General features: G+C 41.0%; 1 protein-coding gene across 3 annotated transcripts; it reads left to right on the top strand.

Moving 5' to 3' along the window:
• The first annotated feature begins 27,717 nt into the window (after positions 1–27,717).
• YTHDC1 (YTH N6-methyladenosine RNA binding protein C1) lies at positions 27,718–68,705 on the top strand. Of its 3 annotated transcripts, XM_075202879.1 has the most exons (17): positions 27,718–28,044; positions 31,801–31,902; positions 35,064–35,386; positions 35,592–35,940; positions 45,146–45,235; positions 45,809–45,862; positions 48,100–48,194; positions 52,659–52,767; positions 53,562–53,679; positions 58,194–58,278; positions 60,309–60,475; positions 63,294–63,376; positions 64,830–64,866; positions 64,956–64,995; positions 65,287–65,349; positions 66,556–66,690; positions 67,653–68,705. In XM_075202879.1, exons 1-17 carry the CDS (start codon positions 28,014–28,016, stop codon positions 67,857–67,859), a joined length of 2,088 nt encoding a protein of 695 aa, XP_075058980.1. In that variant the 5' UTR covers positions 27,718–28,013; the 3' UTR covers positions 67,860–68,705. The 3 variants fall into 3 exon arrangements, with proteins under 3 accessions (XP_075058980.1, XP_075058988.1, XP_075058997.1); XM_075202887.1 differs by lacking the exon at positions 45,146–45,235 and having other exon boundaries at positions 27,719–28,044; XM_075202896.1 differs by lacking the exons at positions 45,146–45,235; positions 45,809–45,862 and having other exon boundaries at positions 27,719–28,044.
• The last annotated feature ends 3,384 nt before the right edge of the window (positions 68,706–72,089 follow it).

The raw sequence follows: 72,089 nt of genomic DNA, 5'->3' as shown, positions 1-72,089 counted from the left end.
GATAAATCCTGCCTATACCCTAACAGCACCAGGGCCTTATGCCCACTATGGCACCATGGGCCTAGAGACCAAAATGTGCCCATGGCCTTATGCCCGACCTAATAGCAGGAAATATACTCATCTGCAGGATTCTCAGCTTGCCCTGGCGTCTTCTGGTCTTCCAAACCCTAAAGCCGGCAGTGCCTCTTCCCCTCTCTGGTGAGCTGCTCCCCGCTGTCTTCTTGGGGGGTGGGGCGCTCTTAGCCCTTACAAGAGCTCCTCGCCAATGAGCTCTTATTTTTCTTGATCTCGGTGTCTTCTGACTTGCGCGCCATCTTCTTCTCTTGCCGAGCTGTCGTTTTCTTGTGGCAGGGTAGCTCCTAGCCTTTACAAGGGCTTCCTGCCACTTCCACTGGCATCCGCGTCTTCTTTTCTTCTGGACGTCCCACGGTGTCCTCTTCCGTCGGCTCTGCCACCGCACTCCACTGAAAATATCGGTGCCCAGCAGCTTCAATAGCCGCCGGCGCGCTAACATCACTCGGCGTCACCGTGAGTCCTGATTGGCTCGCTGTGGCGCCAATAATTCAAAGCCAAGTATTTTGCAATGAACAGCAAGAATATCTGTACTCTATCTAGCTAAGTGAAAATGCCTTCTTTCGTGGGAAACCACATAATGCTGTGTGCCAAGATGGAGGTGTCTGTTTGCACTCGCCAATGAGAAGATCAAGGTAATTTCTGTGAACTAGTTACATGAGCATGCCTAGTTTTCTGAAATGCAGAAACAAGATTTAAAGTTCTGGGATAGGATTATGTAAATGAGATAAAGGAGTGGATAGGGCACATTTAATTGGGACATTAACTGCTTTGCAGGAGGACTCAAAACAATTTTCTCCCAACAAGAGGCCTTGAATTCTCAGCCACCTCTGGTAGTAGTTTAGGAGAAAAATTAAAAAGCTTAAATTAATAAAAGGTTTGGTTCTAAATTGGGAAAACCCTCATTATAAGGAGCAGATTGCTTTTAAAGAAGTATTTCCAAAGAACGTCAATGGGTCATGCACCCTGAAATCCATTTGGTGGGTGAACAGGTGCACTTGTGCACATAAAAAAGTAATGCAAGGCCACAGATTTCACAGTTTGTAAATGACCTTTATTGAGTTTGCATGAGCCCATTAACCGTCCTGGGTCCCAAGGTATACCTGCCACCAAAAACCATAATCTTCCATTGACATCAACTAGAAATATTAGCTATTTTCAAGTACTAGGAAAGCAACTTGGAGAATCTCAGGGATTCCCCTGCCTATCACTGACATATACGCAGTCACAAACTGGTGTGAAAGTCATCTAGGCACATTTATTGAGCAAAATAAAATGGAGCAGCTATTACCTTTTTGCATTTTTATATGAACATGTATATATCAATAAATAGCAGTACAAAAACGAGGAATGGATCAATTGTAACTGAACAATGCATCAGAATATATAAACAGGGTATATATCTTTACTTGCGTGCACAGACTTAGGGGTATATTTACTATGTAGTGATTCCGTAGAACCGCCGATTCCCTGCACTTTGAAGGCATTTTTTAAAACGCCACTTTATTAAAAACAAAGCCCATCAGATTTTGTTTTTAAAAAAATTGCCGTTTGAAGAAAATGCCTTCACAACACAGGGAATCGCATAGTAGATTTAGACTAATACACTGCATAATTGTAATTAAATGCAAATAAACAGTCTAACCTTTGAACAACAATCTACCTATTATGATATTTCTAACTTATCACATTAAAAAGTGCCGAATATATGCAGCTCACCTACCAACAAACAGCTCAACTATCAACAAAAACAACATGTGCATAACACAATTAACTCATACTTGCCAAGTTTGGCAAATGGTTTTCCAGGAGGTCCGGTTGCAGTCGGGCATATGGGGGCAGGGCTAGGAGCGTTGCATCATAGGCTCCACCGCTAACCGGCCATCTCCATTTTTAGCATATAACAGCAAGGGACGGGGTCATGATGATGTGTGAATGGCATCACTAAGCACCACCCCTTCCACTCAACTTACTGAACTGGTCGGGACGCGGGAGGTTGCTTTGCTCTCCTGGGACTCCGGGAGAACTCCCAGAAATTCGTGAGCCTCCCGGACAGTCTTTTTTCTTGCGTTGGAGTCCTATGGGCTTTTGCATCTTGTCCTTTTCAAATAGAACTGAAATATTGATTTCTTCAACACACAAATTGACTTATTAAATGTTCACAAACTGTATGTAATTTTCTGTCCCCCATTGCCTCTACCAGGATGGCCATCTGTTTTATCTCTCTTCACTGTTGTTTTTGCACCTATAGTACTACAAGCAAGTTGTACTAGAACTCCAAATTCAAAGCAATAATCGCAATCCTCTTTGGGGATGCTCCTCTCGATCCTTAGCTCTTCACCCTACTGGCAATATCTCAGTCCAGAACAATTATACTGACACATAGCAGTATAGGTTCTTCTGAGTTGTTCTCTCCATTCATATAATCTTCACCCTACTTGCAATTAGAGATGTTCACTGACAAGGGGCTCAGTGAACATGTTTCAGTATTTGGTATTGGATCTGGATTAAGTTCGTGTTTTGGTTTTGGTTGTAGCCAAACCGCCTTCTCGTGTTTTGGTTTTGGAACTTTATTTTTCAGAAAAATAGCTAAAATATGCTAAAATCACATAATTTTGCTCTGTTTTTGTTCCTACATTATTATTATCAATAACACTAATTTCCAGTCATTTCCAGCCACTTTTGACCACTTCACAGGTCACAATATTATTTTCATACACTTTCGGACAAAGACTGCGGGGAGTTGGCTGGATGCTAAGCGACAGAGCAACGACACAGACACATGGCAGTTCATAGCACATCTAGGAAACATTTCCACACAGCAGCGGCAGAAAAGAAAAGTGGTGCAAGATGGAATTGTCATTGGGCCCTCCCACCCACCCTTATGTTTGATCTTAAAAAGGACATGCACACTTTAACAAACCAAGCACTTCAGAGACAAGGAGTGCCACTTTTGTGGCTGAAGTGCTTGGTTTATTTGGGCCCCCACAAAACAAGTTACCAATAGCTTAGCTGCCTTAAACCTAACAGCGCTGACAATGAACTCTACATTATAAAACCATGTCTGCTCGTGCTGCATCTTTAATCTCCTTCTCCTCTGTGGATACCACCCTCTCATTCCTGAAAAACTGCTAAACTTATGTAGACACAGGAATGGATATTACAACTGGAGTGGCATTACATCTGCTTCAGACAGACTGTGACACGGAACATGTGGGCAGCATGGAATCTGTCATGTTGGAATACGCTGCATTGAACAGCAATTGAAACCAATATATAGATGCAGTTGCAGAGACTGTACTTAAGTTAAAAACATGACCAACCCAATGAGATCCCAGATTTAAGAGAGCTTGTACACGAGAGATATACTGAGCTTCAGAAGAATAATACAGAGGTGGCCCTGAGACAGGATGATAACTATGTCCAGTTTAAGGAACAGCAAAGACACCTGAGAAAACAAATGGATGTGTCACCGGCCCCTGCAGACTAAGCTTTGGAAGATAAAAACGAGGAGATCACCGTCACCCAGAGCATTCCTATAACACAGTTGGAGATGGTGAAGCCAATGAGAAACAGTATGTGGCCACATGTATGAGAGAGAAGCAACTAAAAGGTTGATTGAAAACAAACTTCAGAAGGGTAAATCTGCCACGTGTCCAAAAATTGGCTGTGATCACTTTGACATGAGAATAACGGATCTTGTTCCAGACAATGCGCTAAAAAGAGCCATTAAAATTCACAGCAAAAAGCAAGGTCACAAGGTCATCACTGAGCTTTGAATCAGCCCCAATTCCCCAAAAAATTAAAATATAGCTAGGTACCTTTGATGTAAAGTGCAGATTACAAACACTTTGTGCAATAGTGATGAAACAGCAGTGTCTATTTAGACATCCATGCTTACATTACTTCTGTAAGCAATGTTGTTCTTTGCTAATAAAACTGTTATCTTTATACCATTCAAAATTTTTTTTATAATAATCATCCACCATTCCTTGGATGTTGATAGTTGATAGTAGGATCAGGTGGAGTTACATTAGAGGTGTCACTAATTTTGGTTAATTATTTTACAGTAGACCAAACCAGGGGGTAAATGTATCAAGCTGAGAGATTTCCGGAGGGTTTAAAAAGTGGAGATGTTGCCTATAGCAACCAATCAGATTTTAGCTATCATTTTGTAGAATGTACTAAACGAATGATAGTTAGAATCTGATTGGTTTTTTAAAAATGCTGAAAAACTCTAAGCTTGACACATGTACCCCCAGATGTCAAAATGATATGCTGAGTCATCTGCGTCATCAATGGGTGTCTTTGACTTTTGGAAAGCACACAACAGTATATAGCACATGTAGGTAACAGTGGCAGTGGCTGAAAGGAAAAGTGGTGCAAGATGGAATTTGTCCTCGGGCCCCCCCATCCACCCTTATGTTGGATCTTAAAAAAGACTTGCACAGTTTAACAAACCAAGCACTTCAGCGATAAGGAGTGCCACTTTTGTGGCTGAAGTGCTTGGTTTGTTTGGGCCTCCACAAAACAAGCTAACAATGGGCTTAAGGCACCTAAGGTAACAGTGCTGTTAATGAACTCTACTGTGGCAAGATGTTGTTGTCATCATCCTCAGCCTCATCCTCACCCTCATCAGAGTGTACATCATTCTCACACATTATTAATTCATCACATCTGGAATCCACCATTACAGAAGTCTCAGTATTTTGATGCAATTGGCGGTAAAGGTCTTCCTCATGAAAATTGTAGTTCATTTTGATGAACATCATCTTTTTCACATTTTGAGGAAGTAGCCTCCTACACCGATCACTGACAAGGTTCCCGGCTGTGCTGAAAATTCTTTCCGAGTACACACTGGAGAGTGGGCAGCTTAGGTAGTGCAAAGCATGTTGGTACATGGGTCTCCAAATTCCCTTCCTTTCCTCCCAGTATGTAAATGGACTGTCTGATGTGTCTATTTCTATACTGTGGCTAAAATAATCCTCCACCATCCTTCTAAATGTTGATAGTAGGATCAGGTGGAGTTACGGCAGAGGTGTCATGTTTTTTGGTCAATTCTTTTAGACCAGATGTCAAAATGTTGTGCTGAGTCATCTGCATCATCCCTGTGTCTCTTGGGAAAGCTAAGTTTTTTAAGATTAGCAGTTGAGTAAGAAACTGAAGGAAGAGACACCGTCCTGTCACGTAACACTTGAGCTGTCATCTTGCTCACCAGGAGCTCCTTGCATCACTTGATATCTGAGTCAGTTGGAAACAAAGAAAAGGCATAGCTCTTAAACCTAGGATCAAGCGCAGTTGCCAAAATGTAGTGATCCGATTTCAAGATTTTGATAACTCTTGGATCCTGGTGAAGCGAATAAAGTACTTGAGCTCCAAGTCCGACATACTTAGCATAATTACTTTGTTTCATCTCCTCCTTCAGTTTCTCAAGCTGCTTTTCCAAAAGTCTAATTAAGGAAATCACTTGGCTCAAGCTAGCAGTGTCTAAACTCGCTTCACAGGTGACTACTTCGAATGGTTTCAGCACCTTACACAACATGGAAAGTATTCTCCACTGCGCTTGAGTAAAATACATCCCCCCTCCTTTCCCAATGTCGTGGCTTGTGGAGTAAGCGTGGATTGTTTTTTTCGCTGTTCCTCCATCCTCAGAAGCATATACAGGGTGGAATTCCATCTTCTTCACTCCTCTTGCTTCAGTTGGGCAAATTAAAATTGCACTTGCAGCAGTTGCAATCACCTACATGCTGTTGCCGAATGCAGGAAATGTCCAGATATTTTACAGGCCACAGACAGCATCTCTTGCACATCCCTGTCATTTTTTAAAAAGCTCTGCACCACCAAGCTTATTGTGGGAGCAAAACAGGGAATGTAATGAAATTCACCCAGCTGTAATACTCTCACATTATTGGTGGTGTTATCAGAAATTACATATCCTGAGTAGAGTCCAAGCGGTATAAGCCATGTTGCAATGACATCCCTTAGTTTTTGTAACAGATTGTCAGCTGTAATCCTCTTAGTGAAGCCGGTGATACACAGAGTAGCCTGCCTCTGAAAAATGTGACGCACTTGGGTACATGCTGCTGCTGTTCCTGCTGGTGAAGGTGAATCACCAACCCAGTGGGCTGTCACAGTCATATAATCTTTTGTTTGCCCAGTTCTGCTTGTCCACATATCTGTGGTTAAGTGTACAGTGGGTAGAATGGCATTTTGCAGCCCAACAATTAAATTTTTGCAAACCTTCTGGTAGAGGTGAGGAGCTTTTCTAGTAAAATGGTGTTGTGATGAAATTTGGTAACGGAGACATAAGACCTCAATTAACTGTCTAAAACCAGCTGCCTTAATAGTGGATATTGGAAGCAGATCTAATACTAGCATAGTCGCCATGGCGTCTGTGATCCCCTTTGCGACTGGATGACAGCTCTCATACTTGCTTCCTCTTATTCTTGAGTGTTTAACAGTCAATTGTTGTAAAGGTTTGCACCTGTGATTACTTCACCTGTGTTTTTAGTCAGTTCTGCCATTGGTCAGTCCTCCTTTCACCTATTCATTGCTGGTTCTTCAAGTCTACACCTGGCCTGGTTCAGCTGCCTCTTCCCGCTATTATCTATGCCACTACCTGCTCTGCATGCATCGCTGACTGCTGCTGATTCGTTACACATCCCTGTGGTAAGCTGTGGCTCATCGTTTGCTGCATATCTGGATTCCGCTGATCTCTGCTCACTTGGTCCACTCATTTGTGGTAATCACTATGATCAACACCCGCTATCTACTCTGCATGCACCGCTGATTACTGCTGACTCGTTCCACATCCCAGTGGTAAACTGTGGCTCAACATTTGCTGCATATCTGGATTCCGCTGATCTCTGCTCACTTGGTCCACTCATTTGTGGTAATCACTATGATCAACACCCGCTATCTACTCTGCACGCACCGCTGACTACTGCTGACTCGTTCCACATCCTCGTGGTAAGCTGTGGCTCATTGTTTGCTGCATATCTGGATTCCGCTGATCTCTGCACACCTGCTCCACTCATTTGTGGTAATCGCTGTGATCAACACCCGCTATCTACTCTGCACGCACCACTGACAACTGCTGATTCATTCCACATCCCTGTGGTAAGCTGTGGCTCATCGTTGTTGCATATCTGGACATCGCTGATCTCTGCTCACTTGTCCCACTCATTCGTGGTAATCGCTGTGATTAAAGCCTGCTACTTACCTTGCATGTACTGCTGAACTCCACTGACTGTTTCTACTCTCCTGTATAACAGCCGTGGCTCATCATCTGCAGTATACTCGCCACTCCATTGAACGTTACATTTATGTTCCACTCCTTAGTGGAATTTCTTGTGATCAACGCTCACTACTTATTCTGTCTGTACTACTAAACTCCGCTGACTGTTTCTACTCTCTGTATAACAGCCATGGCTCATCATCTGCAGTATACTATGTACTCCATTGAACATTGCATTTATGTTCCACTCTTAGGTGGTAATTGCTATTGTCACCATCTGATATCAGTACTGTATCTCTCTGTGTGCTGCCTAGATCTGTTCTCCCATCTGTCTCACTGGGAACTTCCCTGCAGGGTGGAAGTTGCTGAATTCCAAATTCCCTTGCAGGTATCCCTGGTGAATACCTTCCACCCTGTTAGACTCTGTGCAACTAGGGTAGTCTAGCTAATACCAGTTGAGACAGCAGGATCTCACTCATTTATTCGTATGCAAACCTGACACTGTTCTTGTTTTACGTATGTACTGTTTTATGTATGTCCTTGTCTTCCCTACTGTACGATGCTGCGGGGCACTGTGGCACCTTACAAATCTATGATAATAATAATAATAATAATAATAATAATAATAATGAGGTTTGTGACAGGATGGACCACCTATGCCACCCTGTCTGTTGTTGCTGGGAACCGGCTGGGCTTACTTTGCCACCGTCCCCTTTTGTTATTTCGAATACGCCCCTCCTGCCGCAGTGGGAGGGGCCTACTGCCACCACCGAGCTCCTTCTATGGCACTCAGAACCACATTCCTTCTGGGTAACTGATGCTGCCAGTGTACCTCGTTGCTGGTGTACCCGCTCTGGTACTCCTGACCTCTCACTATAGATCAGGGTTGCTGTGGATGGATCCCTCCCTGGCCTATCACTATAACCAGGGCTGCATGCGTAGTGTCACGGATCAATGAAGAAACACAGCTAAGGAGCCATGGAAAGGTGAAAAAACAACAATGTTTATTGCTGAAGAGACTGAACAGATGATGTAGTATGGTGTTGTAGAAATTACCAGGTAAACACAGTAGCAGGTAAACAGGAGGTGTGGAAGATTCCAGGCAGCAAGTACAGAGAGATGCACAGGGAAGTACCAGGTTCACAGATGAAAACAGGTCAGCAGAATGAATGTTGAAATAGATCTCCAGCAGCATAAATCCAGGAGCACAAACAGGAGGAAGAATCACAGGGTGTAACAACAATAACCAGCCATGTGTGCTGGGAGTGACAGGTATATAAAGGGGAAAGGAGAACACACCCAGGTGCATGAGATAATTAGTGAAGCAGTGTAAACCCCTAAGTAACTAGGAGTACAACAGGCACAATAGCAGCACCTCTGGGGATCAGAGGTACTGCTGCTAACACAAAATGAACACAAATGATAAAGTCTGATAGTCCAGGAGGCAGGAGCTGCCAGGCAAAGCAGTATGCTGCAGGCAGATCGTGACAGGTAGCAGGCAGAGCAGTGGTACTGGAAAAGCTTGGGTCCAAACCTCAGACAGCCGGAGAACGAATCAGATTTAGGGTATAATCTTCTGGTCACAGGATTACAGCAATATTTGAAGATGTTTCCAAGCAGGTCTTGAAGCAAGATGTTTATTTGATCTCACACTGGTGGAAGCTACCAGTGTGATCAGGTCAGATGAAAACCAGAAGAATGCATTACATGCTCAAACAGCTCATCTTTTATACAGTTCAGACACAGGCTATTTTTAGCATCAGGGTGTACTCTATTTAAACAAACATGGATTTACATGCAATGGAAAGATAGCCATATTTACACTTATATGTGAAATTCTAGAAACGCTGTGATGTCCTGCATCTGGTTTTCAGATGCAGAGAATCCAGGAGCCAGTCTTAATTAAAAGTTCCTGCCTTCAATATTGGACCTTCACACATCAAAAGATCTAATTAGCACGGGGCCTTTCATCAGACCGTTCGTACTACATATTCACACAGAACAACAAAAACCAAAAACAAGCCAGTTTCCCACATCACAATACACAAAAGACTTTGTAAACAAGGCTCATTGTATCAGATATATACATCAGAAATAAGGTATTTCCTTTAGCAAGGGTAAACAGAAAAAACAAATTTTCTACCCTGGTCTCAGAGATAACGATTTCCTATCTCACAATATACACAATATCAAAAAATAAGTGCATTGGCAATTATATAAATAAACGGCCTGCGCAATTTCCTTTAAATAAATTTATACCAAAAGTTATTTATCAGTGATCCAGTCGCAAGGTTCCTAGATGGTTAAGGTCCCTACCTTTACTGACTGTGGCTTTACAAACGCTACAAATGGATAGACAATTGTTGGAAGGATATGGGTAAAACTAATTCCACACATAAGAGGTAGACTTTTTGGTCTTATGCCTAGCAGGACAATGGCCTTCTTCTTGTCACGTGCCAGAACTGCTTCTACTGGTGCAGGACTTGCACAAACAACATCATCCTCATCAACATCCTCATTAGCGCCGTCATCAGATACACAAATATCCTCCTCATCCTGTTGCAATTCCAAAGTGGCATCCTCAATTTGTGTATCACCGCCTACACTTGGGCTGCTCATCCACACATCGGCAGAAATGCTGAAAGGAGGATTCTTTATGGGTACAGTATCAGAAAGGTCAGGCTTACACATAGCACTCGTGGGTAGACTCTCCTCAGGGATTTGTGTCATTTCGGAATCTGAACATACAGTTTCTTCTAATGCCTTACTGTTTTCTTCCAGCTCGGCTTTTACACGTAAAAGTATTTGGGCACCACTTTTTGAGTCACAATGACAAGGTCTTGCTTGGTCATGACTGACCTTACAAGAAGATACCTCAGTGACAGTTGCAGGGCTAGCACTCATAGAGAAAGTCAAAGGCCTGATTCCTTCCTTGCCATTGCGTGTGTAGAATGGCATGTTGGCAATTTTATTTTTTTCTGCAGTTAACCTTGCCTGGATTACAGGTCTTTTTTTTTTCTTTACCAAAGTAAAAGGTGTTTTTTTACATTTTTGCTTCCCTGACTTAAAAACACTATGCACTTCAGTTGCAGGGATCGCAACTTCCGGATGCGGGGATCTCAGCTGCCGAGCCTCCTGTGGTGAACCGCTGCCATCGTGGACCTATAGGCTCACCCAGAGTGGTACAGGAAGGTTCCTGCTGCCCCCAGACTCCGGCTGCTGAAACCGAAAATTCAAAATCCACTCCAGGCATGCGGTCGTTCCGAAACTTATTCCAGGTCAGTGTGGCTTCCTCAGCAGGCTCAACTAGTCACCCCTGGAAAGCCTGGGTTTATAGGAGCTTTCATATCAGCAGCCACTCCACTGATACACCACTGGCCTCTTCTGCCTTAATATTTCCTTGTTTTGCTCAATGCACACTCTCAAACTGCCTTGTTAAGCATTACAGAACAAGGGTTGCAAAGTTATTCATCTCTAGAGCACCACTGTCATAGCAGTCCCGGTTACCAAGGGGGTTAATCCCTGTTACTCGCAGCACCTATAGCCTGGCCTTCGCAGCAGCCATCTATCGGTAACACCGAAAACAACGCTATGCAGTAACTTTTTTTGATGCCCTACCCGGGCTCGATGTGTCCTGTATGATGACTCTATTGTGCAGCTTCCTTCCCCTCCTCCAACTTTATTATCTCCCACAGCCTGCTCTTCAGAACTCATCATATTTTCAACAGTATCAACATGTCTCAGAAGAACAAAAAAACTTCAGGCAGCTCCTCTCTGTCTAATTTTTTTGGGACTAAAAATAAAGCTTTGCAAGCCTCTACTGACACTGAAATCCCACCACTGTCTCCATCATCTGATTTAGATCCCCAGATCTAAGCAGTCATGACTAACCTTTTGGATGGGGTTTAAGAGGCCTTTAAACAGGAACTCTCAAAAGCAGTTAGTGAGTTCAAATTGGAACCGACCTAACTGGGTACACGTACGGACACTCTAGAAACAAAAGAGGATGACCTTTGTCGATCCCAAGCGACATTTGACAGAGAGCTATCTCGTCTAAATGAAGTGGTTGAGTCTCTAAAAGAAAAGCAAGAGGACTCCGAAAACCGTTCCCGGCGCAATAATATTCGGGTACGTAACGTGTCCGAGGATATCTGACCACCTGAGAGCCAGCCGTTTCTCAAAGGCCTTTTCCTGCATTTACTCCCAGGTCTGTCAGATTCCGATTGCATGATGGACCACGCACACGGGTGCCCTTAGAGCCAGGCCAACTTCAGACCAACCCCCCCCCGGGACATTATTGTACGCTTTCACTATTATCACATCAAAGAACGTATTCTGGCATCCACAGGGAACTCCACCTCAATCTCCTTAAGGATATGGACTTACAACTATTCCAAGACCTTGCTCCCTCCACTATACAAAAAAGAAGAGCTCTTCAACCGGTCACCAAGATCCTACGACAACACAATATTTGCTACCGCTGGGGTTTTCCCTTTCAACTTCAAATCTTTACAGCAAACACCACTCACTACGTCAAAACTCTAGACCAAGGCCAAGAAGTCCTAACCAAGCTAGATATTCTTCCCGACTCCAGACCACTGCTCAACTCTGCATCTAGGCCAGACCGTACGCCACCTCCAGCCCCTGAGTGGTCTAAGGTCCCTCGTTGCCGAGCTTGAGATGATTCTCCAACCTGAAATATCCAAATGTTTTCTCATACTTTTCTTCCTAGGCTCACTCGTCTAGAGATGACTATAATAGAGGGATTGTTTCTACAGAGCTTATCTTCTCTTGCAGCAATCCACCTACTTCAGTTGCTCCCTCTATAACTCTTTTTGTACCTCACAACGGACACTGGCTCCAATATTTCCTTATGCCTTTAATAGAAGTCAGTTTAGTGTTTCTTTTTCAAAATTCCTGATGTCATTAAGCTGGAACTCCTAGTTCTCGGTTATATATTAAGGTTGAAAATTATTAGGTTTTTATGGTATCTTCTACATATTTTATACAAAAGTTTTCTCGTGTTATTTTTATATTACCGTATTAATGTTTGACATGCCTCTACTTATATTACTCCTTCCCCTCTCCCCCTTCTTCCATCCCTATTCCTCTCCCTTTTAGTCTCCCTTTCCACCTCTCCCATTCCCTACTCCTCGCTGCACAACCTTCCAAGCATCTGGTTGACTTTTGGTTGTAAATTTCATACTAATAACATCACCCAGTATATTTAACGGGGCTATCGACCCGGGTAGCAAGCCCGCTCAGATGTCACTATTCCACCCCCCACACTCCCTATACGATTGTAGTATAGCTTTACATTGTTTGCAGATATTAAATCTGGATCCCTCCTGGATCCCTCCATTAAAGTGTTTTTGCCCAATTGGGCTGCTCTTTTCTTTCTCCTCTCTCTTTCTTTTTCTTCCTTCACTCTTAGTGGCTTCCTCTCCTTTCTTTTCCTTTCCCCTTCCCCCTCCTTCCCATTTAAAGTTCCCTGGTCCTATCCTTCTTACCGTTACAGTTTTCAGAGGATTCATTTAACAGCAAACATCACATTTCTCCCACCATGACCCTGAAACTCCTCTCCATTAACGTCAATGGCCTCAACTCCCCTCACAAATGTACGATAGTCCTTGGAGCCTGCAGGAGGGAAAAAGCGGACATAGTCCTCCTCCAGGAGACTCATCTTAAAGGTACTCACACACAACTCCAGGGTAAGCAATTTTCCCTGACCTTTTTTGCCTCAGCAAACTGTAAAAAATGGGGGGTAGCAATACTTATCCATAATAAGGTCTTCTTTTAGCTCTCTTCCACCTACTCCGATCCAGAGGGTCACTTCCTATTAGTTATGGGCACACTTCGCTCCTCCCCGATTACATTGCCCTCTATCTATGCTCCAAATCAGGGTCAGGCTTATTTTTTTCAAACATTGTTCCAACACATTGAGCGGTTGGCCCAGGGTCATATTGTATTAGGTAGCGACTTTAATGTCATTTTAGATCCTCACCTCGATAAGTCCTCTCTTTCCCCTCGTGAGTCCTCTACTCCCCTCTCCAAGGACTCTTCCACCTTGTCTGCCTTGCTGTTACAGCATTCCCTACATGACACCTGGCGTCTTAAAAACTCCATCGCGAGAGATTATACCCATTACTCTGCTCCCCATCAGATATACTCCCGCATTGATATGATTCATGTCTCTCAATTTCTGATACCCTTAACTACTCAAGCAGGCATAGTCACATTTTCTTGGTCTGATCATGCGGGAGTGTACATCCTTCTCGATCTCTTCCACAATTATCCACGCTCCTTTAGGTAACGTTTGAATGACTCTTTACTTTTAAATACTTCCACCTTTATGGACATTAAAACAGCTATCTTTGACTATTTTCAAGAGAACGCTTCACAGGAGCTGGCGCCTGGTGTCATATGGGAAGCTCATAAAGCCACTATTCGTGGACGACTCATTAGTGCTGCCTCTTAGGCTAAGCATAAGGCCGCCCTTGAGGTTTCCTCATTAGAGCAACGTATTTCTGCTCTTCTGACTCAACATAAGCAGGCCCCTGACTCCTCCTTGATAACACAAATTAACTCCTTAAAAGGTCAGCTTAATACCCTTTTGTCTCGTAGAGCGGCCCATATTCTACAGAAACTTCAACAACGCTTCTATGACAAGGCAGACAAGGCGGTCTCACTGCTAGCTCAGAAGCTTGTTCAGAGGCGTTCTCGTGGTGGCATTGACAAGCTCCATAAGAAATCCACTAACTCAATAGCATACAATCCATTAGATATTGTCAAGGAATTCAGAGATTTCTATGCATCCCTATACAGCCTTCTTGGCTCTCCGCCGCGGGGAGATCTCCTATCGGATAATCTGGAGTCATATTTAACTAATACTCCTCTCCCACACCTTTCTCAATCCCAGCTCACTTGTTTAAATGCGGACATCACTGCAGATGAAGTTAAAATAGCGATAAAATCCCTAAAATCCTCCTCAGCTCCTGGCCCAGATGGTTTCTCAGCACAGTACTATAAAAAGCAGCCCAGCAAAACGCGCGTTGGCGTTTCAGGGCTCCGTTACTGCTCTCCTGTCTTATGCTATCCTATCCTCCTGATCGCTCCACAGTTTATACAGGCAGGGACTCTTCACATACTCCCGCGATCAGCAACCATTCGCTATTTGTTATTTGCTGTTATTAGCAACTTCCTATTGTGGGACCATTATCATTCAGTGATTATTTTTAGTCGCTATTTGCATGTCTGTTTTACATTATTCAGATCAGCATGCCTCATTATACTTGATTAGCGCGATGTCTACTGAGGCATTATAGACCTCTATTATATTGCAAAACAGGAGTTGCACCTTACTAATTTAATGGGCATTTATTAGTATGCTTACCCATCTAGACAGCCATAGCTTATTATAGCTCATTGCCGTCTATACGAGTGCTAATAGTTCAGTTTCGGAGTCCTTGCAATATAGATTGCATTTTATCTCACTGTGTGTTATATGTTTGATTTTATATTTCGCTTGCAAGTTCTACCCTTTTTAATGCATACCAATAAAATTCATTACTTTTTATCTTCCTATTGGAGTGCCCCATCCACACAGCTTTTTTCTTCTTGTTCACTATAAAAAGTTTGCTACAGACCTCATTCCTCACTTAACTACCTTTTATAATAAAATTCTTGAGGGGGCATCCTTTGACTCTGCCACAACTCTTGCCAATATTGCGGTCATACCAAAACCAGGGAAAGACCCTCTTCATTGCGAGGGCTATAGATCCATTTCCCTTCTCAATGTGGACCTCAAGCTTTATGCTAAAATCCTGGCCATCAGACTGAGCCCCTGCTCCCAGTCTTGATTCATCCAGATCAGATGGGTTTCGTCCCAGGAAGACAGGCCACTGACAACACTAGGAGGACCATCGATCTGATTCATTCTATTCATAGCGGCAGATTACCCTCCCTTTTGATGTCTTTGGATGCGGAGAAGGCGTTTGACCGCATCTCTTGGACATTCATGCGGGGAGTACTCAGATCCATGGGCTTCTCTGGTAGGATCATGTCCGGTATTTCCGCCCTCTACCGAAACCCTTCTGCCATTGTATCGGTTAATGGCGTAACCTCCAAGCTATTCACAATCTCCAACGGCACTCGTCAGGGATGCCCCCTCTCTCCATTGATTTTCTCACTCATTATTGAACCACTAGCGGACAGAATTCGCTGCAATCGATCCATCTCGGGCATCAAGATCGGAGCTACGGAAAGTAAAATTGCTTTATATGCAGATGATGTCCTCATTAGCATGTCGAACCCCACCACTTCTCTCCCTCCTCTTCTCTCTGAACTAGAAACTTATGGGCATTTTTCGGGCTATAAGATTAATCCTGCCAAAACCGAAACATTAGACTTTTATATTTCTAAAGCAGATAAGACTATCTTAGATCTCACATTCCCCTTCACCTGGCATCGCCAAAAAATAAAATACTTGGGCGTCTTCCTGACCAAAAATCTCTCCCATCTTTTTCAAGCCAACTTTCCCCACACCTTATCCCAAATTAAAAAAGACTTTAGCACATGGTCCCAGCAATTCATCTCCTGGATAGGCCGTATTAACTCTGTTAAAATGAACATCCTTCCTAGGCTATTATACCTTTTTCAAACCCTTCCCATTCGCATTCCCCCCTATGTATTTAAATTCCTTCAATATGAGTCATCTAAATTCATTTGGGCAGGTAGACGCCCTCGTGTACGACTTAGGGTTCTACAGAGGTCCTCACGGAGTGGTGGTCTAGGAATACCTAATTTAAAAAAAATACTACCTTTCAGCCCAACTTGCCCAATGTGTCTTATGGAACGGCCCCACATATGCCAGAGTTTGGGTGACCCTAGAAGCTGAGAATTTGGGATTGCTTACACCTGCCTCCATTCTGTGGACTCCAAGGGCTCGTCGTCCTAAAAAAGTCTTGACTCACCCCACAATCTCCCTCTCATTGGCTGTGTGGGACTCGTCAATCAGACTTTACTGTCTCTCCTCACATCCGTCTCCAATAATCCCCCTTTTTAAATAATCCGGATTTCCCACCAGGCTAACACCATCCCTCATTCTTTTCATGGCATTCCCGAGAGATACGTTTCCTAAATGATATAACCCACAATGTCTTATTCCCCCTATTTGCAGACATTCAAGCGAGGTTTGGTCTGCCCACACAGAAATGTTATCACTACTTACAAATCCGTAATTTTCACTCCACAGTCAAACCTCGCCTAACCTCTCGTCCCCTCACTACTATCGAAACATTATGTCTGTGCCGAGCATCAACGTCAGGTCTTATATCTACCATTTACTCTGAACTAAACCTTCCCTCTACTGCTCCTCGTGATCCTCATGAGTTAGCATGGAAGCATGACCTGGGCTCTTCGCTTGATGATGAGGAATGGTCAGAGATCCGGGACAATGCCGCCTCTAGCTCAATTTGTGTTCGAATAAAAGAAAATGTATACAAACTTCTATTCCGATGGTATTATGTACCTACACGTCTTCAAAAGATGCTATCTGATTCCTCCGACAGATGTTGGCGTTTATGCTCTGGCGCAGGCTCTTTTCTACACATATGGTGGGATTGCCCTAAACTGATTCCCTTTTGGCGTGATGTTAAATCCTTGATAGAAACGGTGCTCCAAACTTGACCGTAAACCCCTTGACCGTAAATTTTTCCTTTTACCCCTCGGATTTCCTACCGTTAATAGGCACCAAAATAAACTTGCTTGCCACATTATTTTTGCGGCCACTTGTGAAATTGCCATTGAATGGAAGCAGGTCACCCCCCCCCCCCCCTTCACTTATCGCTGTTACTAACAGGATCTGGCAAACTCATCGGATGGAATATATGACTAGCATTATACGTAACTCTGCCAAATCCTTTAACAAAGTTTGGGATCCATGGATGTCTTATTACCAATACCGCTCCCCCTTTACTTAGTCATGCAACCCTTTCCCTTCTCTACTTTCTGTACCTAGTTCTGGGGTGATTTCTGCCACGCCACCCCCCAATTCTCCTCTTCCTCTCTTCTTTCCTCTACCTATTTTTTTTTTCTTCTTTCTTTCTTTCTCTCTTACCCTCTTTTCTCTCTTCTCTTATTCTATTGCTTAACATAAAAAATACCGGTCTTTCTTTCACATCGTTTAATTGAATCTGACCTGTACTCTCCTCATTGTGAGAGCTCCTCACCTTGACTTAAGTTATTCATTGTATGCTGTACGATATAACATGTATTTGTATTACAATGTGTATTCTATTTGACCGTCAATAAATACTTTGTTTAAAAAAAAAAAAACAACACTATGCACTTTAACATAGGCTTTAGCAGATAACGTAGAGGGATTATTATCATCATGACTGGTGCCAGCAGCTGTGAAGAGAGGAGGTGTTTGTTTCAGCTCTGACTTCCAGAAGCCTGCAGGATAGAGTTTTTTGCCTAACCCAGCCTTGATGGAGCCTCCTGGGGCAGCATTCCAGGAGAGTCCCCTGCCTACCGGGCCTGGCCCGGGCCTAGGCCCAGATTCAACCAGGATCCATGATAATCAGCTTCCCAGTATAAGTGGTGCTACTGCTGGTGAAAATGCAGGAAAGGCCCCGGCTTCAACATCTCCGGGTGACAAAACAGACTGTAATCAGGATAAAGCTGAAGTTAAAGCTCCTGGCTCGGTGCAGCCTGTGGAAGAAAAGAAACCTGCAGCAAAGGTAACCCCCTGTTTTCAACTTACCACATTAGAGGGAGAAAGTGGTTCAGGGGGTGGGCTGGATCCTGGGGTGGAAGCGCCTGTTTCATCCAGTCAGGGTGGTCAGGAGGCTGAAGCCTTGGGGGATGCCCGGTCAGTGCCTGACTCCAGAGAATATCTATCCTGGGGAGACAGAGTGGAAATAGAGGATCTGCAGGAAGAAGTGCAAAGGGCAGCGACCTCAGTTGCTAGATTGCAACAGAGAATTGCTAAAAAGAAGCTAAAGAAAAATAAGTTGTTTACCCGTGACAAAGGGGAAATGCAGAGGGCTATTGATGAATTGGCGGATAACCTAAAGTATAAAGATTCTCACCTGGAGGAGTTGCATAAGAAATTGGCATATTACAAGCAACATGCTAGCAATCCGAGGGAGAGTAGTCAGCTATTAACATCTGCTGATGCTTTTAGTACTGATCCGTCCCAAGGTATGATACAGCTGACTGTGGGTCCTGCATGTGAAGCTGTAAAATGTGTGAATCCTGTCTCTGTAAATACAACCTCACAATCTGCATCAGTCCCTCTGCCTGCTAATATCCCTGTGGCAGAGATGGAAAATATGGAAGGTAAAAATGCCCTTTATTCATTCATAAGGGCATTGGAAGAAATTGTGACATCGCAGAGTGTGGTCGTGAGTGCAGTAAGGTCTGTAGTGGGCCTTACATTGTCTAAAGTAAAAAAGTCACCTGAAGTCCAAGATGGTGGTTTGTCAGCGGCAGCTGAGAGCACTGAAGGGTCTGTAGTTGGCCCTGTTGTACCTCAGTCAGGGTTCACTCCTCTCCCTGGTGGTCCAGTGGTAAAATTCAAAACCCAAGATGGCGGCTTTGGTTCGAGTGCTGCGACCGGAAGTATGGCGCAGTCTGTAATGGACTCTGTTGCATCTGTGTCAGCAGCTAACTGTGTTGTGCAGCAGGAGGAGGCTCAAATTGACCTTGCAATGAGTAAGTATCTTGGAGAACTAATGTCTGCAGCAGCCAGCGTTACCACAGATGTAAATAAACTGAGTTCAGAGACTGAGGCACCAAGTGCTTTGGACAATGAGATAAGGGGTGAGAAACTTGCATTTGCTAGTTCACCTAATGCTGGTACTGTGTCTGTGCAATCAGTCTTTGGGCCTGTTAGCATTGGAAAATTACCCAGTGGGGCTTAGTGTGTAAAAGATATTTGCAATTAGTGTGGCTGAATCTGTTTTGGCTCCTGCTATGTCTGTGGCTGCTGCTAGGCCTAGGGGTGGGGGTGGGGAGATCCCTGATCCTCCAGTTACTTCTTTAGAGCCTCAACCTGGGACTTTAGGTGCTATGGGTAGGCCAGCCCTTGTGTCATATGCTGGGGTATTAACAGGGAAGCGGGTGATGACTCCACAGCCTGTGTTAGGAGGAGTGCCACCAAAACGGTGAAATGTTGTTCAATTAAAATGGATAAGTAAAGAGACCCCCCCCTCCCTCTAGGCCTGATTTTCTTAATCAATTTTTTACACTGGGCTTTGTAGCTAGTGATCTGTTTGCTTGCATACACCCTGTAGGCTCCCCTGAGTATGACATTAGCTTTTCCACCTATGTGGGTCTTCAGGCATTCTGGAATATATGGGGTTCTGTTAAAGGGCAGAGTCCCTGGCTAAAATATAGAGCTTACGCAGTTACTAGACAAGAGCAGGTTAGGATTACAATATTAGTCCGTAACGAGTCTTTGTCAGTGGCAGATCTGTCCTTTTGGGTTAAACGTTACGCAGACCTACTTTCACCCTTAAGTAAGGTGCCAGATCCAGAACACAATGTCTGGGGTGGGGCCTGGTCCACGACTGTACTGCTGCGGCAGAGTGAGGGGCGTACTCTGCATCTTCCATCTGCAGTCTACATAGGTCGGGATAGGATCCAGTGTTTCTACCCCGGGCAGCCTCGTTTATGCCACCGGTGTGGGTCTTTTTCTCATATTAGCAATAATTGTACGGAATTGAAGTGTTCTCTGTGTCAGGGGCTAGGGCACACTGCAAGGGATTGTACTGCAATTAAATGCAACCTTTGTGGTGAGGATGGCCACCCATATAGTAGATGCCCACTGGCGGAGCATAATAAAGTTTCTTCAGTTGTGGTTCCCACAGTGACCCCCTTAGTAGTGAGCCCTGTGGTTGAAGAGGGAATAGTCTTGCAACAAAGCATGGAGGGTACTCTGGAGTGTGTGAGGGAGGAGGCTATGCGAGGCAGATCTCAGAATAAGGCACATGCCGCTCCTGATCACGTCTCAGAGTCCGAAATGGAGATGGAGAATGAGGAATGGACCCTAGTGGGCAAAAATAAAAGGAGAAAGCAGGTGTCCAGCAAATCAGGGGACATTGTGGTTGTAAATCGGTTTCTGGTTATTTCCAGTGAAGAGGAGGAAGAGGGAGAGGTGGCTAGGGACATAGAAGGTGATTTGAAACTTAGGCCAAAACGTTAGAGGAAGAAGGTGAAGAAATTACCTAGGAACCCCCCTCAGTTACAGGTGGAGAAACTCCCTGTTGGTGTAGGGGTTGGGTTAGTGGTAGGAGGAGGCAATGGGAAGGGTAGGGGGAAGAGGCAGCCAGATTACTCAGTGGTCCCTTCGACATCTAGGATGGATCCTGTTCTTGGAGTTGCTCTAGTTCCCTTGACTCTTAACACTATAATGCCAGAGGAAGTACCCACCCATGTAGAAACTCCAGAGGTTAATACTCATTCAGGCATTTTCTTGGGTACAATTGCTGTTCCTAAGCCCCTTAAGGCCTCTGCTAAAGAGGTAGTCATTACTAAATCCATCCCCCCTGATAAGGAACAGTGTGATGGTGGGCCAGGTATGGTTGACATCTTCAAAAAGAGTATTGGAGGGAGGACTCAGGTTTCAAAGCCTCCTTCAAAGGAGTCAAGGAAAGAGCTGGTCTCCTCTGTGGGACACAGCCAAAATAAGTAAAGTGGAACTAAATGGGCCGACTTCTATAACCTAGAATGATGGCTCCCCAACCTATTAGATTTGTCACCATTAATGTGGCATCTATAATGTCCGAACGAGCTCGCTACATGGCCTATATTTTTTTCGACACGCTTGAGGTTGATTTTTTCAAGAGACTAGGGTAGGTCGACTGTCGGACCTCCACAAAGCCAAGCGTGAGTGGAGGCGGGGTCCCTCCTATTGGTCACTTGCGGCCGAGCCGTACGGTGGGGTGGCGGTACTTTTTACCGGCATGGTAACCGTTCAGCGGGTTATAGAACTTGAAGTAGGTAGATGTATGATTCTGGATGTCACTCTGAAGGGGTGCAACCTCAGGTTAATTAACATCTATGCCAGTCCGCAATCTAAGTGGGACAGGAAGTGCCTTTTCAGAGAGATAAAGTCTTACCTTTTTACAGCCCGGCAGGTAGTTTTTGGAGGTGATTTCAACACCATTATTAGGCCCAAAGACAGGGGAGGATCCAATTCTACGCTGGGCTACGATTCCCTTTTTCTAGTTAGCATGGTTAGACAGGCAGCTCTGGTGGATGTGCATGTTCGCCATTCCCCAGACCTCACGGGTTTCACCATTTTTAGAGGTAGGGGCAGGTCTAGGATAGACAGGTTTTTTGTTAAGGAGGGCTCTGCGACTTAGGCACTGAGGCCTGTGGAGTTCTCCGATCACGTTTGTCTGTGTGTCAGCTTGAACGCCTCAGAAACCCCTCAGAAAGGCAGGGGCCTGTGGCGCCTGAGCTCCTAAAGGAGAATGAGATTAGACAGTCCTTTAGGGACTTCTTTGAAACACAGGAATCACTTTTGGAGGCAGGTTGGACTAGGTCAGAGTGGTGGGAGGTTTGCAAGAAGCGAACTCGGAGCTTCTTCCGCCGACTCGTAAGTCACATAAACTTGGTAAAAATAAATACCTTCTCAGCTTTGAGGCAGAAACTTGCTTTCCTGATCTCTGAAGAGGGAGACGGTGGGGAGATCTCCCGGGTGAAGGCTCGGTTGAAGGAGTATCAGTATGATCGGTATGCTTCCTTAGTTCTGGAGAGGGATTATGGTAAATACCACTCGCCAGACCCCTACCAGAGCTGTAGGAACTCGATCAATGCTAAGGAGGTGAGAGGGCTGTGTGATGAGCCAAAAATGTCCTTTCAAAAGTCTCGGGAGGGCATTCTTGGCATCATTGGCTCCTTCTACTCTGGCCTCCTCTCTGAGAAATCACTTGACAGAGGGAAGATGGAGCAATTTCTGAAGGAAACTCCTGGTGTGAATAACTTGCATGCTGTGCTTGACACCCTGGATGGTGATATAAAGGTAGACGAGGTCAAGGCTGCCATAGATAGTCTGTCTATGAAGAAGTCCCAAAGACCGGATGGCCTGACATCCGAGTTTTATAAGACCTTTGTCGACATCTTGGCCCCTCGCCTTATGGAAGTGTTTAATGAGTGCCTAGGCGAGGGTTTACTCCCTCCTTCCATGAGGACATCTGCCCTTATAGTATTGTCCAAGGGATCGGACCAATCCAAGATTGAGAACTGGCGCCCCATCGCCCTTCTTAATGTGGATCGCAAGAATCTGGCAAAAGTGCTGTTTAACAGGTTGATTCAGATTACAGACCCGATACTTTCTCCTTCTCAGCATTGCACCGTGAAGGGTCGTAGCACCTTTAGTGCTGTCCTTGGTGTCCAGGAGGCCGTTGAGCGGTGTCGTGCTGAGAAGTGGGGAAAGTATTTGCTGACACTGGACCAGTCGAAAGCTTTTGATCGGGACAATCATGAGTACCTCTGGTGTCTACTTGGCAGGTATGGGCTCCCAGAGCAGGTGGTCAATTGGATTAGAGTGATCTACAGGCAAGCCGAAAGCTTCCCGCTTGTGAATGGTTGGGTAGGTCCCACTTTCTCTGTGACTTCGGGAGTCAGACAGGGATGTCCCCTGAGCCCCCTCTTGTACGTGTTTGCAATCAATCCCTTCATCAGGAGTGTGGAAGGCGACACAGTGAGAGGGGTGCAACTGAGCCCGGGGAAGCCGTTGAAAGTGGTGGCTTACGCAGATGATGTCACAATCGTGATTTCTGATGTGAATGAAGCGAAAGACATGGCGGTTGATATCTGTACATATTCTGAGGCCTCAGGGTCCAGAATCAATCAGGATAAGTGTGAAGCTTTCTGGATGGGGGAGGAGGGTCGGCATTTTGACCTTCCGGACAGTCTTCCCCAGGCGAACAAGGAGATTAAAATTCTTGGTATTTGATTTGGCCCTGGTGATTACGCCAAGCGAAATTGGGAGATTAGGCTGGGAGCAGCTTCCGCTAAAGTGGTACGTTGGAAAGGATGGCATTTGTCTCTTAGGGAAAAGGTGGACTTGATCAAGACTTACCTGATTCCAGTCTTTTTGTATGTCAGCTATGTATGCCTTTTGCCAGAATCTTTATGTGCCAGGGTGAATGCAGTGTTCTTCCAGATGCTTTGGGGGAACAGGCTGAACCTTGTTAAGCGTAGCGTGACCTACAGATCGAGGGGGGAGGGGGGGCCTGGGTATGGTAAACCCAGTGCTCTTCTTTATGCTTACCTTTCTTAAATTACATCTGCACAGTCTAATCTTGGAGACTCCCCCTCGATGGGTAGAGGGTTTTTGTGCCTGGGTGCATCCATTCCTCAATTCCTGGGTAGAGGGAGGAGTGGTAAAGAGCTTTCGAGTTCCACATGGTTACCTCCCGGCCTACGTGAAACTGGGTTTGAAGATGACAAGGAAATGGCAACTGGAGGTGGGAGAGGTCAACAGCTCCTCTAGAAGGGAGTTGGAGAGGAGAGTCTTGCGGTCTCACTTCTGGGAGCCTCTGTCACTGAGGGACTGCCCGGGCAGTGTCTGCTCAGATGGCATAGCTCTGATCACTGATCGGAGGATACCACAGAAGCTCAGGGACATTGCCTGGCTCTCCTTCCACAGGAGACTCTATGTTAGAGGAAACCTCAAGGTAAGGAATGCCGATGATCATGGCTGCCCACGGGAGGAGTGTCCAGGGGAGGAGGAGACAATGGATCATTTCTTGTTGAGTTGTCCTTTTAACATAGAAGTTTATGATAGGGTCTCGTGTGTCTTGGGCACGCCTAGTCTTTCGGGGCTTAGTTACCCTGAGTGGGTTTACGAGGCGCTCAAGAGGTTTAGGGCTTTTGATTTGGTCACTCTGTTTTTAGTTACATTAGTGGTTAGGTATTACACGTGGAATGCACAGTGTTTAGTGACAAGTTTGGAAGATAAGGGATATGGAGAGGCAACGGATTGATGCTGCGAGCTGGGCCAGGCTTTGGCGTGGCTTGAAACCCCCTTAGTGGGTGGTGGAAATCTGGGGCCTCTCCATCTGTTGGCTTTCTATTTCTTCACCTCCCAGTACATTTTGATTGGTTACTTTTTTTTAGTAAGTGCTTGCATATGTCTAGTCATCCTATTTAGTTCCACTATGCTTGTTTTTACTTTTGGTACAGTTAAAGTTTGTTTTAACATTAAAGTTGAGATTTATTATGGTGCATATAACCAGTTTACGTTAGCCATGAAGGCCTATGGACTTTTCTATTTTTATGGACTTTATTTATTATGAGCATGGACTCTTTTATTGGGATATGATAGGGGTTTCGTTATTGTAAGATTGTTGAGATATGTATTTTGTTGCAAGTTTTTCTAAATAAAAAAATCAGCAGCTGATTGGTGCTCTTCTGTGTACTGCTTTGAATCCATTTTGATAATACAGTACAATGTGACTACAGATTTTGAAGAACACTGACAGCCCTATTATTTCTATTTTAGCAATGACAATTAGCAATGGTGCAATGGACCTCTCCTTTTCTGTGTGAGCTATAACTCAGTAGAATGTTGCTGGAAACTTTTAAGAAAACTGCCACCCCTCCTCTTTCTGTTTTAGATATGATGCTGTCTAACTGCACTAGAGACTGCCAAGAACCGTGCTACCCCTTCTGTGACTCTCTTGGAAATGGCGGTACTTATAGAATCCAAAATTTGTGAGATCCAACAATGCAGCAAAGACGTTTTGCCTCGTCCCACTTCAGAGGGTGCGCAAAAGTACTGAGCTGGCTCGACTTGGTACTCGGATTGGCGAAGTTTGGATGGGCTCGAGCATCTCTAATTTATTCTAATAAAAACAATCACTAGCATACTATTAACAAACAATAAAAAAATAGCAGGCAGTTTAAAACATCCTCATCAGCAATACGAATATCCCCCTCATCCTGTTGGAATTCCAAAGTGGCATCCTCAATTTGTGTATCACCGGCTACATTTGGGCTGCTCATGCACACATCTGCAAAAATGCAGAAAGGGGCCTTCTTTATGGGTACACTATCAGAAAGGTCAGGCTTACACATAGCACTCGTGGATAGACAATGGACCTCTCCTGTTTGTGTATTAGCTATATAATACAGTACAATGTGACTACAGATTTTGAAGAACACTGACAGCCCTATTATTTCAATTTCAGCAATGACAATTAGCAATGGAGCAATGGACCTCTCCTGTTCTGTGTGAACTATAACTCTGTCACTGGAGACTTTTAAGAAAGCTACCAACCCTTCTCTTTCTGTATTAGATATGACGCTGCCCAACTGCACTAGAGGCTGCCAAGAACCACACTTCCCCTTCTGCGTCTCTCTGTGAAATGACGCCAGATTGCCGTGGAGGGCAGTGTTATAGAATCCAAAACTGGCGAGATCTGACAAGGCAATAATGACATTTTGTCTCGTTTTCACTTTCGAGGGCGCCCGAAAGGAACGAGCCGGCTCAGCTTGGTACTCGGATCGGTGTATTTCGGTTGGGCTCGGTTCTCGGAGAACCAAGCCCAAGCATCTCTACTTGCAATATCTCAGTCCGCAACTCATGAATGCAGTGAAATAACCAGTGATACTCATCTGAAATCACTCCACCCTTTCTCCAGCTGAGATTCTTGTCCTCCATCTGCTGAAGTGGGGTGCCACTATGTCCCAAATGGTAAGTGCTGGTTCTAACACCTGCATTCAGTACAAGCACTTTCCTTATCTCCTCCCTCTCCCTGTCTCTGAATCTCCATTATCTTTCCCTCTCAGCTCTGTTCTCCTGCAATCTCTATCTCTCTGTCTCTCAGATCCACAGCCCCTGTACCTGTGCCTGTTGCCTTGTCTCTCCTACTTGTTTTTCCTCAAGAGCCTGAGGATGACTCTTTGTCTTCAGCATTTATCATGCGTTTACCAGCGTTACCAAACATTACTACATTTTTCTTTCACATTTTTACTTTGGAGTACAACTATTCTCTTATATTTTAAAATGAATGTCAGTTTATACCTACCCCTGTCAAAATGTTCCACCCCAAAAAATCTTGTGCACCCCACACCCCTCAAAAAAAGCAGCCTAGTTAGTCTATTGGATACCTAGGACCTGTCATCATATTAAAGAGCACACTTTATCCTTCAATTGTTCCACATTGAGCCTTGCAACCTGCGTCAGTGCTCTACCAGCTAGCCAACGGTCCTGACCATAGTAAGAATTCAGGACTGATTCAGCTAGCAAAGAGTTGCTGCAGCCGATACACATTAATTAAGACGTATAAAGGAGCCTGGTGCTGGAGGCAATTACAGTACTACCACTGACGCCACATTGGCTTGTTTGACCCAAGGGCACCAGTAAGAGAGTAGCGTCAGTGATATCTAGTTGCTAAAAACTAGCAAATCACCCATAAAGTATGGTACACAAATAAACCCATCCCTTCGCATACACTTATATTCCATATTGACTTTTTCTGAAGTCCCACAGTATATTACAATTCAATTGTCATAACATATTGTTATTAAATTATTCTGATTTATGAATTGTTTTACTATGTAATAAAATACATGTTTAAAAAATAAGGATTGCAGCCATATTATGAATTTTACAAACTATATGCCATTGAGTACATTTTTCACTTCCTCAGAAGTCACTGTGATTTAATCTTTCATCAAATCAATGTACCCACATCTTACCTTGCAAAAATTTGTATATGGCTTACCTACCAAGAGGATGCAGGTCAGGAGAGAGCACATTTAATTTTTTTTTGTTTTTTAAAAAAGTACATTATTATTTTACTCTATGAAGTGCAGACATATTATGCAGCACTGTACATTGAGAGAAAAATGCTACAAATCACGACCAAAAACATGACCCAGGATGTAAAGATGGCACTGCCGAAATGAGCTTGCAACCTATGAGCAGTGTGGAACAGTTATACATAAGGCAGCTGAAATATATATATATATATATATATATATATATATATATATATAAACGCGCACACACAATGCATATATATCTATCTATATATATATCTATCTATATATATATACATATATATACATACACACGCACATATATATATATATATATATATATGTCTGTATATATATACGTATATATAGATCTACATATACACATATTAATATATACACACATATATATATACACATATATATTTACATTAGCAGGGCAGACGCATCATGTAAGAATAAGGTCCTGCAGTCTGTGTACTATATGTTTTGTATATACATAGAGCAGTGTATTACTTTCCCCTATGTGTTTATCAGACACTAGAAGGTGGAGCAAGTTGATGTCACATGTGACGAAGGGATAGCAGTGCATGCTGGGAGGAGGTGTTGTTGTCGCAGGAGGGTAAAGCTGGGAACAGCCATTTTGTGTGTATCTCAGGGCGAGGGGAAGAAAGGAAGCGTTGCCCAGCAGTGGTCACTTGCACTTGTAGCCACACTGGACATCCTCAGGGCTACGTGACCGTTGTCTCACGCCCCCGGGTCCTGGGACAGGTCGCTCCCCCACGGGATCTGCTTCGCCACGGCAGGAGAGCGGGACGCCCGGCGGGGCGGGGGGGACACCGTGACATCCGCCAGCGGCCAGGACACCAAAGAGGCCCACCACCGGGGCAGGCGGCGGCGGCGGAGGAGATCCAGTAGAAGGATGGAGGCTGAGAGAGGAGAACAAAGCAAAGGTGAGCGTCATACCTTGTATGCATACATTGGCGTGCAGTTATTATTCATGGATGTGACCAGTGTTGTAATGCCTGTATTTATAGTGTTATACACAAGTATATGGGGCGTGTAGAGCTGGTATAATTTAGTATTTCATCACTGGCTTTGTTTATGTTCTGCTTCCTGGTGCGCAGTCCTTTGTGGTTTATTCTAGGTGCCCCACTTCACAACATACAACCCATGTAAACAGGTTCATCTGTTTTATGTGTAAATTGCACACTAAATATAGCAATGCTCAGATCTGGTAACACTTCAATATTCTGCCTACCGTGATTTGATGCAGTAATCGCGACTATAGTTTGGGTAATGCAGGTCTCTTTTGCTTCTATGCCTTGTGGCTAAGATCAAGGGTAGTATTGTGTCCGTAGGTCCTGGAACCCATTGTGAGCATGAACAGGCAGCTTTAGGTTTTCTGACCAGATGGTGGCCAGCAGGATAGTTCACTTCCCTTTGTGCACGTGGACAAACGACCCAGAGGTGCCCAAAACAAACAGGAGAGTGGTGATCCCACTTATATTAGAGCACCCCTGTCCCCTTCATTTATCTTTTTTTTTTTTTTTTTGGTGTGTATGTACATTCTTTTGCCCAGGGTTTTCAGGCTGGGGAGGAAAATCGGTCCTAATTCTGGCTGTATATAACTGCACCAATTTATTGTTTTTGCATTACACACACACAATTGATGGATGCTGTCATACCTCATGGCCTTCATCCCACAGAGTGAGGGTAAGTTACAAGACACCCCCCTTTCCCCTTCTGCACTGGTGTCCCCCTTCTGGACACATTGGGTCTTGTGGAAAAAGAGATGGGGGGCAGTGCTCTTTTTGTGGTTCTTAGCACTTTGGTGTATTAAGAGCATGATTCCTGGGCTTAAATAGTAGGAAACCTGTCACTTTGACACACAACAAATGTCTGACATACCAAGTAATTAGGGTGAATGCACTCCAGCAATTACTTGGGTCCTCATTGTTCTCCCCAGTAAACTTTGCCAGCGGGGTGGGGGGCAATGACTAGTATAGATTTTCAGAAAGTTTGCTGCTTCAGTGTGTTTAGACCTTTTTGCCAGATGTTGCTATGGTATACTGAAGTAAAATTACAAGCATTTCATAAGTGTCAAAGGCTTTTATTGACAATTACATTAAGTTTATGCAAAGGCAATATTTGCAGTGTTGATCCTTCTTTTTGAAGACATCTGCAACTCGCCCTGGCATGCTATCAATCAACTTCTTGGCCACATACTGATTGACGACCGCCCATTCTTGCTTACTCAATGCTTGAAGTTTGTCAGAATGTGTGTGTTTTTGTTTGTCCACCCACTTCTTGAGGATTGACCACAAATTCTAAATGGGATTAAGGTTTGGGGGTTTCCTGGCCATGGACCCAACATTTTGATGTTTTGATCCTTGAGCCACTTAGTTATCACTTTTGCCTTATGGCAAGATGCTCCATCATGCTGGAAAAGGTATTGTTCGTCACCAAATTGTTCTTGGATGGTTGGGAGAAGTTGCTCTTGGAGGATGTTTTGGTACCATTCTTTTTTCATGGCTGTGTTCTTAGGCAAAATTTTGAGTGAGCCGACTCCTTTGGCTGAGAAGCAACCCCACACATGAATGTTCTCAGGCTGCTTTACTGTTGGCATGACACAGGACTGATGGTAGCGCTCACCTTTCATTCTCTAGACAAGTGTTTTTCCAGATGCCTCAAACAGTCTGAAAGGGGGGATTCATCAGAGAAAATGACTTTACCCCAGACTTTAGTAGTCCAATCCCTGTACCTTTTGCAGAATATCAGTCTGACCCTGATGTTTTTCCTGGAGAGAAGTGGTTTCTTTGCTGGCCTTCTTGGCACCAGGCCATCCTCCAAAAATTTTTGCCTCGCTGTGCATGCAGCTGCACTCACACCTGCCTGCTGCCATTCCTGAGCAAGTTCTGCACTGGTGGTGCCCCGATCCCACAGCTAAATCAACTTTAGGAGATGGTCCTGGCTCTTGCTGGACATTCTTGGTGCCCTGAAGCCTCCTTCACAACTATTGAACCTCTCTCCTTGAAGTTCTTGATGATCCGATAAATGTTTGACTTACTAGCAGCAATATCATTGCCTGTGAAGCCCTTTTTGTGCAAAGCAATGATGACTGCACATGTTTCCTTGCAGATAACCATGGTTAACAGAAGAACAATGATTCCAAGCACAAACCCTCCTTTTAAAGCTTCCAGTCTGTTGTTCTAACTCAATCAGCATGACAGAGTGATCTCCAGCCTTGTCCTCATCAACACTCTCGCCTTTGTTAACGGGAGAATCACTGACCTGATGTCAGCTGGTCCTTTTGTGGCAGGGCTGAAATGCAGTGGAAATGTTGTTCATTGTCATGGCAAAGAGGGACTTAGAAATGAATTGTGATTACTCTTAATGACATTCTGGAGTATATTCAAAATGCCATCATAAAAACTGAGGCAGCAGACCTTGTGAAAAATATGTCATTCTCAAATCTTTTGGCCGTGACTGTATCTAGCAAGATGAAAATATGAGGTATTAGTCCCTTTTTTGATCAAAACATTTAAGCCTGCATCACAGTGTCAAGGGCACCTCATTATATGCAAGTCCTACACTGACCTATATGCTTTAAACACCATTAAAATGCAGTTAAAATCAGATGCACTCACCTCCCAAGTATTAGGGGTTTACATCTAGCAATGGCTTGCTTGTGAGCCACACCCAAATGTGCCTTTAATAGGCTTGATGGACAGCTGCTATGACAAAAAGGCAATATTTTGAAACAAAATCAGAGAATAAGCCCATGCTCTGTATATCCCCATTTAAAACTGCACTACCGCTTAGTCAAGTTTTAACTAAGGTGCTCTGTCCCCTAGCCCTGTGATTATTTTTTTTTTATTTCTCACGTGGCTTTTCTGTCCTTTTTACAGCTCTTGCTGTAATGAGTTGAAGATTCTTTACCATATTTGTGGAGGTCCCTTTGTGTCATATAGGAAACAGTTAAATTGCCATTACTACTTGTCTAATACAGTTGGTGCCTTATATTGACATTTTTGTTGTTCTCTAACATACGGTATCTATGAATTTTAGTAGCTATGTTATATATGGATTTGGAAGTAGGTGGTTTCTCTTTCAAAATAAAAAATGTAATTGATCAGCAAGGGATTTTTTTATGCAGGTGAAGTATGCTGATTCAACACTGCAGTGTCTGTTTAAAACAAATTCCTCAGACGTTTAATTCTAAAGAACGTTCATAATCGCCATAATACTGCGTTTTGAAGTGGATGATGTTAAAACCATCTCCAGAAGGGGAAGGGAGGACAAAAGGAATGTGATCCAATAGCCAGGACATTATGGAGGCCAGGATTTGTCCAGCCGCTTATAGCGAATGCTGCACCTGACTATATTTAACCATGACGCCTATTGAAGATATCTTTTGAACGTTCCGTTCCTATTGCTACATTGAATACACACCTTCAGGTTTAACATTTTTGTATTGCCATACCAGACTTGTCTGCCATGTCCCCATGATAACGGCAGGGGTCCAGAATGGGACCCCCACCGAAGCACTATTTAAGATATCAGTATTGCAAAGGAGTGTGTAATGGAAGACCCCTTTTTAAGCATTTATTCAATGGAAACGCTTTGATTGTTTTTGGTACAAGTTTGGTCGCTGATTATCTTTGTCTACATCCTTATTTGAATTTGTTTTATCCCTCCCCCAACAGATGGTGAAGTAAATGTTTTGGATGATATTTTAACTGAAGCCCCAGACCAGGATGATGAATTATATAATCCTGAAAGTGAGCAGGATGTGAATGACAAAAAAGGTAAGCACTTTATTAACATTATCTTTGATGCAACATATTTGACAGTGCATTTGTATTATTATTTCATATGAAGCGGATGAAAATTGAATGCTCTTTAAAAGTGGAGAAGATGTAGTTGCGCAGTGATTTAATTTCTTGAAGAACAAGAAGAAAACTGTCCATGCCATATAGATAGAGAGAGATATAGCTATATAGAGCTGAACGCTATCGTGGCTGGTTAGGGAGAAATTGGCATGTTTGGTAACGTGAATTTCCCTTTTAAATTGTTGCCTTGATGCAAATGAAGCAGTGACATGTTTTTATATTGCTTAGCCAAAGGTGGGCAGGCAGTATTCGGTTAGTGGGTCAAGTTACATATTTTATTTTAAAAAAACAAAACAAAAAAACCCAATAATTTAATGTAATTGGGGTGGAAAAGAGCAAATGTTTAACGTACTCAATTGATCTATATATGACAGGTTTAAGTGAAGGAGGTGATCTTTACCTGTCACATGGGAGCAACTACACTAAGATACGAGTTCATGCATCATCTTCAGAGCTTAATAACTTTTGTGCGACAGCTGGAAAAGCACTAAGCAGTTGAAAGATGCAGAATATGTTTTCATATTTTAAAAAATATATTTTATGCAAACGCCATAGTTTGGGTTTCCATTGTTTTGTTTTAACTAAATTTACTAGAAGACGGTGCCATATAATTTCTACTAAAGTGCCAATGCCTTAAAAATATCTTAAATTCCTATATAGCGGAATTTAAGTAGTTGTAGAATTGCTTTACTTGATCACGCATTTTGTTAAACCACACATGTTCATAACAGGGTGTGCCGATTTAAATCAACTTAATTTTAATCACATAATTTAAAAAAAATAAATCATTGATTAAAACCACCATTAAAAAAAATCCAGGGTTTTAACAAGCTTTTAATGGTAATTGGCATACTGTGCAATATGGAGCATAGTCCTTTGACCTTTCGTTAGCTGCTCTAATAATAAAAGATCTGTATCTATGGCTATTGCTTGCTGACCTAATTTAATTATGACTCATGTGATACAAAAAAGCACAGGGAACAGACAAGTCCAGAAAAGAAATCGATAATTCCAGAATCCAGAGAGAACACCACACAAGTTCAGAGAGCGAGGACAGTTGAAAGAAGTAACTTATCACTGTAAAAGCAACCTTGTTTAATGACCTTTTTGTTTGACCACGATGTTGTGTCAACACTGGCACCAATAGACTGGTGGAAAATGCACATTGGTTCAGAAACTGTAGCTGGTAATGGAAATATTATGTAGCAGTAGAGCAATTGCTAATAGCTGCAGCATCATCAGCTTCAGTAGAAAGAATATTTTTCCACATTTGGGTTGGTGCAGTCAAAACTGAGAAACCGCTTGGGTACTGTCAAAGTGCAAAACTTATTTCTTTTTAAGGACTTCAGTAAACCTAATGTGTAGGCTCATTCAGATTTACAAATCGGGCAAGGCAATTGCCAATTATTATAACTTTTAACACCATTGCTGTTTCTTTCCTTTTGCAGTTGGTGGTGGGATTTGTGTGTAGTTTGCTGTGCCATGCCATGATTTGTGAGACTGCCAAGTCATTTAAATTGAATATATTAAAGATACAGTATTTTAAAAGAACTTTGTAGTATTGATGTCACTTGGTTGATTTGTTTACTTAATCATTTCCTTAAAAAAAATAATCCAAAAAATCTGATTTAAATCAAACTAATCTCAAATATTTTTTTTTCTAAATCACGTTTTTTTTTCTTTCATACTCTGGTTCTTAATAACTCAATATGGTTATAAATTAAATTTAGTAAAACCTATAGCCTTTTACTCCTCATGCCTTTTAGAAACTCCATTGCAATTCCGTAGATGTCATGAGCAAAGCAAATGGTAGCTGGAGAATTACTCTTACTTCCATGCTGATCTCTTGGCTCTAGCACTTCAATAGAATTGATATAACACTAACTTCTAGGCTTTTCTTTGAAGGTAGATGATGACATCCTAATTTGGCATTGTTTTTACTGTGAAAATTTCCTTTTCAGGGATTGAGACCATACATATATCCTTACAATTCTTTTAGCTGCTGAACCTGTTTTTTTTTTTTTTGGGTTTGTTTCACCCCCCCTCCTTTCAACAAAACTACGTAAGTCTTCCCTGATGTTTACAGTTAAAACCAAAATCCCAAATGCGGTCTGTGTACTCCTGGAGCATTTTGGGAGCTTCATGCGCTATTGGCATTTTAGTAACTCCCACTGTTGCCACTCTAACATCAAAACCATGTGCACTGCTCTGTTATAAGAGCAGCACATCCAGTTGTTCATCACAGCTGACCGCAAGTGGAAAAAATATAAATATATGTGGCTGGTTGGAATAAACAATTCATTTGTCAGGTAACAAAATTACAGGAGAACCCCTGTTAAAAATAAAAATGGAATTTTGCAGATTTTTTTTTTGTTTTTCTTTCCCATATGGTTTATTCATTAATTAAAGCTGCACTAGCACCTAACATATATGTTTTACTAACATGTTGATTCCACAATTCGGAGCTCCAGGGGCTGTTGCATTAGAGAACTAGAAAATCCATTTCATTCACCATTTTACTTTGGCAGAGACATGTAATTAGGAGGACCAATCAGCAGCCTCAATATTTTGATTGTGGGTCTTGATTGATCTTTCTGCTCACAACAGCACTCCAGCTTCACACAGCCCTAATTTTCAGCCAGGGCTGTGAGAAGAATCAGAGAGCCTGGGAAACCCGCTGCATGGAGCTGTCTCTTGGGCTCCTGCTAGGGGATCACCATGTTAGTAAAATGTATATACTAGGTCGTAGTGTAACACTTTAACATTGTGAACGAAAATATATATATAATTTTTTTATTTTTTTTTATTGCATATAAGAAAACAAAATCGGTAATACTAAACAAATTTGCCCTGAAATATTGAACACTGGAAACATTACTTATAATACACATTTTTTTTTTCCTATTGACAATGAAGTGATGGCAGCAGAACTCACTGCTTGTACAGATATTTACCAACATTAGATACATATCTTTATATTGTATTTAATGGACTTCATCCTTAATGTACTGTTTCATGTACTATTCAATTAGCATAAGTGGAAATTTTCAATTTTTTTTTTTTTTTTGTACTTAAAGGGTCCAAAAGGAAAAGTGATAGAATTGAAATGCCTGAAACAAAGAGACAAAAACAGTCCTCCCATATAACAAGACCGCCACCTCAAAGGCTGTCTGGCGGTACAAAGAGGGTTGTTGGCACCAAAGGAAAGCCGGTTTCAGAATACAAGAGTGATGACTTCCCCAGACATGACAGAAACAGAAGGCCAGATGGCGATAGAAGAATTCATCACTCAGCCAACACAGCCCGGGATGGGTTTAAAGGCCCACAGGATAAAATGAGTATGAGGAAAAGAGAATCTGAGAGGAGACCTAAATCCAACACTCCAGATGTGGCATCTGAGGTAACAATAAAAAAGGCAATAGCCAAATGTTTGTAACTAGTGAATAAAATAAAAAAAACACCTACATGTGCTTGTCATTTTTTTTAAAGTCCCATTTAGGTCTACAAAGGTGTCCTTTATAATTGTGCAATAAACCTCTAAAACACCTTTTGTTCTATAAGTGATTTTTAGGCTTAATGTATTTTCTACCGTATTTTTCTACTAGAAAATCAGGCATGACTCAAGCAGACGGCCAAGCAGATCAAGTCGCTCCTCTGATGGCAACTCTGAAAATTATGGATCAGATAGGGAAAGTGGCAGCAGCGACTCCTCTGATGATCAAGGAAACAGTGAGAATGAAGAAGGGATGGAGGAAGAAGATGATGATGAGGGAGAAGAAGCTGAAGAGGAGGAGGGTGAGGAAGAGGAAGAATATGACCAAGAAGAGCATGAACGAGCCCAGCGAGAGGGGAATGATTATGATACTCGCAGTGAGGCCAGTGACTCGGATTCTGACTCTGGCTCATTCTCAGATGGTGACTCCATTCGTTCAGGTTCCGGTTCTGATATTTCAGGTAACTTTAGTAATACTTTTTTTATTTTAACTGTTCTTGTTCTGGAGGGGATGTGTGGGTCTTGTTTAGCATCAGTGTTTTTCTGGTGTATGTTTTTTATTTATTTGCCAGTTACCCACCATTTTAAAACTGGAGTGACTTCCCTTTAAATCTGAGAAGACAAAGGTGTAAAATGTCAGGCAGAAAATGTGTTGGCACTCTAAGAATGCTGACTCTGAAAGGGTTCTCTCTGCATCCCCCCTAAACTGAGTGTACCAGAGTGTAAACTATATGCTGCTTCCTCATTTGAAGAAAAATCCTGTGATGTCTTTCCAGTGACTTGACAAGAAGTTTCTGGCAGTTTAGTAGCGACCTGTATCGGGTCTTCTGCCTCCTAGTGTTATCGGATCTACATAAACTGGATCTAATAGACTGTTTTATTGCAGTTTTGCACTTCATCTTTTAGTGCTGGCCAAAAATAAGCTTTCATTACCAGCTTCACTCCTTAAAAAAATGTAGGCTAAACATGTATCGGCTGGCTGAGTATATCTTTAATTGGCTTGCACCAGGTGTGCCAAAGTTGCAAACAGCGGTATATTAAATTGCTTATTTTTGCCAGTATACCCATATTAAAATTGATATTCTAATAAGCTACCATGTTTTCTCTAGAAAAACACAAAGAAACTCACATTGGTAAACTAAACGATTTTTTTTGTGTGAAACGGGCACCTCAAGCCTAAAAATTGGTTTAGTCGTGAATACGTCAGAAACCCTCTGAAGTGGTTAAAACAAATGTTTGTATCTGAAGTATGCAAAGTCCAGTGGTAAAACTCATAACTGACAAAATATGTTTGTGTAACTAGCTGCATTGGTTAACACCCCTTGGAGGCACCTTTCTATTCCAGTTAATTTCTCACTTGCAAACAAGGTTTATGTTCTAGATCATTTTGTTAGAGAACGGTCAGTATGAGAGATGGTTTTATGCTAAAACAAAAAAAAAAAAAAAAAAAATGTGGTTCACATATCCTAAATGTTTTAGAATTACATTTTTTTTTTTTTTTTTTTTTTTTTTAAGAACTGAAACATTTTATTAGATAAAATAAAAACACTGTAAAATCCCTTTAATTGGCATCTATTCATATAAATTAAAAAGATAAATTGGTATTGTATATTGAGCACGCTAAGGCATAAAACATCAAAGCACTGTCTTGTTAAATTAGGAGTAGTGGTTTACCATATAACATTTCATATGGGTGGACATCTTTCTCCTTAATTTACCTCCTTTCAGTTTAATGTTACATGTGGTCGCCTAAAGTGAATGCAGCCATGTGGATTTGGGCTGAACCAATATTTGAGATTTCATCCTATCCATTCATTAGCATCTATTGACCCTACCAAAGCAATTTTTTTAAAAATAGCAACCATCATCCATGGCACCAGTCTTCTCCATAATGCACCTAATATTGCTATAATTCTCTTCTGTCTGATATCATTAGCTTTCTTTTATGCCAAGCTTTGGGAATACTGTATAGCGCAGGGGATAATATTCATCTTGCTTAAATTACAAAGATATACAGGCTTACGTTTAGTGACAGTGTAAAGCATGAGCCTGGAGACTGAATATCAGTTCATTACCATTGTCTGCTATTCCTTAAGTGAATACTGAAGTGTCAGTGGAACTCCACATCTGTACAGATGATGTTGTAGGAGTTATCTTTTTTTTGTTATGGCATCTCCTTAAGTTCTCCATATATCATGTCTAACACGACTTTTACTCTACCTGCCGTTTTGAAAAGTGGTACATTCATTTCAGAAGATGTTGCCTTTTGCAGAAAAAATACATGTGCACTCAGCTGTGCCAAAGCAATGAAACATTTTATTTTTTTTTTGCCTGCATGACATATTGTATACTTTTATTTTTAAATTCCATTACTAAATAACATACTGTTTTTTGTTTTGTTTTTTTTTTAAATTACTTTTATAAGCTGCAAGAAGTGGATGGTGTATATACAACTGAAAAGTATTTAATACTGCTTTTTGAAAGGGTCTGTTTGTTAAACTAAAATTAAAATATCCCACATAGCAACTATTTAAACCAGCACGACGCCTTTATTTGATGATTGTTATTTTCCTTAGAACATTAGTTGCTTTTTAAAGCAGCAATCCCACAGTGCTTTGTTTTCTATGACTAGCAAGTTAAGAATATATTTAAGCATCCACCCTTCTTTTGCATTATATATTTGTAATGTTTTATTTAATCAATATGCAATGCTATAGTGGTCAGTATTCTTAAAGTATACTTATAAATATGGAATATTATAATCCTGCTTATCAGTGTGTATCCTGTTGACTATCCAGTCATATTATTGGATTGTTCACTGGAGTAGGATATTAGTACTGAACATGTATGAGGCAGTGATCTCTCCACTCGTGTTAGTAAGGCAGGCCTACATGTGACATGACGTGTTATGAGGTGAGGTAGGGAGTTGAGCCAAGCAGAGTCCAATAGTAGAAGGAGCAGACAGTGTAATAGCATAAATCTATAATGTGAGGCTCCTGTCACACAGATGCAGGAAGACATAACTTATAATATGTATTTTATTTACCCAGCCAGAAACTGGCACTAACAGACAATGAATTGACTATTCTTACCTGCAATTCAATGAAACTCTCCCGATGCACTGTTGTGTTGCATCATATTAGGTTCCACTATAATGTGCTGTATTTTATCACACATCACTATATCGGTCAGTAGACCTGTAAAATTACCATAGTTGAGTGATGTATGCAGGGTATATTTAAAGAAAAATAACAATTACTGGGTTCTAGACAGGGGCGGTGGTGACTGTTCATTTAAGTACAGAAACCCCTGTAATTCTACTCCAGTTTGGCTTGGTGTGTTAAATCTCATTTCCTAGACCAGCAGTCGGAAACCTGCCTTTTGGCTTCTAGTGCGGCCTGCAAGCAGGTGGCTAATCTGTGCAGATACTGCCTCTTCAGAGCACTGTGTTGGCACTCTGAGGAAACAGCACTCCGGGGATTGGCAGCTCTGCTGAAGAAATTCAGAAGAAGATTCATTACGTTCATCTCACTATTTTTCACCTGCAAAATCTTTGCACCACATCAACAATTTTAAATGATACGCTTTATAAAGTTATTGGTATTGCAAACTACATTAGAGCAAATGCTTTACGTCTTTGTAACTTTCAAGACATTCTTCTGGTTCAGTAAGTCATTGTATTGATTTTTTACTTGCCATTCAAGGTATGCTGGTTGTCTCAAGTATTGGATTTAGGAAATTGGACCTCAAGCTTTTTCGAAGAAAAACACAGCACACGCTGTCTCCTTATGTTAATGGCAAAACAGAATGAACTGAATATTTCTTTACAAGACAACATCCATACATTAAATGTGGAAGATAATTTAGTTGTTCCAGAAAAGCATTTTTTTTATTTTTTATTTTTTTAAAGCATGTGCTTGTCATTTCTTCCGTACATTTTCCTAAGTTGTAAAACGTTTTAAAGGAACAGAATATACATTATATGCAAAATAAGGATATAAACAAATGCGTGGCTGTTTTTGTTCATTCATTCAGAAGTACAATGAAAGATTTAAATATTTTGGAAGGCATGATTTCAAGCTAATGTTGGCTTTTCAGCCACATCTAGTGAATGTCTCACATGCACTTGAGAACTTAAAGATGGAACTGATCAAATGTTCGGAGGCCAACAATACAAAGTCAGTGACTTTTTAATAATAAAGTAGATCCAGTACAAATATGAAGGAATGCTATGCAATATCCTAGATTACACTAATATCCTCTGCATTTACGCTTGCTTTGGAATAACGTATTAATGCGAGTCTATGCTTACACACGGGGGTTGGTGGGGTATCAAAACTTACTTTCAACTAACAGGCCAACTGAGACTGAAGGCATAAACGTTGGCACCAAACATTAAATTCCTAGCTCAAAGCAGATTGGAACACACAGTTTTAGTGTTTATTAAAAATCTTTTTAACATTTTTCTTTTTGTCTCAATAGTAAATTTGAAAATTTGGAAACTTATTCTCTTGCTCTAAGTTTAATTTAGTGTGTAAAAGCACCCTGCAGTGCAACATGTAACCGAATATCTTTTGGAAATTAGATCTTGCCTTCCATTTAAAAAAAATAAAATAAACCCCACCCCTGTCATAGACACTTTAGTGTGGCCTTCAGATGGCTGACTCTTCGTCTCCAATTTGTCCAAGATTCGAAGCTAGTAGTTTTCATGCTGTTGCTCCCAGTGCTTCAGAGCAGAGATGGTGAAAATGCTTTTGAAATTGGTATTCTGATAGATGTAGGCTCTAGCTTTAATTTCCTGAAAAGTATTTTATCTAAAAATATTTAAATACGAAATTAAACTAAAAATATGAGCTGATAAAATGCTGTGTTTCCCTGGCTCCTGGATTTGTGCACTGTTTCAAAGTAACTGCTTAAAAGTGAATGGTTCCTTTTTTCTTTTTTTTTTTTTTTTCAGAATATTTTACACCCCTCATCCACCAGTTTTAAGGAGGCTTGTTTATGTCCATACATTTATTGCAATGCAACGGCTTAGATATGCACCTTTTTCCAAATTCAGCAGGAATATTTACATGTGGATATGGCCTGCAAATCCAGGTTTTCTATAATAGAATAGCAAAAAATCAATGGGAATATATTACTAGATGTGCCTCCTGTTTGAAGAACTTGCACAGCCCACTTAATTTACTCATATATCCAATTGGGTGGATACTGGTACTTTAGGGTCTAGATGATTATCTAGGACTTTAGCACTTTAAGAAAATCTTAAACAAGTCTGTGCTCTACCCTCCTCTATATCCCAATCTTGAAAAATACAAAAAAAAGCTTTTTTTGTATTTTTGTTTTACTTATTTTGAATCTGCCTCCACAGGCATCCATCGGGCAGGAGCAGCAGCGCCAGAAAATCTGGCCAAGTTAGTAACTCCCATCTCCTGGTCTGGTGAGAGGGGAGGTAGTATTAGTTGCAAGACCAAAGCTTATTTAGGAGGTAGGGATGGGGTCAAGAGGTAGCAACCACTTCCTCAGCAGCCCCCACTAAGCACATTTCAGCTGGAAGTCACTGTCCCTTGTAGGGAGGTGCTGGGAAGAAGCAACCCCAGGCAACATAGCACTTTCTCCTTGGTGAGCTTTGGTTTACAGATAAGCCTGCTAGAACAGACACTGTTCTCTGCTTTGACTCTACATCACCTGTATCCTTTGCTGCAGGACAGTATTTTGTCCAAGGGTGGTTCTTTCTGAGAGGCTCTGATTTTTTTCATTCTAGTCTTTGTGTCTTCTTTTTACAAAGTTCATATCTTGTGTACTGTGTCTGCCCTTTTTCTCCTGCTTATCGGTCATGTCTGGTAAGGGAAGTAATTCCAGATCTAAATCTGGAGGTTCTTAATCTCTAACTTTTACACTTGTGTCAAATGTCTATGTTCAGTTTGGCACGGACAGCCGACTGTCATTCACACCTGCAGTTTGCGCCACTGCTCTGGCAAAACCAGTTGGACTAGATTTCAGGCCCAATCTATCTTTGAGCTTGCACAGCTCAGATGCCATGCATCTACGTGTGCTTAGTCATCTGATCCCTTTGTGTCGCCACTAGAAGAGCTCGTTTGGGCATAAGCCCTGACTAAGTCTATGAAGGGTCTGATTTAAAGATTCTTCTTTAGAGAGTATCTTGTTGAATTCTTTAGGGGATAGTTCCTGGAATCGTTACAATTCCGGCTTATTTTCGAACTAGTGAGGGTCTGATTCCAAGTATTCCTCCCAGGAAGCGGGAAAAGTGGTGGAGGAATCTGACAGAGAATATCACATTAGTTTAAGAGGACTCTACAAAGCTGTATGGAGTGGACTATTTAGTGCATGCAGTGCAACAGGCGCTACACATATAGGACAGTGAGTCGTCGGCTCAGTCTTACAACAGGCTGTTTAAGAGAAGAAGCAATTGCTTTACTTTTCTTCATTTTAGCAGTTGACTGGTTTTAATCTGTGAGGCATGGGCTAAATCTGAATACAAGTTCCAGCTTACCTGCAGATTGTACCTTTTATTTGCTGCCCAATGAAGCTACTGAAAACCTGGTAAAGTCCACTTAAGGTAGTTGCCCCTATAGCATGCTTGTTTCAAGGTCGCCACTTTTCTTATCCTGTGTGCCTCAGCCTGTTAGAACAAAAAGATGGGAAAATAGAGACCATTCTTAAATCGGTTGGGGCATGTCTTAGACCCATCTTCGCTTCTGTTTGGGTTATTTAAGCCAAGCTTCAGATCAGCGTCCTAGTGTTACACAATCTAGTTATGGGGCATCTTCTCTTGCAGGGAAAGCCCATAAGTTTTGTCAGAAATTGCCACCACAATGGCGCACATTAATCAGTGAGGCACATAAGCGCTCATTTACAATGCAGGAAAACCCTAAGATCATGTGTTCAGCAGAACAAAATGTTCCTGTAATACAGGCATCATTCAGAGCAGCGATGGAAAACTGGGAGACAGATTGTCTCGGCAGGCACACTCTGCCTCTCGGAGAATTGTCCCTCAATCAGTACATCTTTCCGCAGATGGTAGACTGATGATGTCAGGCGAACATCGGTGCAATGGCATCTTGTCTGGACCACAAGCTGGAGCGATTTTGCTAAAGAAGCATGGATCTGCAGGAGTTTTTTTTTTTTTTTTGTTTTTTTTTGAAGACCTGAATTTTCCTTGGGATTTTGATCTAATTAATCTATCTGTTCCCGCCAGTGGCGATGCTGCTTTGTGTTCTCAAAAAGTTAGAGGGTTCGGGAGCTGTTGGTGGCACCGGATTTGCCAAACTGTCATGATACACAGGCATTATCAGGATTTCGAATATAGTGTAGCTCCGGCGCAAGTAGAAAATGTAGATCAGACAAGGCAAAATTTTACTGAGTAGTAATATACACGCATAGAAGGAGTGATCTCCAATAAAAACAATCAAAAATCAATTTAAACCAATTGGTTTACAAGATCTATAATCCATGGTTATTAAAGTTGAAAAACAATGCTGCTAACTTGCAACTTAAAAGTACATTCCATAGACCAAATATCTAAAGCCCATAAGGTAATCCTAATTGGCAAAAATGCAAATTCGATGGTGAAGATTAGGGCTGACAAGCAATGGTAGTACGTGGTATTTAGTCCGGTAAGAGGAGCATGAGCGATTGAAGCAATTGGTCATATAGGAGATCGGCAGTTAATAAGTCTGGGAAGTAGGTAAATACTTACCCCCGTTACTGAATGACTTTCCCGATTCCAGACCTCAAGTCCTTCCCTGCTCTGTAGGCTCCACGACAGTCTTCTAGCGTCTGGACGATGGCTCTATCCTGGTATCAGATGACTGGAGTTCCCGACCGAATGATGTGACTGATGCGTCTGTTGCAAATGCGATATCCGGAAGTGAGCCGTCAACGATGATGCCAGCTGGTATAAAAAGTATGAAGTATAAAATAAGTAGAAAGACGAGTGTGGATAAGGTGTATGGTAATATTTCCAACGTGTTTCACCCTAGTTGGGCTTCTATAGGGATAGTTGTAGTTATAACAGATACGTATCTGTGAAACGCGTTGGGGGATTACCATGCGTGTATATTATTACTGCTCAATAAAATTTTGCCTTTTCTGATCTAAATTTACCTACTTGCGCCGGTGCTACACTATATTCTACCATTGGGAGTTTGGGCCCTTTCTCCTCTAGCTAATTTATCTTCCCCTGGATGCATACTATGCACAATAGGAAGCGCAACTCTCCCATATCATTCTTATATTTTTAGGATGTTGGTGGGCCAGTCTTGGCGTCTTCCTCTGGGGTGATCTACTAAGCTAGTTATTGTTTTACCATGAGCGTTTAGCACACAGTTTTTGTGTGGTGTTGTTTTTTTTGTTTTTGTCTTTTTTTTAAACAAGGACAGTATATCTGTTTTCAACACAAAAAATATATAGGGTCTGTTTCTTGGTGTGAGAATAGGAAGTTTTCAACAAATTTTCCTCGGTAGGCCCTGTATCCTTATGTTTCTATAGGATGGCTTGGATAATGGCTTGAAACTGGCTTTGGTCAAATTTCAGATCTTTGCACTCTGTTTTCTTCAGAAGAGGCTAGCGCTCTTACAGGAGGTGCAGACTTTCTTACAGTTGTGAGGCATTTGAAAACCCACCATTCTCCTGTTCTGATTTTTCATGGAGATAGAGGCTCATACAGAAAACTTTCAGTCCAAGGTGGTTTCTAAATATCACTTAAATCAGGACAGCATGATTCTGGGATTGGGTCATAATTAGTCCTCAGAGGAAGAGGGATCTATTCACTTACTGGGTCCCAGGGCGTTAAAGATATGTAAGAAAATGATTACATTGTATAGGGCGCCCACCCTTTTTAGGCCCTAGTTCTCCTATCAAAAAGCTTTATCAAGTTTGCAAAAAAAATAAAATAAAAACTATGGGTGGTCACTCTCTCACACACATTGGGGGGTATTCAATTGTTGGCGGATTCCGCCGTGGAAAAACTAATATAGTTAATACGGTAAACCCTCGCTGGATTTCAGCTCCCTGAGCTGGGAGCTGAAATCCAGCGAGTAAATTACCGTATTAACGTTTTTTTCGCGCACGATTACCGTAATAATCGTGCGCGGCACGCGGGATTTTCGGCAATCCCGCCAACAATTGAATATGCCCCATTGTGTTGTGGGGCTGTTTTAAAAACAAAGACAAAACATGCAGGATGGGAATACAGAGGAGGGAGGAGCAAAGACTTGTTGAAGATTTTCTTATACTGCCAAAGTCCTAGAGGATTTTCTATACGCTATTGTATCAGTGTGCCCCAATGGATTCTGAGAAAATGATTTAATGTAAGTATAAACTTCCAGTTTTCTCCTATGGAACATGTCTCCATATTTATTCATTTCACAGGTTCCTACTAGTGTACCTCAGCCTTGTGCTTGATGCCTGTTGACCTTTCAGTATACTGCCATCTTATGACACTGTCCAGGCAGTCTTTAGTGCTAAAAATATATATCGGTCAAGAAAACCTGCTAGGTTCTTAGGTAGTGGGTTTGTGGTTGTCTGATTCTGAAATACAGGGTCCCATGCTGTTTAATGATTAGAAATCCTGATCAAAGCTTGGCTGTTGGCGCACACAGAGACCTCTGCCATGCTTACATTATCTTTTCACATATTTTCTAGATCAGAAAAAGAAGGAAAGGAAAAGGGATAGAGGTATTTCTCCAATTGTGTTTGATAGAAGTGGAAGTTCTGCATCAGACTCTTATGCAGGTATTATTTCCTTTCTTAGATCCTTGTTCTGATTTCTTCCACACAAGTAAAGTAGTACTAAGGTGAAATAGTAAAGCTCATTGTTGGCGTGAGTAACTGTAGTTTGAAGTGGAGGGGTTTGTGGATAATATTTTCTGACTTGCGCTCTGCTTTATTATAACAAGTTTATATCCAATATGAGGCCTCCAATTCTGTGAGGGTTTGGAAGTTGTCCTTCCCTGTATATTGATGGTTCTGAATGTGTTGTATTCCTATGCCATATGGACAAATTTTCACTTCTGTAACTACTCAACTGGCAGGGCTAATTCAAATTTAAAACATTTTTATTAATTACTTGACATATTTAATAATTTGTTAACACATTCGTGCAAAGTTGTTCTGAAAATTGGATTCTACTAGTTTTCAGCATCATATCTGCTCAGACTTCTAAACGTTCATTTCAGAAAACAACCTGGTAAATTGTTCTTTTTTTAATTTTATTTTTTCCCTGTATGACTTTGAAAACAACTGTTTTGAAAATGTATTTTTTGTCTGAAGGCACAATCTGAATACATGTACTTTGACTAAATGCAGGTTCAGAAAAGAAGCATGAAAAATTGCCCTCTTCTGTTCGTGACGTTCGAAAAGGTATATATTATTTATTTTTTTTACAATCAGTAATTTTAACCCCCCCTCAAAGGCTTATCAATGTTATACATCAAGAAATTTTAAGCAGAGACGGACCAAGTTTTACAATTGCAAACAAACTGCACCTTAAGAAAAAAAGTGTGTGTGTTTGGATCGAACAGGTACATTTTTGTTACTAGTCAGGATAAAATGGTATTTCCATCAAAGCGTAAACTTTTCTATTCATTTTAATCTTCTCACATCTATTACTTTGCAGATTTGAAGCCCTTTAATACCTTATTTGTTTCATCCTGCACCTGTAAAAATTCTTTGTCGTATATTTTGAATGCTCTATTTGGGTGACTGTAAATACAATTCCCAGAATACACTTCTTCACAGCAGTACCACTCGTGTAGCATTGAATGGAGAGGGAGAGTCTGTTACGTTATGTGATCTCTTAGATTGTTGCTATGCTTTCCAATATAGCAACTTAGTCAAAGCAGTGCTATAAAAAATGGCAACAATAATTTACTGCTCCTGATTGCAAAGTTGCTGTTCCTTTTCAATGAGAAGACTTTTGTTTCTAGGACTATTAGGTCTTTCCATCCTCTGGAGTTCAGAAAGAATTATAGGCTTTCCAATTAAGGTCCCCCAGTAGCTGTAAGTGCAGGGGCCCTGCTGAGTCAAATAGTGGGAGTGTTGGGGAAGCCACATAAGTTGGATAGCCCCGTTGGTTAGCAATATACTGATTTTCGGCGAGTAACCAACATTTTCTAGGTACTGCTTATATTCAGAAGTATTTGCTGGACTACACTGTATTCACACAGGAAAACTTGCTATTTTGTTAAATTGACAAAAAGTCAGTCGTTGGCAGGCAGGTTGCTTTCTCCAACTATCTAAGACGGCCATGTGTGTTACATCTCACAAGTTCTCTTGAATAACTATATTACACCTGTGCTACCCTTTATAGACACATGTACATTTAAAAAATAAACAGTTTGGTTTTATTCATTTAGAGTTTTGCAATAATACTTGACTGACAGTTTTACTGAATAAAAGCCTATTAATATACAGCATCATAATCCTCAATACTATGCATAACATGTTACATAGCATAATTTACTAGAGTAAATAGAAACAGTGTTCCAATTACACCAGTGATTGCCATTGATGTTGATTTGCCACGAACTCTAAGGGATTTATTAGTAAAACTGAATTGTGTGGGTTTTTGTCAAGTGGTCTGTTTTAAGGCAAGGTTTCTCACTCAACTATTTATTAAGTTACACTAATCTATAAGTGTGGTAATATACATTTTGGACAGTAAATTTATTGTACAAATTAGACTCTTTCCCCCTAATCTGCTTGGGTTACACATTCACTGGTTGAGAAACTGCTTTTGCGGTATTTGTTACTGCATGTATATTTTAAAAATCTGTACTTGGCAACTGGTTTAATTTCTAAGCCACCAATTGTTCCTTGCAGCAAGTTTTAGTGTATTGAGTTTAGTGGCCCTCTTAAATGCTCCTATTTGTTCTGTTAGTATCCTGCTTAAACTTGAGCTATGATGTTCAGTAAATTACTGTAACCAACTGGTTGATGTGTTAGCATCATTTCACAGCCACAAGCACCTTTAAAATGTTTTCAGAAAATCTTGAACCGAGAGGAACCTTTTGTCTATATTAACTTTTTCTGCAAATGTAGTTTGACCCTGAACACAGCTTTTTGTTCTGCTGTTGGTCTATTCAGAGTGCAGTAGGCATTGGCAAAATGATCACCATTTTGACAGATCTCGCTGCATCCACCTTCCAATGTACACAGAACAAGGCAAGACTACACCTGTAATTGAACACCCTTGGTAAAGATATTTTGATGAGTACACCCAAACAAAAGCATGAAATTTAAATCCCATGTTTCATATTTTCTTTCTTTATTTTTTTAATGTAAAATAGATTTGTAATAAAAATAAACCAGAGCTATACATGGTATATGATTATGTGAAACCAGTTTTGATGGATTCCTTTGCTGGTTCAGTATTGAAGTTGGTGGTCTCCATGCTTCTCTTCATTCACTAATTTGTATACCAAGACATTTGCATAAAGGACAAGTGGGAGATGCTACTAATTAATGGAACAGGGTTCTAGCTTTTATTTTACCATTTCCATCACGAAGATCATATTTTACATTTTGTAATCTTAGATCTTATTTAATAATAAAAAAAGACCTTTTTACATCTCCATACTTTGTTTTATTTTTTCCAGAAAGAATCAATAAAATTAGATATATTCTCCAGGATGCCCGTTTTTTCCTCATAAAGAGCAACAACCATGAAAATGTATCTTTGGCTAAAGCAAAGGTAAGCTTAATTCCGAGTGAAATTAACAAATGTGCATATAGGTTTCGAAGCTATTTGGTACATTCTTTTCTATTTAATTGCATTTTATTAACAATTTGACTTGCGGCGTTATGAACTGTATGTGTTACCCCATATAACCCTAAACCCTACTCACATTTAACTTTTTTTTGGTACTCCTGTTATAAAAGGAATCGCAGCTATTCATTTTATTTTTCAACTGTTTTTTTGAATTGCATCAAAAATATGAAGGCACAAAAAATATAAACGCCTAAAGCAGAAATAATAACCACATTACAGCACATAACAAATAGGTGAACATAAAAGACTACAAGTCTTTATGACATAGTTAAGCAGTGACAAAACATTATCACATATTGTCATGAGAGAGAAAAAGTAAATCTATGATGCAGCATTTTCGTGATGGAAATGGGGAAGAGAAAAAGGGGGTGGAAGGAAGGAGCTGGTGAAAAATTGGAGAGGGCCCATGAACCCGGTTTCATGCCAAGGCTAGGTAGGGTATGTGAGTTGGTGAAGTAAAACCATGGTTCCCAAGTGTTGTGGAATTTGGGCAATGTATTGTTGAGTAGACCACTTATATATTCCATAGAGGATATATGTCCAGTCCTTTTCAGCAGTGCAGTTCTGGTGGGGAAGAGTGTTTCTAATGTCTCGTGAATAAGAGTTTGGAGGCATGACATAAGTGTAAATATCAAATTTCCTAAAGGATTGTATGGGGCTGTTAAGTAGCGGTATCAACAGAGATTTATATACTGAGGATCCATTATCGATTCGAGCAGATCTATAGTAATAGTCCAGAACTGCTGAATGACTAGGCACTCCCACCAGATGTGGAGAAACTTACCAGTGTCACCACGTTCTCTCTAGTATCTGTTTGGTTGCATCCATCTGTTCTGGGACCATATACCAATGTGTGTGAGCTTTCTTTAATACTCACATTTATAGAATCCTTAGCAAATCTCTCCCTGATAGTGGACCATGGCTCATTGTCCAAGGAAAGCCCCAGGTCTCTTTCCCAGGCTACCTCATCAAATCCCCATTTGGGGGGGGGGGCGGTCAGGTCAGTAGCAAGTATCTTTTATAGTAGATCATACATACAACTGAGTAGTTTTTTTCAAGGGTTTTTTTCAATAGGGGGAACTTTACGGAGGGTCTTTTGAGTATGTCTGCGATTTGAATAAAGCCATGTATTTGTGGATATTGTAAGTGAAGCACAAGAGGAAGATGGTATTTGTCCAGGTAATCCACAAATGAGGCAAGGCAAATTCCCCCATGGTATGTGTAAATCAAAGTTCCAAGACATCCACGATTCAGAGTGTACAGGGGAGAAAGTGGGTGCTTCCAAATTGGTGGGGGGAGGGGGCTAGGGTGCCAAATTAGATTGAGCATTCACTTCGCCCCATAAAGTGTATGTGCTTGCACAGCAATTTACGTTACGAAGTCAGGTCTGTCAATCCTGGTCAACCACGGGAGGTAACTCACAGATGATTCTGACATCATGGCATTCTCTGTGTTTACCCATTTGTTAAATCCTGGATTGGAATGTCAAGAAACATGATTATATTGAGTGGCAAAATAATATTTCGACAGTAGAGGGAGGCCAAGACCTCCAGTTTTTGTTGATTTGGCCAATATGGCACTGCTGTTTCTGGGGTTTTTTACCTCCCCCTATGAATTTTTTACAAAATGTTTAAAGTGACAGTAGTGTGGAGAGGGGGACCTGTATCAGAAGAGTCTGAAAAAGATAAAGCCGTCATGGTAGTATGGTCATTTTAAAGGCATGTAAAGCCATAAAAGGCCAGGATATTCAGTCTAGTCAAAACAACCAAGGGGATTTTGCATTTGTTGGCATAATGGATGAGGTTGATAACTCTACAGGTATTCTCGAACGCCTGCCTATGAGGCATAAACCCCACCTGGTTTGGGTCAGTCAGAGTGGGCAGAACCCAGCTGAGCCTCGATCTTTGCAATCAATATGTCTGTTCAAAAGAGAACATAATTAGAGAAAACAGTATGATCTTTGTCTGGTTTCGGAATAATGACAATTTTAGTTTTAGTTGGATCGGGATGGAACTGGTTTCTCTTGAGGATACAGTTAAAGAGCTGAGCGAGCCTCTGGGTCAAAGTAGGCTTGAACGTGCAGATGTAAACTATACCTTAAGTTCACCCACATTTTTTTTTTTTTTTTTTTTTTTAATTCAATCGTGAGGGGGCTTTTTAGATCCATAATAAGGCAGCATAGTTCTGTAATGCCACTTTTGGTGGCAGACACCTCCATATGTGTGTATGTATGTGTATGTATATATATATGTATGTGTGTGTATATGTATTAATATATATATATATATATATATGTATATATATGTGTGTATATATATATGTGTGTATATATATATATATGTGTGTATGTGTATATGTGTGTGTATATATATATATATATATATATATATATATATATATATATATATATATATATATATATATAATTTATTTTATATATATATATAATTTATTTTATATTATATTATATTATGCCTTGCGATCTATGATTAGAGGCGGGGAAAGTTCCTGGATACTGTTTGTCCTGTCAAGTAAATTTATGCGTTATCACATTGTTTTTTTGCTTCTGGTCATGGCCTGCATTGTTACAGCAGGTGTACAAAGGAGGTATACCAGTTAGTAAATAATGAACTCAGTCAAAACGATGCCCTGGAAAGGCGGATGGCGTGAGTTATAGCATCTGTGTCATCGAGAAGCCTGGCTGAGAAAAAAACGCTATGTGCGAGGCAAATCTTGTAGTGATTAAGATAGATAATATGTCGCCTCATAGGCAAACCAAGGGGGGTGGGGGGGGGTTCTAGTGCCTGGAAACTCCCCTCCAAGCCTGGGAAACTGTATAATTAAGGTGGCTGGACCCTGCCTCCGCTTCACACGGCTCTGCTTGAAAAGGGAGAGCTGCGTGCAACTAACAGTACTGCACGCAGCATTGCCCATGTATATTATGGGAATAGGAAGAGTTGGAGAGCAGCCAAGCACTGTCTAAAATTATAGCCACTCCCACATGCATGCTTGTCACGCCCACTGGCAGCGTGGTGTGGAAACCCCCCTCTACAAATCCTGCGTTTGCCCCTGCACCTGTAGATATGATTATCTCGCTAGTAACATAGAAGTTCACTGGAGTGTGAGATATTAGGTAATGTACAGAGGAGCAAGGGAGTGTATTAAGCACAGTCTTTATAGCAGTGGGGCGGTTGTGGCAGGTGGCTAATTAGTCAAGAGGTACCCCACAATTACTAGCTGGTCCTGTAATCCTTGTCCTCCAAGAAACTCTGACAAGCAGGTCTGTCAGCAGGGATACCAGGGGCAGTCTGGCTCGTCACTGCCTTCTTGGTTGCGGTTGAAGAAGCAGCCTCCAGTCCAGAAGCTGCCTGGAGCCACGGCAGTAATTGTGCTGCTGGAAAAGATAAACATACAAGTTCCGATCCTCGCTCAACACAGGCTGACAGGGACCCGCACTGCAAAGCCTGTGTTGCGTGTAAACGGCAGGCAAACAGTGCTCCAATCGCAGCGTACATCTGGGAAGCTGACCGGCACACTCCTCCAGTGGACCGAATGTAGGAGAGTCGAGCACCCACAGGAAGCTCTCAGTGCTCGGGGTGTGTGAGGAGAAATGGCAGCACAGGGGCCTTTATGCACTGGTAACGACAGATGGCTGACGCAGGCCTCAGCACAGTGACAGCCAATTGAGGGGAGATCTCAGCCCCAAGTGCTTCCTCCCCCCAATTGACCGCCACTAGGCTGAGGCCTGTGCTGGTCATCTGTTACCATCACATAAACAACCCTTTGCGTCTGTAGGCATAGGTCATCTGTCCCATAACTGAGCAATAAATACCCCACAGCAGAGCTTAAGTTGCAGTGGATCCTGTTGCTAAAAAACGGTTAGATCTCAAGATATCACACAGATTAAAGCAGATGGTAGGTGGTGGGAGATGGAGCCTAAACAAAATGCAACCATTTGAAATGGCTGCTAGGCACCCCAGCAGATATTTCTTAACGGCTTTTGAATCTTTGACTTCTATTCTCTTTAGACTTGTTAACGCACATGCTAAGGAAATTGACTTTAAAACGTGCATTTGTTTTATTACATTTTTGACACACTTTTTCAATGTTCTTTTTATGCCTTTTGTTTTTTTCCCCAATATTTTGTACTGGTAGCACGTGTTAAAAGCATGAGACATAGCATGCTGCATTCTGATATTTTAAATGCAATAATGGGAACCTGCACCATTGATTTAGTTTTCCTATTGTCCTTAAAGTGCAATAGAAGCTGATAGTTGTGAATGAGCCATAAATGTTTTACAACAATCTGTATATTGTAGAAAATGAAAAATTGTGTTTGTCATCTTTCATAATACTGAAGATTTAATCTACTTTTTTTCATTGCAGGGTGTTTGGTCAACTTTACCAGTAAATGAAAAAAAGCTGAACGCAGCTTTCAGGTCTGCGAGGAGTGTAATTTTGGTATTTTCGGTTAGAGAGAGTGGAAAATTTCAAGGTAAGTTATTGGTTCTTACAGATATAATGGGTATATTATTATTATTATTATTGTAGATTTGTAAGGCATCACACTGCTCCACACAGTAGGAAAAATAGGACATACTTAAAACACATACAAGATAAACAAATAAACGCAGACCGGAAAACAAAGGTTTTGGAGGGCCCTGCTCATAAGAGAGCTTACATTGTAATTATAAGAGGGCACAGCTGAAACGAGACACTGGTGTGGCTCATTTTGGAGATTGGGACAGTTGTGAGGGTGCAAGTTGTGTCTGTGAGAGTAGAGTAAGATCTAATAAAGATGGGTTTTGAAGGCTGTGGGAAAGGCTGCTTGGGCGTGGTAGGGAATTCCAGAAGTTCGAGAAGTTTTGTAGGCCGAAATGAGGTGGTTACCTGAGGGGAGAGGTAGCTTTAAGGCGAGACGGAGAGTATTTTGATATGAAATTTGAGATGTATGAGGAGCGTGGTAGTGAGGGTTTTGTAAGTAAGGATTAGAAGGTACTTATAAGTTTAATAGTTCATGTTTTGATCTTGTCTAGTTTTCCTATTGCCCTGTTTGCTTTTCTGTAGCTAGCAGTGTAAATGGTAATAGAATTCATGGGCAGCTCGTTACATTGTTTGTATGCTTTACGTTAGACGAGACGCTACAGGCAAAAAGGAAATATCATCAGATCATCTTGCCTTGATATATAAATACTTGTTATAAAGTAAAGAGGAGTTGTATGCAAGATACCATATGTCATGCTTAAGAACTTACGTAGTTTCTATAATATGACTATATGTCCCTTTCAGGATTTGCAAGGTTGTCCTCTGAATCTCACCATGGTGGATCACCCATACATTGGGTTCTTCCTGCAGGAATGAATGCAAAGATGCTTGGTGGTGTGTTCAAGATAGACTGGATTTGCAGGTATGCTCAGACAAGTTATACATTTGATTGATTTCTAATTTAATGCATTAAAATACCCTAACCATGTGTCTTGTTTTTAAATTGTGATTTAAGTTTGCCTAAAGAGGTAAGTTTTCATGGAACACTTGATAATCATCATATTTTAATTTATAAGGCGCCACGGAATCTGCAGTGCCATACAATAAACACAATTTAAACCGAATAATATATAAATAAGTAAGGGTCAAGAGAAACTATAAAGAAAATGGAAGTTGCTCAAATCAATTTATAGGCTATATCAGGTGCATGAAAGGGTGGGGTTATCCTAAAAGGAACAAACACAGACAAATACCCCCAGCACACAAGAGAAACTATAGTCAGTAAAAATCAATGCAAGAGACAATAGAGAAAGTAACTATATTAGAAGATACAACTAGAACAAGGGAACCTTACAAAGCGGATGAAGAGATAATGTAGCGAAGACCAAGCTCGTGAAAGTTAACATTTAAGAGGTGCTGGAAAGTGGAAACAGTGGAAGGGGCAGGTGGTGCATCAGGAGGACATTTTTGGGAAAGCAAGCCAGGAGAGGCAAGTCTTGAGGGAGCAAGATTGGATGGTTGAGGCAAGTCTGGTCAGGCAGGAAAGGAAGTTGCAAAGGTGGGAAGCAGAGCGGGTCAAGTCCTGAAGGCAGAGTCTGAGGTGGTGATGAGAGAGAGGTGGTTGTTAACAGAACGAAGTGTTCAAGTAGGATTTCTCAAAGTTCGAAGATGTAGGAGAGGTAAGACTTTATAGGTTGAGGGTAAGTAGCTTGAATTGTATTCCGGAGAGTATGGGGAGCCAATGGAGGGCTTTACAGAGAGGCATGATGGGAGAGAAAGATTAGTTGCAGTGCCACCTTCAGTACAGATTGCAGGGTTAGACATGTGATAGGTAGGCTCGAGAGGAAGACATAATACACATAATCAGGACAAAAGATGTCAAGTGCTTGGGCGATGCCATACATGTAGAGCAGTGTTTCCCAAACCCAGTTCTCCAGAAGCTCCAAGAGTGCTTGTTTTCTCATTACTCTTTGCTGGAGCACAGGCATACTCATTACTGGCTGGCACATTTTGAGAGATCCACATGTGGTAGTGACTATTTCACTTGTGACATGAATACCCTGCATTATGGGTCCCTGGGGACTAGGTTTTGAAAAAACTGATGTAAAGGAAACGGCGAATCTTAGCGATGTTGTGAAGGTGGAGAGAAGATTTGCTGAGGGACTGGCTGCGGGAAGTGAAAATTGAAGGCAAGTAAATTGCATCCAGGCAACAGAGATGGAGAATAAAATATCGTCAGCCTTAAGGGAGACTGGAAGAGGGAATGTGACACTGGGTGTAAAGAAGATAAACTCACTTTTGGATATGTTGACGTAGTGTCCAGCCATCCAAGTGGAGATGTCCAAGACGTGGTAGTTGAGTGGAGGGGGCGGAGCCTGATTTTAAGGGGTCGTGGAGTGAGTGAATCTGAGAGTGCGTTAAACAGTTGTAGATTAGCTGTTCGTGAAGTTTGGAAAGGAATGAGTGTAGGCATATGTGGAGGTAGCTGGAGAGAGAGCCATGACTGCAACAGTTTCTTAACAATGGGAGTGGAGTAATTAGTGCATATTTGAAGGCAGAAGGGAAGATGCGGGTAGAAATGGACAGGTTGAAGTGGGCTTTGTGACAGTGTCAAGAGAGAGTGAAGGAGGCAGGAGGGAGCAGAATTGAACAGGGGGAGGGGAGGCAAGGGGTGAGAGGGCCTCTGAGACCATGACACAAGGAAAAGTGTACAAGGTGACAGTCGTGTTATGAAATGGGGAAAGCCGTAAGGAGATGTCATGAGTGGAGTCTGTTCCTCTTGGAGGAAGGAGCAAAGTGGTGGGCGGAAGATTGAGGTGGGTGGGGGTCAGAGAAGTGAGATGATGGTGGGGGGAAAAAAGACGACTAGGTCACCTTGATGGTTTGGAGACTAGTGAAAAATTTTGTTGTACGAATGAATCCACTACATAGTGAACGTAGTTTGAAAAATAGTCCTGTAACCGAGATTAGGTGACTGATAGTAATGAGTGCTGGTAAGAGCAGCAGTTCTTTTGTAGAGTGGAGGGGTCGCGTTTTGAGGTTTTTTGAGATGCATGTTCTTTAAATTATTTTAATGGCTTTGTATGTTGGTAGAAGTGTTTTTTTTGTTTTTATTTGGTTTTTTTTGCCTGTACTTTACAGAAACCAATGTAATCACTGGTTGAGCAGCAGTAGAATGTTGAGGTGTAGCTCTGAATTGACTGTATATTGTAGTCTTGATCGGTGAGGTTGGTAATGTTTACAGGCAGTATAGGAGGTTGGTACTGGGTTATAGCATGGATAATACATAATGAATAATAAGGGTACAATAGTTGCTACATTACTAAAGTGTGTGTAAACTAGTGCCATAGTTTATCCTCAAGGTATGACTTGACTGCATAAAAGTTAGAAAGTTCTGCTTTCTCTTTCATCCTATTTTGAGGTACACTGCTACCATGGGTATAGAGACTGGAGCTGGGCACTTAGAATGTAATCTGCACAGATTCAAAGCTTGTCTCTTCTATAATGCCTCATCAATTGTTCTTCAGTTTGAGTTTGGGAAAGATGGTGTCTACCTTAAAAGCAGTGCAGCATGCACATTTGACTCCCAGACTTCAAAATTATATTCTAAAATAGTGGTTCAACCCTTATTTAGCCATGCAGTGCAACAAATTGTGACCTAGGACACAATAGTCTTTTCTGTGGTGGCTAAACAATCTCATCCAGGGCCTTCCCTACTCCATCTGGCACTGGGCCATGCTGACTACAGGTGCCAGTCTTCAGAGATTGGGATCTTTGACGTTGCATCATCGTCTACAGGGTTTTTGCTCCCACAAGGAAACCAGATCTTTCCCATCTGTGTACTAGAGTTCAGTGATGACTCTGGCAAGGACTCGCAGTCCTTTACGAAGGGCAGGGCAGTCTGGATTCATTCAGACAACACCATGGCTGTGGCTTGCATAAATCATTAGGGAGGCACCAGGATGAATGAATCTTCCAGGGTTATGAAACTGGCAGAAACAATATGTCCAAGCAATTTCTGCAGTATACATCCCAGGGATGGAAAATTGGGAAACAGATTTCCTGAGCAGCCATGCCATTCATCCTGGGTATCTCAATCTAGAGGTCTTTTGACAGATCGTGGAGGTCAGCCAGAGGTCAATATGATGGCCTCTCGGCTGAACCACGAGATAGAATCAGGAACCCACAGCCATTTGGGGGATGCCGTGGAATTCATGGTTGATATACCTTTTTCCACAGATAGCCAAGCTCTTTCTGACACTACAGAAGGCAAAAATGGAGTTAGCTCCAGATATTTTAAAAAATCCTGACATTTGAAGCATCTTGTATCTATCTTACTAGACTTCCTTGACAGTAGTTTAAGGCTTAGTACTCTTAAGGTCCATGCCTCTGCCTTTGCAATATATTTTCATAGGAAATTGGCTTTTATTCTAGATATTCAGATATTCCTACAAGGAGCGGTTCAGGTTAAATCATTGTATGTGCCCCTGACGACACCTTATTTTAACCATCTTAATTTGGTCCCATAGGGCCTACAGCTCCCACTATTTGTGCATTTGGCCATGGTTGAAGAGTGTTCCTTTTAGCCATTATCCTGCTCATGAAAGTTTGAGTTAGAGGAGATGTCCTCCAGGTCGCCCTTTTTGGTATTTCATGAGGTCAGGGCTGTCCTATACACCCAAGCTTCTTTCCAGGACCAGGTTGAGCTAACATTTCAACCAAAACATTGTTATCCCTTCTCTAAGGCAAAGTGCATTCTTGGGGGATCATGAGGCTATTTATTTACTGGATCTAATCAGAGCTTCAGAGATCTATCTGAATAGTACTTTGGTTTTGCTGAGGACGAGTACTCTTGGTCCTTTTACATCCTTTATGACTCCGTTACATCCTTTTAACCCATCCTTTGTGGCTTTGTTAGTTATTGACTGAAGAGCCATTGGTGAGGGTTTATAAAGGGGAAGAGCTTTTGAATCTGTTCATATTCTCGAAGTGGCAAGCAGTCGTCTTTATACATATGGTAGCAGTGTTCCCCTAAATGGAATCTGAGAAATGGATTTAACATAAGTACAAAAGTCCTCTTTTCAAAATAGTCATATTGTATTATGACAGTCAGGATAGGTGAAGGGGACTTAATTATGATAAATTTGTAGAAGCTAGAAAACCTTTTTGACACTTGTGAAGACAGAATTGGTTCAAAACCTGCACAATTTTCTCACCTACATGGTTTGTTTTTATCATATTTTAATGGATATATTAATTAGTAATAAGAAATCTACTATGGACGTCACTCTGATATAAATCCTTAATTTTTTTTTTATCCTCCTAAGGTTTTTGTTTTTTTACTATAAACGGTGGACTGTATGCTACGTTTGCAGATTATTTCTGTGATTTGTGACTTCATTTTAACGTTCAGTATTACTTCTTTTTATTAAATAGACGAGAACTCCCATTTACGAAATCTGCTCACCTAACCAACCCATGGAATGAACATAAACCAGTGAAAATTGGACGCGATGGTCAGGTTAGATTGTTCACTGATGCTACAGACGCAAATGTTGTGGCTTTCACTTCTGATTTGTATGTTGTTAATCTTGATGCAAATCACAGCATTGTTGGGGTTTTTTTTCTCCTCTCACCAACTGCTTTATAAAACACATTACGGGTGTTACCTCTAAAGCACTATTAAACCACATTTAAATATTGCCCATACAACTTCATTTGGAAAACATGCTTAAATGCATGTTTTAAGTTTCGGTTTTAAAAATACTACTTTCTCTTGTGAACAATCCTGTCTAAACACAAGGAGGGTGATCTTTTAAACATTAGGGTCGCTAGAACAGTTTTCTTGCGTTAATGTCCAAGCTGCATATTTCCTTGATGTCTTTGTGATCTAGCATAGGTAACTCACCATAGAAACCAGTACATCGGCTACATGCTCTCTGCAATAGAACCAAAAAACAGGATATGAGATCTTTAAAGCGGTCCACTAAGGTTTCTGCTAGAATTATCCTTGATCTGACCTCTCACAAATAGGTCGGTATGTTGAGAACAAAAGTAAATCACAAGAAATTTTCAAACGCTTCTCTTTTTCACATTACAATTTAAGTATTTTATTGTACATTTGTTAGTTTATGTGAAAAAGGGCAGCGCTTAAAAATTTCTCATCTGTTTTTGTTCTCTGTAATTGAAGCAATGCAATTTACTAATGAAGTTTTTAAAAACCGGTTTACCCTATGAGGTATTTGTATCATTCATTGATATAGGAGCAAAGATTAGTGCTACTTTTATTCTCTGGTATTACTGCAGTGTTCTAGCTAGATCGTCAAAGTTTATTGATTTTTAAGTGGAGTCAGTGTTCTCCCCAGAAAAATTTGCTATTCGGCTGGCATTAAGAAGTAGCCAGGTGGGGGCAGTATTATACTTTGCAATAACAATGAAAAATTTGGGAAGTTATTGCCCACACCTGCCAGGCCTGGTGCTCAGTTGTCTAACACAAACTGCAGGCTGTAGTGCTCAAATAGTGGCTATTATAATAGGACTCTGTTGGGCTCCAAGAGCTGGGTGGCAAGTAAAAAATTTCTGGGTGGAGCGTCCAGGAAATTGGTGCTGGGGAGACCACTGTGGAGTCTAAAACTTTGTAGGCACAACCTAATTAAAAATGTACTCAAATCCCTCTACAACCAAATACTAAAAGGCTGATGTGAATGTCGCTGACAGCTAAGTTCTGGTCACCTATTGGATGTTGAACCACACCTACTGACTTGCCACAATATTATTTTTTTTTGTGGGACATGTATACCCATGTGTTGATAAAACCAAATTCTAAAATACATTTTTCACTTACAATTACATTATACCGCAGATATACCTACTGCTGATCTTAGAACAAGATCCATAAATCGTTATGACACACCAATTTTTCCTGAAACACTTCCTGGAAATCGGTACCTTGATTCCTGACATAATGCAGTGTTCTCTTCCCGGCCCTTGTTGCTGTGACTAGAGTCCAGTATTACCCAGGGGGTGTGCTCTTCTACCATGCTCTGGGTTATGTTATCTAGCCAACTTCGTCCTGTTCTTGTGTCTGGGGCCTGTTTTTGTAGATGTCACCCTGTTTTAATAGTGGATCACTGCAATATGGACAGTTAAAGTATTTTATTCCAAAGTTTGGATTTTACCCATTGAGACCTAGTCTAAGGACTACAATACTAGCTGTTTGCAAAGTCAAAAGTGACAAGGCGACATTTTTAACTCTTAGGAGAAAATTTGAGCAAACCTACGAATGTTGATCTGAATAGCTAATTTACTATGTAATGCTGAGGTGTGGTACCATAGCCTCCCCCTGTGAAGATAAAATGACTGGTAGTTTGGGACTAGCGTGGAGGCTTTTTGTTAAGACTTGAGGTATTTTCTATATTGGTTCTCTTTAGTAAATGAACATCACATTGCATACATTGTACCCAAGGGAAAACTGAAATTAAGAATTAAAAAAAAATCACAATCATTGTTTAGAAATGATTTGTTTTAATGCAAACTGTTTGCTTTTTGCAGGAAATTGAATTGGATTGTGGGACACAACTTTGCCTTTTGTTTCCAACGGATGAAAGCATTGACTTGTATCAAGTCATTCACAAAATGAGACACAAGAGAAGAATGCATTCACAACCACGATCGCGAGGTCGTCCCTCACGCCGAGAGGCAACACGAGAAGTGGGAAGGTTAGAAACGTTCTTTGGACTGATAGTAGGCACTTGTGCTGGAGTAACATGACGGACAACACAGCACACATTTCGCTGCCAGTGATGAAGATCAAAAATCCTCACATCAAGCTGCATGGAAGAGTTTGTGGCTTCATTGAGGATTTCACTTTGGTCCCATTCCTTCTGCCCCTCCCCCTATTCTCCCCCAACCTCATGTTGCATTACGGTTGTCAAGACCCAGCAGGGGAGGTTACCACTAAGTCATGGAGCACAGCTATTTTAGACTAGTATAGACTAGATCTGTTAAATTCAGAGGAAACCTAGCAGCAGCCATGTTGAATGTATAGGCAGAAGCAAGTTTGAGGAATTAAATCTACTTGCAGAAAGAAAGTATGTTAATTTCTTGTTAAAAGCCTTTTCTTTCAGGTATAACCCTGGATATCCCCAATCAGATATGGGACTTTTATAATGGATCAATAATGGTGTTGCAGAAGATGCCACCTCCTCTTGAGGAGATAAAGCTTAAAAAATGTTGCTTTGTTTTCAAGAGGAGCCTTGTTGGGACTATTTCCATATGGCTTCACCATGATGTGTTTAGAAGCAGATTGCAAAATGTGATCTATAAGTAATATCACAGTGAATACATCTTGCTGAGCTCCTGAAACCGCTTTAGGTTCTGTGGAAAGGGGAGCCTTGCACTTGGAGACCTGGCAACAAACCAGAAAGTGTGGCTGTTGCTGTGTCTGTACATCCCTTCCAGATGCTGGCCGTACCTGTGGACTATAAATGTTGTAGTGGATCAACATGGTTATTTCTCACTGCTTTTATGAACTTAACACCATGTACCAGGAAAAAAGAGGGTGTAACTTGGTTTCAGAATTGGAGAAGGCTTTCAAAGAACTGATGCTTAAAAGCCCTTCAGCCAATCACCCCTTCCCTATTTAGGCTAATTGCATAAAGATAAAGCTTTACAGGTTTCTCCTAAAGACTGGATATGTTGGTTTGAAGGGGTGCAACTGTGGGTATTTCGGTGGTAGGTAGAGCCAGCTCCTGAGTCCCTATTTCTTTCATCCTAAAAGGACACCACCGATTAGGTAGGAGGAAACCTGGCAGAGCCCCTTATTTCAGTTCTTTTCCTTTTTTTTTTTCCTTTTTTTTTGCTTTATATGGACTGAGCACAAAGAAGTTGTAAGCTGAGGTTTCCTTTACACTAATGTGCATTAACAAGTGATTTTTTTACTCCAGTTTTGCAATGGACTGCAAAATATATTGTAACAGCACTACCACACCTTCTCAGGTCCGCCTTGTATATGTGTGGCTTACAGCTTAAAATCGTTAGTGGACTACTATATGAACTGTTGCTATATTTTATACCGGTCATAAATGCACTCTACAAGAAAGCGGTATGTTCCCTCTTTACACCAGCTTTTATTTTTTTGCTAATCTGATTTTTGCTTTATGTGCAACTGCTATGCTTCTTGCTCAGAAAATAAGGTCTCCCCAGCAATTTAGTGGGGTTTATTTAAACAACAAAATAAATGTTGGAGAAGACTTTAATTTAATGGGCTCTTATTTGAGCAACTTTTAATCTTTGGTTTAACATGTTTTCAGCTATTGACTTAAGTCATAGGTTTGCAAAAATGTTGATATGTATTTGACACATTAATGGCAATTAACTCCATTCCCATCAGTAGGATTTTGACTAAATGATTAAAAATTGATAATTACAATGTTAAAATTAAAGTGCATCACTCCATGTGATGTGTACATATAGAATGTTTATAGTCCATTTAAAAAGCATAAAATTGAGGGCATCCCTTTTTTTCCCACAACCATAGTGCTAAATTGAGAACAAGAAGAAAACTTGTATTTGTGCAATAACAAATTTATTAGTTTTTTATTTTTCAAAAACTTCATGAGGGTGCCTTAAGAAAATATAGTGCTACACTTAATTTTGATTTGTTTTGTTAGCTGAGCTAACTTTAAATAAATGCTCTTGCTTAATAGCAGTAATATTTGTTTGTCCCTATTGGACTGTCTTGACCCCGCACCAGTAGATCCAAGCCAAAGGAGTTTTGTCCTGCTGAGGTAAAATAGGCTGCTGCACACACTCCCTTGGAAGTTTAATGTTTTTCCAGATCGTTGGTTATTCTTCAGACAATAGGGAGATGGTTCTCACTGGGTTTGTATGGTTTAAAGATGAAAATAATGTTTAAAGGCAATATAATTTTCACTATCCAGTTTTTTAGTGTTGTAAGCTAGAGACTCGGCCAGGTCCAGTCATTCGCCCTACATGACGGACCGCTTGATTGGTACCCAGCTTGGACATATGTGGCCATATTAAATAAGTCATGGACACATCCAGCTCTTCACTGCTTGGGCCGATCAACCTTATTGTTTTGGGGCACAATTACTGTGGTCAGTAGGTTGAGATCGGTCAGTGTGTGGGGTCTATTCCTCCCCCTACCCCCCTTTTTCCTTCTCCAGTCCAGATCAGATATTGCTCAAGATCATCTTGTGCCCAATTACATACTAATATAGGGCCTATCTGGTTTAAAGTAACCACATTGACTAAAGGAATTCCTGCTTGTGGCAGATAAAGTTGTGCATATGATTTCAGGGTGCTGCATTATCAGTACTTTCTAAAAAGTTGTGTGAGCATGAAGCGCAGTGATATTGGTACATATAAGTAATTTGTAGTAGCCTGTGTTTGAACCTGCATCATCACACATGTCTGACTTTATGAAGGGGGTGCCACAGCTTTTTGCAGGTATGTAATTTAGAAAAGAAAACGTAACCTAGCTTTCTATATAATTCTTACATTTAATTTGTGTAGGCGTCGACCAGAAGATTATGATATTCATAACAACAGAAAGAAACAAAGAATTGACTATCCCCCAGAGTTTCACCAGCGACCAGGTTAATATTTTACTATAAGCATATTTGCTATTTTAACTGTAAGGCAAACGGTCATAAAAAAATGCGTTTGTTACACATATATATTATGTACAATGAAGAAGAAAAAATACCCTCTTTCAAGTCTGTGTTTTTACATATTGGGGCACCACAGTAATATGGTCCTCAAAGTTCTGAAATATTAGAGCTCAAATGTTATGTGACAAGTAACTTGTAACAAATTGTACTTATTGATTTGCCAAATATGCGAACATGAAACCATGTGACAAAGTATAGCCTTACTGGGCCTGAGTCATTAAGGAGAGTAAAGCATAAAAGAGGAGAAACTTTGCACATTGTCAAAACCATGTTGCATTGGAGGGGGAGGTAAATTTAAAATGTGGGGACAGATTGATAGTTAAGGAAGAACATGTTCTAGATTAACGTTGGCTTTATTTTTACACTGAAATGTATCAAGTATTGTGTGCTACATGAAAAAATAACCAGTTTTTTCCTTCTGTGCAAAATAATAAACTTATCTGCACCCCTTGGTTTGCTCTCCTTAACTCAGGCCCACTGTTTCTATCATGATTTTAAAAATATAAAAGGTAATTCAGATCTTGCTAATTAAGTGCACTTCAGTATTTGATCATCGGAAAGTGCTATTGTCTCAATATAAAAGCAAAAAACATTTGAAAGTTGGATCTGGAGCATTCATATTTGTGTTAAAGCCATGCGAAGCAGAAGGGAAAGCTGCAATGATTTCAGAAAAATAATTGCTGGTCATCGGTATGGTAAGCCATGTTTTAAATGGTTTCAATTTTGTCATTCTACTAATAGAGAGATTTAGAAATGGAGATGTTTTGAGAAATTGTACTCAAAAGGAACATCCAAGGATCTGCAGGCCTCTGTCCACATGGTAAATGATAAAGTTAATGAATCTGCCATCGAATAGACTGGAGACCCTATACCTTTTATATATAGCACAATGGTGGATTATTGCTAATTTGGTGTTTTTCCACCTACATGGGTGCCTCAAAATCCTTGAGTTTACCCTGAACTCTAGAGTATCCTAGAGGGAAATGTGAAAGTATCTGTCAACTGACGTTTTGCCCATATTGTTTGATATAACATAATAATGAACCTAAGCATACCAGCAAATGTATAACTGAATGGCTGAAGAAGATAAGCAGTGTTTTGGAATGGTGCCATTGAGATGTTGTGGCTGCACTTTAAGGGAGCTGTCCATAAACAAATGCTCTCAAACATCAATGAACTGAACTGAAGCTGTGAATTGTCACTCAATGCAACCTCGGATTTGATTTTTCCTTACAACAATTTTTCTAGACTTGAGCTGATTTGACATTACTAAAAGACTACAAAGCCCATCTAATTTTTAAGTGAAACATTTAGAAGCAATACATACAGTATTTTTATTTACAAGCAAACGTGACACGTTTTTGTTTTGTCTAAACAGGTTTTGTCAAGGATCCTCGTTTCCAAGAAGTGGACAGGTATATACTGCCCAATAAAATCTTACTTAGATTGTAATTGAATAAATGGTCTAATTTCTTTTTGTTTTGTTTTTTTTGTTCCTCCACAGAAGATTTACAGGAGTTCGTAGAGATGTGTTTTTAAATGGAGTAAGTTACATTTTTAAATGTGATATTAATGTTGTTAAAACCCTGTCACTCACTTTTATTGGTATAAGAAATTACTAATGACTTGTGCATTGTTTAGTAGGCAAGATCTTGATCATTCTACTATTTTTTATTTATTTATTTTTTGACGCTTTTAAAAGAAACTTACTAAAATATACAAGGCTGCGTAAAAGACAAAAACAACTTTAGTGCTGCCCGGCTCGAATTTTTGCATGTCTTTTGCATAAGAGTAAGATGAATGTTGGCTTTAATTTAAGTCGTCTTTTCTTTCAGTCCTACAACGATTATGTAAGAGAGTTCCATAACATGGGACCACCTCCTCCATGGCAGGGAATGGTTTGTATTTTATTTTTCTCTCTGTGCTAGTAACTTGTTTAATTAAATGTTCTATACACATAACAAATGCCTTTTGTTTCTGTACAGAATATGTGCTACAGTTTTAAAATAAGTAGACTGAAAATTGGAAGCGCAAACAAATCTTCTGCTCATCAGATAGATAGATATATATATATAGATATAGATATAGATATAGATAGATATATATATATATATATATATATACCACCAACACCATAATATCCATTGAAACATTTTATTACAGCCAATTGTATGTAATATAAGCATAAAACAAATAAGGTAACTCCATAAAATATGGAGAAACAAGCAGTTTACTTGAAGGCTCAAATAATGAATAATCCTATATGAATGGCACAGAAAAAGAATGATATCTACCGGATCGCTGTTAAGGTCAAAGAATTTTACATGTATTCAACTAATTAACGTGGTAATAGATATTTTCAAGAATTCTATCTAATGTGCACCATCGAGCTCTATATTTTGAGACTGTTGTTCACTTGAAGGCTCAAATAAAAATAAAAAAATCACAACAGTCTCAAAATGTAGAGCTCGATGGTGCATGTTAGATAGACATCTCTCCCACATTACCCCACACACAGGCTGCCGGGCAGGCTGCATACTTAAGCTATTGAGTTAGAGAGTGAAATGGAGTTGAACAAGCATTGTGTGCTTCAGGTGGAGGATTAAGAACAGCTATAAGAAATATCCAATGATAAAGAACAGAGTTGAGCTACAGATTAATACTTAGTGACTCTCCATATTTACAGTTTAAGTTGGGTTATATCTACTGATTGCATAATGCTTGTTGCTACAAGTTTTGGAATGTGGAGTGTTTAAACCTCATGGAGCAGAGTGTCTGCAATAACTCCAGTTTTGAGAACCATCCTGAAACACCTTTTCTTCTTTTCTTTCTAAACCATGCAAATTGCTTTTTCTTCTAAAACAAAATGTATTGTTTTTAATAGTGTCACTAATGCTGTGATTTATATTTCAATAGATATGATGCTAACGTTAAGCATTTTTGCTAAAGAAAATGCTCAAAAAGCTTGGCAACTTGTCGAACTTTACCTGGGTATATAAAGCCACAGGCTTCATGAAGCATATTTCACTGTATAATGTGCATATAGATCTAGATGCAGAAACCTTTACAACCCATCGATAAGTCTTGTGTGTTTTTTCCCACAGCCTCCGTATCCTGCCATGGAACAGCCTCCACATCACCCATATTATCAACATCATGCCCCTCCCCCTCAAGCGCATCCACAATTTTCAGGTCACCATCCAGTTCAACATGATGCACGATATCGGGATAAACGGGTTGTAAGTTCTCATGAATCTTCAATATCTGCAACAGTATCAACACTGCTTACAGGAAATTTATTATAAACTAGAATACAATTCCTGTAATACAGGTATGGTAGATTAGTAGTGGTTTGGGGGCCACTTTTTCTTCTAGTCTGCACTTGGCCACATGTAGGAATTTCATCCATCTTAAACTGTTCTAGATCTCCTATTTTTAAAGGTTAATTTGGCGAACGGGTTAGCAGTTCTGATTGTAGCATAATTTTATAGTTGGGTTCCAATTGTAATCGAATGGCAAATGCAGGCTTTAAAAAATACAATTGGCCTGTAATAGAATACATATGATGGTAAATTTCTAAAATAATACAGATTTTCTTTCTGTAGTCTGTGGCCTTCCTTAAATTTCATATAACCAATTATTAAGTCTTACCTAGTTAACTGAGGATTTAACTATACTTGATATGCTGTAATGGATAAACTGCAGAGGTTTTTTTTGTTGTCAACTCCGTTTTGTATTTTTATACTTCTATCTCATTCCCATAGCATCTATGGTGTACTGTGGTATGTTGCAGTATTTGAATGTTGATGTTGTGCTGACATCTATTAACAATGATCCCAAGGTCATCTTTTCAATGAGTTTTGCATGTGGTAATTGACAAAAACCCACTGTTGAACCTGACCTCATGCTTAAAGCACTATATGTCAATAAGCCTTCAGCCTTCTATCCCAAAATTAGATAGCTCAAAACTAGTGCACACCTAGATGCAGCCTACAGTCTGTCTTGCCATCATCGCAGCATTCCTTCAGTGCTGAAAATTTCCTCATACCTAAACCAAAATATTAGGAGTATGTTAAACAGCATTATTCATATGATTGTTAAAAAAAATAATTCTATAACATAGTTATGCTATAGATACTGATCTGCTTATTTCAAGAAAGTCTGTTTCATTGTTAAATTGTAACTTCTTTTTTGTGTGTAGCATGACTACGATATGAGAGTGGATGACTTCCTTAGGCGTACTCAAGCTGTTGTCAGTGGTAGAAGAAGCCGTCCGAGGGAGAGGGAGAGAGAACGTGAAAGAGAACGGCCCAGAGACAACCGGCGAGACAGAGGGCGGGATCGAGATCGGGACAGAGAGAGATTGCGTGACAGAGATAGAGGAGATCGAGGCAGATATAGAAGATAATTTCCTTAGGCAGCATTCATGTGCCCATGGATATGTCCCCCGTGTATTTATAAAGTAGCCACATTTCTGTTAAAGCTGTCTATTTTAAAGAGTTCCAGCAATAACATACATTTTGTTTTTGCTTTTATCCACTGTTGTGCACATAATTTGTTAACTGGAGAAATCTTAAAATGACTGATCTGGTGCACTTTGATCTATTGGAGCCTTTTGTACTTCATAGTAAAACTATACCTATGTAAGTGTCCTCCATGTATCTTCTTAAAGCTATTTTGACCCAGTTTCTGCACCATAACCAGTCCAATGTGCATATAATCAGAAACTCATTTTCTTGAAGGCCATTTTGGAAGAACTGCTGTTAAGGGTTGTGTTTTTTCCTCTCTAAACATAGTTGCAGTTAATTCTGTGAAAATAATGCTGCTATTAAGTATGCAATTTTTTTGAAGGTTAGACTCTCTGAATATATTGTAAATGGCACAAGCGTTTCCCGTCCTCAATGAAGAAAGCAATACTTTTAAGCGTATTTGAGATACAGAAATCTCGTGATAAACACTTTTTTTTTTCCCCCTTTTTCCCCCTTCAATTTGAATGATGCTGTCCCCTTACGTGTCTGAATGGAGAGCGAACACAACCTGTGTGCTAGGTAGCATAGTAGCTTCTGCTATAATTATAAATGAAATTGATAATTTGTAATTTAATTTGTTACTGCAGTGGTTTTCTTAAGCCATTTGATAAGCAGCTATACAGCTGATTTTTCCTCTGCTGCAAAGTCTTTTCTTATTTTGTGTAGTCCTATACTATCATTCTGTGCCATTTTTTTTTAAATAAAACCACTGTGGAAATATTAAATGAACCTGTTTATTTGAATGGCTTTGCATAAAATAAAGTAACTCCATTCTTTGGTAAGGTACCTTTTTAGCATTGCATGCATTAGTGTGCAAGTCTAAGTATTTGCCTATTGTATATGCTCGTTGTTTTTTTGTAACTAAAGGTATGTTCTAGGATAGAGATGTGGCATTTATATATAGCACTGGGATTTGCACAATTAAGCAAAAAACACTTGTGTTTAGTTTATATCCATAAAGTACTGTATGTGAGAGTTCACTGCAGCATTTAGTTTAAACAAAAAGTGCATTGCTCCCTATACTTTACTGATTGTGAGGATACTGCAGTAGTGTTTAGCCATTTTTCAGTTGGCTGACTGGGCTGAAAAAAAACCCAACCTTATGTGCCATCCTGGCATCTTCGTTACTCTGTACATGGTAACGTTATTACCCAGGCAGGCATCCAGTAATATTTTATAATATGTTTATTAATGAAAAAAAAACTGTATTGGCCTTGGAAAGAGCACTATTATGGCATATAGTTAAAAAACCAATAGCGGATTCTTACTAAAGGGTAAACATGCAACACAACAGACATACATGTACAGCACTTCAATGATTGGTTACAGAGCCTCAGTTTAGCAAATGGAATGTAAGTCACGAAAGACCCCATCGCTGGGGATATAATAAACTGTGGAGAGGCCCCGTCTCTCCTGCAAACTGATGGTCTCGGGAACAGAAGGGCTAAAAGATCCCTGACTAAAGTTCATTCCTTCTGCAAAATGAGAAGACATGTTGGGGGGGAGGAACCCTTAGCTTTGTCACACTACTTTAAGTTAAAAATAAAATACCTAGCTGATGTCTCGGCTACATAAAATTATTTGAGTATTCATATTGTATTGTTTTTTTACCCGTTTGCTTAAGCACACTTCAAAGGTGAATCTATCAAAATATACTTTTTAGAAGACTTTCTAATGGTGCTTGTAAGTTAATTTTCTGACCATTTAGTCTATCATTTGTTAATTATGAAATCCCCAGCCCCCTGAGCAATTTAAGGAGCCTATATCTTTGTGGATGAAATAATTTGTGAATAAGGAGCATGTATATGGTATGTAGGAGGTGAAGAGAACATGGTTCCAGAAAAGTATGGACTTGGAGGACAAAGGTTCCCAGTCAGAATTTGGCTCTTTAGAGGATATCTTGTAGTGAATCTGGGGCAATTTAAAGAATAACCTAGATTATGTGTCAATACAACATGGTGAATCTACACTTTAGAAAAGACAGCCATGGTTGGCCTGTGGATGAGTAGTGTTTTTAGATAGGTTGCCGACGGTAACACACTGCTCTGCAGCTTTAGGATTGGCTGTTCCACCAACTTGCACTCTGTGTTACCTTGTTTGAAACTGTTGACTAAGCAAAGCAGGATTCAATAACTACTTCCACCAACCATGCTTCAAGCAGCATGGTGGTGATGTCACAGGGTAAAGATGGACAGTGTTTAGTGCAGATATAACTGTTTCAAAGTTGCAATGGATGACGGGAGATTTGGTTTTTAGCTAGTTAATGTGCAGGCTGATTCAGTATATAAGATTGTCTCCAGGCCAGAAACCCAGCCTGGAAGTGAGAAGCTTGTAGAGAAGCTGCAAAGAAAACAGAAAATCTTTGTGACAAAAACTTTTGCCAGAAGGTTTTATCCTAGAAGGATGTTCACTGAATGTAAGTGAACAGCAACAGCCTTCTTCTCACATGGTTGAAATGTAGAAGTGGATGAAAGTTGCATTAGCTGAAACTCCTTGCAAAGGATGAATTACAGCAGCTGCCCAGCAATTTGTGTTACCGCAGAAGATTATGACCAGCAGCTGGAATCAGGCATGTCTGTTAAGAGCCATTCAGAAGGTGATGGAAATTGAGAATGTTTCAGAAGTACAGCCTTTGCATGAAGCATTTCAGGAGTCTAAAAAGAAGGGTTGCCTTGTTCCATTAAATAAAGTTATCAGCAGTATTCTATCAGAATTTCTTCGATGTTAGATCGTCTGAGGAGACTATGGTTTGGGATACACCACCGAGAGTGGACACAGCAGTAGTCAGACTGACCAAAAGACCTACAATTCCACTTGAGGGTGTTAACTCCTTCAGAGATGTTCTGGATTGAAGGATGTGTACAAAACAAAAAAGTTTTTATACTTCTTGCCTGCTGTAGCTACAGCTTATGATAGCCAGAGCATTACGTATCTGGGGAATGATTAAAAAAAATATATTCAGAATGGGATAACGGGGAGTGAACTGCTAAAGATTGTCTAAGGAAAAAATATATACATATGCAGTTGGTACTGAATTATGTGCGAAACATTCCTGGATGCAATAAAACAAGCTTCTAGACCGTGGCTCCCTCAGTTGTTATAGAGCATTATGGCTACACCAGTGGTTCCCAAACTTTTGCAGTATACGGCACCCTTAGAGTCTCCATAATTTTTTCAAGGCACCCCTCCAAAATAATTACTGAGCAGTCCTGTTTTAGAAGTAGTTGTGTCAAAAAATTGTAATAAGTATTTAGGTCAGGACAGAAATACTTATTTAGTTGTATGCAAAAATGCCCCCTCTGCATCCAGACACTCTGCCCCCTTTGCCCCCAGACACTCTGCCCCCTCTGCATCCAGTCCCTCTGCCCTCTCTCACGCTGCTCCCTCTCACTCTGCCCCCCCTCATGCTGGTCCCCCCTCCTCTGTCCTCTGCCACGCTGGTCCCCCCCTCCTCTGTCCCCTCTGCCATGCTGGTCCCCCCTCCTCTGCCACGCTGGTCCCCCCTCTGCCCTCTGTCACGCTGGTCCCCCCTCTGCCCTCTGTCACGCTGGTCCCCTCCTCTGTCCTCTGCCACGCTGGTCCCCCCCCCCTCCTCTGTCCCCTCTGCCACGCTGGTCCCCCCCCCCCTCCTCTGTCCCCTCTGCCGCGCGCTAGCCATAGAAATAACAAACAACACAAAAACTTACCAATCCGCGCGGCGCCGGGACCCAGCATCCACCTCTCTCATGCAGCTTGTCACTGACAAGCTGTGTGAGAGAGGTGGATGCTGGGTCCCGGCGGATTGGTAAGTTTTTGTGTTGTTTGTTATTTCTATGGCTGGCCCGCGGCACCCCTGTGACAGTGCCGCGGCGCACACTTTGGGAACCGCCAGGCTACACCCATGATTTGGTTATAGTCTAAAAATAAACTGATAGCACATCCCTTCTAGGGGATTATCAGTTTAGCAAAAAAATCAGATGACATTATTTGGTCTGGTGGAAGGTCAGGCTGTCTTCCCCAGAAGAGGAATTTGCATTTCTCATACGTCCAATTGGGGGACACTGTGCTACATAGGGGTATAGTATACCAGGAGTCCAGGCACTTAAACAGTTAATTCTGTGAGTGTAACT

This window comes from Mixophyes fleayi, chromosome 1 (genome assembly GCF_038048845.1).
Source record: "Mixophyes fleayi isolate aMixFle1 chromosome 1, aMixFle1.hap1, whole genome shotgun sequence".
In the NCBI taxonomy this organism is placed as follows: Eukaryota; Metazoa; Chordata; class Amphibia; order Anura; family Limnodynastidae; genus Mixophyes; species Mixophyes fleayi.
Note: the sequence above shows the minus strand (reverse complement) of the source record. Positions and strands in the feature narration are given on the sequence as shown.

Bases quoted from the DNA above. Each gene is read 5' to 3' on its own strand.
- YTHDC1 (XM_075202879.1), top strand. From the start codon at position 28,014: ATGGAGGCTGAGAGAGGAGAACAAAGCAAAG. The intron at 31,903-35,063 runs GTAAGCACTTTA...TTGTACTTAAAG, and splicing joins GGATGTGAATGACAAAAAAG to GGTCCAAAAGGAAAAGTGAT. The intron at 52,768-53,561 runs GTAAGTTATTGG...TGTCCCTTTCAG, and splicing joins AGAGAGTGGAAAATTTCAAG to GATTTGCAAGGTTGTCCTCT.